Here is a 55,494-nt window from a genome sequence, read left to right as displayed (position 1 = left end):
ACCCCCGATTGCCAGAATCAAGTATTGCTATGATCAAATTCAACATTGCAAAGTCAGTTCTGCTTCGGTAAAACACTGGAAATGAGAAGACAAAAAAACCTGTTACTGGCTAGCCGTGCAGAGGAACCTGGAGGTGGGAGCTCATGTTTTAAAATGCTCCCCCATATTTTGGGGGGAAAGAAAAAGGAAATTGCCTGCAACTTGAAGACTAAAATGGCAAGGAGAAAGGTTCTCAAATACCTTTTGGCGTAGTTTTCTACTTACGGGGAGATTTTTTAAAAATGTGGGGATGCATTTAAGAATGGTAGCACCTGAGGAGGAGGAGCCAACAATGGACGAACAGACATGTCCCCAGGAGCTCCTGGGAGACAGTTTGTTTTCCTCCAAATACTGCAGGTCTGAAGAGGACCTGAAGATCTTTGTTAGGAGAGACAAGATCTTCATCGGGGCAGGTATCTGGGAAACTGAAAGCCCTACCCGGGGGAGGGGTTGCTTTCTTCTCAGAGGAATCTGTGACAGTATTGGGGGAGGTGCAGTGATCTGCAATCAAGCTGCTGGCTTCATGCTGTGATGACATATGGAGGGGAGGAAAAAAGCGTGAAGTTTAAGCTGGAAATGTAAGATAAGCAAGTGTTAATATTGTCCCCGGCTCCGATTGACTGATTTGGCTAAAAGCCCTGGATATATTGGAGGCGTTACAAGAGACTTTTTAAGGAGGTTGAAAGTGCTCTTTTTCTCAGTCGTGGAATAAATTGGTGGTGGATTATAATTACAACTAAAACTTAGGTGTGAACTAAAATCCAGAATTATTCTTGGACATAATTGGATATAAATATAATTCTCATTAGATTTGAAAGAGCTTTGTTTTCTCTGCACCAGAGACGGTGAGACTGTTTTCTTTCATTTTGTTTCTCTCTCTGTTAACCACACTGGACTGTTATCTGCAAGAGGTATGTAAGGAATGCGGATAGCAGAGTAGTAATGACATGGTGGAAGTGAGGAGAATAATATGTTGTGGGCATCTAGTAGACTAGAGAGAAATTGCAAAATGGACTCTGTTCCAGAAATGTGGATACAGAAAATCTTGATTAATACGGAGAGATTGCTTGTTATGGAGCAACAACAGCTGAGTTGGTACTCGCAGATTCAAGCCAGTCTGGAGACTCTTTTCCAACAGATAGATGTGTATAAGGAACAATTGGAAGATGTGAAGAAACAAGCAGAAGATAAACAAGGGAGTGAAAAAGCGGACAAGGAGGAAAATCAACAGGATGATTAACAGGACAAAGAAGAGGCGCTGATGGAGATCAAGAAAGATAAGATGGACAGAGTAACAGGAGTGCACAAATCACAAAATTTGTTGGAATAAGAAGAAGAAAATATATCCCAGTTAACTGGAAGAATGAACACACCCTATATAAGAAAGTGTGGATCTATCAGATTCTGTTATAAATTATTAAAGATATTACAGGAGAAAAAATGGAAAGCAAGAAAGAAAAAGAACCCTGAGGGGTAATCTGAGGGTTAAAGAAAATTGGAGGATTTATTCAGCTAATAACAATGGCCCAAATTTATTTGAAGGAAAAAAAAATACGTATGACATTGATAAATATGAATTAGAATGTATTTTTAAAAATATAGCTGGAAATGTAAACGTGTGGAAGAATTGTTTTATATGTGGTTATTATGTCAAAGAAAAAAAGTGTAATTAGACTGGAGTTGATATAGCTGAGGTTATAATTTTGGTAATAGATTATTTTGTTTTAATATTAATGAGCAATTGAAGTTAGTTTATGCTTGGTAGAAAGTGAATATTTAGAAAATATAGTATAGGGCATTAGGGAAAATTTATTGTATATTATATAAATAAATGGATAAATCAATAAGAGGTAGAAATAGATGAGTAAGTAGATTAGGAGATATAGTATGATTAATTAGTAATGGTATATGGTATTTAGCACTCCTAAATGTATGTTATATGTTTGTATGTCTGAGTGTGTTAATAAAATAAATAAATAAATAAATAGGATGGTAGCACCTCCCTGCAATCTGAAATGGTACCGTCCACCATATCGCCTCAGGATTGCCACCTCTTTTGGGTGCGTGTGTGGATCATGCTGCTGTCAGAATGCCAGACAACCCACAATGCTCCTTGGAAGAGAGTTGAGAGTGGAACTGGCCAAAGATCGGCTCCCAGGCTGAACCAGGATTTGGCCTTTCAGTGGGTTCCATCTTTGCTGGACCAAAAGCCCAATGCAAGGCTGGCCCATCCATGAGGCCAACTGAAGAGGTTGCCTCAGGCAGCAGGTTGGGAGGGCACACCAAATTCTATCTGCCTGCTCGTCTTGACTGTTTTTCCTCATCACCCCTCTGAATTGAACAAAAACGGAGGAGGATAGAGAGGAAGACGATATATGGAGAGAAAAGTGGTGGGCTAATGTGGAAGCTCTAGCCCAGTACTGTCTTCTCCTCAAGACTTCCTGGACTGGAAAAGGAAGAGGGCGACAGAGCAGAAGAAGGGATAGGAGGAGGAATGCAGGCACCAGTTTGTGAGGGTAATATGTGCTGACTCAGGTGCTGGGAGGTCTTAGGCCAGTCCTGGGCCCTGTGGGAACATGCCCTGGCCTTAGGGTTGCCAACTGATTGTTGATGAAAAACCTAGCCTGCCCTACCACTATGCCTTCTCCAGCAGGTCCACATGCAGAAGCCAGTGGATCAGGGTCCAGAGCCAAATGTGATCACCCACTAATTTCCATAGATCACACTGATGTTAAAGGCACACCTACAGAGGCTGCTTGAAAAGTTGGCAATCCTCCATTCCCCCCTAAATTCACATTCTGTGGATGAGGAACAGGGGAACACACAGATGCAACCTGCTCATATCTATGCCATGAATTCAGCAAGTTGCGGCATAGCTTGGATTTGTGCCTAGGTGCACTCACTGCAAGTCCAGCACCAGACCAGCCCAAGAGCTCCTGACGCCTCAGGTAGCAGGCCAAATGATGCCCCTCTTACCTGATGATGCACCAGCCTCTCCTCCTCCCACTTCTCCAGTGTTCTAGCTCAGCACTGCCCTCCCCATTTCCTTCTCCTCTCTGTTCTCTTCATCTTCCAATCTATGGAGTGGAGGAGGAAGAGCAGTGGAGGCAAGTAGGTGGCCAGAGATGGGCTCCCCCCCCCATCAATCTGCTGCCTGAGGTGACCGTTTCAGTTGGCCTCATGGATGGGCTGGCCCAGCCCAGCATCATAGACACAAAGTTTTTGCTCTGCAATAAGAGTTTTGAGGACTGCATTATTCTGAAACGGGTGATATTGTTGTCATTAACACATATACAACTATTCCTGCCTTAGGACAACTTCTGAAAACTATCCCGCCCACCAAAAAATAAAGACTCAATCCCATTCTGTAAGGTTTTGCAGTGATTTTACTTTAACCTAGGAAAAACCAGCTGTGGTGGTCAGCACCTATTGGTTCATGCCTGTAACATTATGGATACACTTCTCACCCCATCCCTGGTACAGTTTAGTAAGTGGCTTCGTAATGGTTTTTGAAGTTTGCTTGGTAAAGTAGATGAACCTTTATATATTTGTGGCTCTTTTAAAAAAATAAGCTTCTTGGATCAGATACCCAAGGCTCAAGGGGGACAAACTGTTGATCAGTATTTGGCTTGACAGTGCCTAGTGTGTGTTTTCTATCATTAGTTACAACATGTCAAACCAGCTTTGCATGAAGGGCCTGCACTAATGCCTCTTGAGATGCTATACCTAGATAAGAAAAGCCCTGCTGGATCAGACCAAATGAATGTCTCACCAAGCACCCTACTTTCAACAGTGGTTAGTTAGATGCCACCATGAACCCCACAAGTAGGGCATGAAGGCAACAGTCCTCTTCCACTGTTGCTACACAGCATTGAATATTTAGAGGTACACTGCCCTTGAACACTGAGGTTCTGTCATCATTGCAGTCCTCATAACAGACACTATAGGTCTGTCCCTACATGAATTTGTCTTCTTTCCCTTTAAAGGCATCTAACTAATGGCCCTTGCTAAAGCTTGTGGCGATAATTCCATACAATTATTTCTGTGTTGTGTCACAAGGTAGTTTCTTTGGTTTGTGCTGAACCTACTGCCAACAATGTCAAGTTTCTGTATAAGGAGAGAAGGAAGAAAAATGAGAGGGCCTGAGCAAAATTCATTTCTAGGTACTCATCAAAACCCACAGCCCTGCTCATGAAGACAAAGAACCAGAGGAAACTCATGCGCTTGCCCACATCACCTATGGCAAACCAGACTAGCCATAACAACTGGGGAGATTTGAGTTGAATGTGTTATAAGTTTATATGGAGACAATCACAGGACGTTCAACCATTGAAAAGTAGATTTCCACATCTGTGGTTGCATCCTGACTGTGCCCTGCAGAAACCAGTTTGTCACAACTAACTACAGGAAGAATTGGGGGGGTGGGGGTAATGGTCTCTTCTTGGTACAGTTCCCCCCTCCCCCCAGTAAAAACATACTGCAATAATTCAATCTGTTTTCACACCTGCCAACAAAGGATGCCTCTGGTGGGCTAAATGAGTAAACCAAGATCAATTTAGATACACAAAAAACAAATTATTTATTGCAATTGTGGTCAGGTATTCAGGAACATCTCCCAAAGGAGATGTTTTAAAGTCCTGTGCCTGTGATTCCACCCACTTCACGACCACATGAAGGGTGACAGACTTCTACAGGGCAGTCCCCTACTCCATTTCCCACAGCTGTCCCCAATCTTTCAAACCTAGTGGCACCACAAACTGCATCCCACAACTGGTTCTGGGACAACCATCAGATTGTGGAGGTGGGGTGGGGAGTGCACGGTACCTTGGAATTAGAACCTTGGAGGTTCACTTTTTCGCCTGATTTACACTTCCAGCAGAACGAGGCAGACCAGGCTGTACCACTGCAGCTTGCAAGTGGAAAATAAAGCTTGTTTCCCAGTTTTGTTTAAAAAACAGTTATCTGCAAGGAGAAATCTAGTACATCAAGGAGAAAGGATCTAGTTCAGCTCTCTCCCTGCTGTGCTAGTTCTCCACTTGCAGGGAGCTGGTTTACACAAGAGAACAGTGCTAACCCATCTGCGCAGCTACCTGATCTGTGCATTAATGGCAGATTGTGAGGGCTCTGAGGGGGGGTGGATTCGGGTTTGCTGAGCCTTTCACTGCAGCCAGCATCTCCCTCAAACCTGCTGCCAATACAAGCTGCATTGATTTGCTGCCCCCACACAAAAGTGAGAAGCAGGTCATTCCCCTCCTTACCATGCTCCTCTCGCGCTGCTGTGAAACCTGGACGTGCAGGACTTCTAGTTTCATTTACAGGGACAGTGCATTCATGCTGTCCCTCTAAACAAAACAGGAAGTCCTGCACCCCCAAGTTTCACAGCAGTGGGAGAGCAGCACAATAAGATTTTTTTGGTTTGGTTTTGTAGCACAGAGGCAGCAGACCCAAGATGGCAGCATTCCAGGTCACGCTGCCCCTGCAGCATTCAAAAATGTGGCAGTGGCAAAGTGCTTTCAATCACCTTGTTCTACAAGTGGACAAGGCCCTGCTGTGACACTCTCAGAGATGGATGCGCTAGCATGGAACCTAATCAGAACTGAGCTTTTCCTGGGGCAACGGGAGCACCCCCAGAACCAGAACTTCCTTTGGAGCAAGGCGTGGGGACGAATTCTGCCAGCCTCTAAAATGCTGCCCTCTCACCATTTGCCTTGGCAGTTGCCTCTCTCTCACCCAACACTCAACAAACTGAACTGACGCAAAACAAAAAGAAGAGACGTGACCCCAGATAGAGAAGAACAAGATTTGGAACTCCCTGAGATGGGAAAACGATCCCTGCTAGCTGTGGATCGTGCTTGAGTCTTGGGAGGTGGCAGTGGTGGCTCTTGTCTCTGTCCGGCGAGTTCTGCACAGCCTCCATACCTATGCAATGCAGGAATGGAGACAGGGAGCATTGTCCACATGAGCCCTTGGCTGGGGGAAGAGGAGATCAGGATCGGACAAACTCCAGGGCAGGAGTGGTCCCTTTGGCGCAAGCCTGGCTGCGACGGCACTCAGTCTCCACTTTTGTCTGTTTGAATAAGATGCTGTTGTGCAACAGCAGCAAAAGCAAACCTTGAGAGACCTTCTTCACAGACAAAACCCCACTCGGCCATTACATAAACCAGGATGAATCTTGATCGCAGCCAGCAGGTGATTCGGCCTCTGTAGCGCCGCAGACAGGCTTCCCTTTACTCCCCAAAATCCATATCCTGGTTACAGAGCAGACAAGCATATGATCTCAGCCTGCCCTTAATAAGATCAAGCCATCTTAAACAGGAAGTGGGTGGCGGGCAGGGAGACGGGTCTCAAGGTGTTATATCACCAAGCTGTGCAGGGAAATTATTTTCCTTCCCACCCAGTTGCAACCACTGCCTGAGGTTTGTAGCAGCACAACTGCATTCCTCTGATGGGCACTGGTGTGTCTCCCCCCCACTGCTGCTGCCACAGCTGCTGTCCAGGAAGGGAGGGGCTGGGGCGAGCCAGGCCAGACCAGGCCGCCACAGGACCGGGGTCACACCACATTGTCTGGGGGGCTGTGGTTAGTCTTGTAATGCTGCGAGTTCCTCTCGTTCAAGAGGCTCGTCGTTTCGTTGGTGACCAAGGAGTCCCCCTTTTCCGACAGGGAGGTGTCCAATTTAGGAGGGGCACCTTCAGGAGTTTGAGGACAGCTTTCGAGGCGTGAGGCCATCAGCCCGTTCTGATACTGGAGGCGTGTGATCTGTGGGCATGGACAAGAAAGGTGGTGAAGGCCCACAAATAAAGAAACAGAATCCAACATTTAATCAAGTTGATTTTGAAAGTTTCAGTTGGCTAAAAACTGTGACCAAGAAATCAGGCAGCAGAATTTAAAATATAAAGTGGACCCTTGGTATCCATGGGGGATCTGTTCTAGGATTCCCTGTGAATACCAAATTCCACACACAAGAAAATCTGGGAGGGGGCACACACTTACCGGGGAGGGGGCGTGCCCGGCCTCCTCAGAAGACCTCCCAGACACAACTGGATTGCACTTCTGGTTCACAGAGGCGGCTTCCAGTTGTGCCCAGAAGTGTGGTCTCCCTGAGCCTCAGAACACCTCTGGGCGCTACCAGAAGTCACTGGTGCAGACCAGAAGTGCCATCCAGTCACATTCACAAGGTCCCCTGAGGCCCTCAAGCCATGGATTTGACAACCATGGATATTCAAATCCATGAATGCTGAGCCTGTGGATAAGAAGGGCCTGCTATGTATTTATTTCAATACAGTATTTGCAGAGGGTTAGCACTGTCTTGCAGGAGGCATGCCTCCCTTCTCTTCCTTGTAGAGGGGAACTGTCTCTTCCCAGACGCTGTCTGCGACAACTCAGGTAAAATCAAAGTGTTAGGGTGCTTTTCTCTTCAGAACTATTGTTTTGACCCTCACGCAAATTTAAATTGATGGCACTGAAGACAAAAACTCATTATTAACTAACAGCCCATGCCTGAGCTGCCCAGTTCGCAAGGTTGCCGTGGCGCCAAAATGGCTACCTTGGCAACCAACACACTCTGCACAGCCCATGGCTGCTCCTCAGGGGAAGGGGATAGTTATCCCCTTCTCCTGGGTAAGGGAAGTAGCCCCACAATGGGGCCCTTTGATTCTGCGGTGGCTCTTCTGCATGCAACCTGATACAGCAGTGATTTTCAATCTTTTTTGTCTCGTGGCACACTGACAAGCTACTAAAATTGTCAAGGCACACCATCAGTCTTTTGACAATTGACAAGGCACACCATGCAGTTGGTGGGTGGGCTGTCATACAGGGTTCAGGATCCAGTGAAGCTGAGCTCTGCCATTCCTGCCTTCCTCCTGCCCCGCTTCTGCCCTCCACCTTCCCCCACATCCCCCCCCACCCTGGAACACCTCCTTCTCACCTCCCTCCCGCCTCACTCACCTCCCAGATGCAACTGGATTGCACCAGTTGCAATCCTCTCTGCCGCCTGGCAGTTTGGGCAAGCTACCAGGTGGTGGAACTCAGGCCTAGCACCACAGCTGGCCCAGCGCATAGGGCTGGCGCTGGTCCTATGATAAGGTTAGCTTATGGCACGTTTGCGACAGTTCGAGCCAGATCGGGCCCGAACAGTTCTTTAAATCAGGTGACAGCTCTAATAAAAAGACATCATTGCTATGCTCAGGGTGGAAAAGCATAATTAAAACAAAAGTAGGTAGTATGGAAAGCAATAGGCTAGTGTGTGGTGTCAGAAAGCCAGCATGGAGTAGCGGTTAGTGTGCTGAACCAGGAAGATCCACGTTCAAATCTTCCACCTCAGCCATAAAGTTGGCTGGAAACACACTTGCATGCATCTCTTTGTCACAAAATAGGGTTTGTGTGTGTCATGTGTTTCACTTCTGTGATGAGAAAAAGCTGAGCACTAATTGAAATCCAGTGACCCCTTGATTTAACAGACTTGGGAAACTGGTGTGTTCTATTTTGCTAAAAAGTAGCCATATATATTTTATGCATGCACAAAATTTCAACTGTATCTTCCATCACATTATTGCATTTGGATTTAATGAACTTCTGGCATGAGAAGAACTTCATTCTGCCACTAGTACAGTAACTCGAAAGTTCAATGTATTGATACCCTTCCTCCAATTGCGAAAAACCCTATGCAACCCCCCTGCCTAGGTTTTAAGATTTCCCCAGGCATCATCCACACATCTTTGATCATGTCTATTTCTGCTTCCATACCACTGGGACTTGCAACATGCTTTTTCAAGAAATTGCTGAGACTCCCAGAAAGCTGAATTCAGCTCTGAATTCTGTGTCTGCACTGAACACAATCGGTCCAGATCCCAAAGGGAACGTCCACCGCAGATCACAGACTGGGACTCACATGGCAGACTGCACCTCCATATTAATAATTTCCTGTACATAGAAAATGGTATGTCAGGCAGAGGATGAACTATTCTCCTGAACATGCTGCAGGGTATTTGGTGTATGGAGAAGAAGTCAATCGTGCGAGGTCTTCTACCTGGAAGTCAACCATCTTCGTGAGAACCAGGTCTAAATCTCACCTTGATGTACTGCAGGTCCGTGAGGGCGCGAACACTGAAGTCGGAGACGTACTGGGAGCCGGCACCAGAGTTGAGCTGGTTGTTGCTGCCACTGAAGTTGGAGGAGATTGAATCGGAGCGCTCATGGTAGCAGAGGGAAGCCGAGCGGTTCAGGTTGCTCATGTGAGATGGAGAGCGCATCTCTGAAACTAGACAAGGGGAAAGATGAATTCGAAGATAGGGGTGCAGCAAAAGAGGAAGCACGGAGAGGAGAGTGGTGGATTAGAACAGAGGAGGCACTCTATTCCACCACTCTCTACTCCTCCGTGCTTCCACTCTGACTGTTCAATTCCAGGGAAAGGGAGGAGGAGAAACAGTGGAGGCAACAGACCAAGAGAGGAGGTAGGTACTGTCTGGCAAACCTCCAGCTGAGGTGACCACCTCAATGCAGCCCTGTCCTCCCTGCCTCTGACTGGATTCTTCTCCCCTCCCACTCATGCCTAATTATCTCCCCAAAATAAAAACATAGTTTAATTGAAGGGGTTGTTGGAACCCTGTCTGGCTCCAAGAGCAACTGATGAGGGACAAAAAAAAGACACTTTGATTGTCACCCTAAATGTGTGTTGCCCAGCTGGAGCCTACGCACATTTGCTTGGGAGTAAGTCTTGCTAGGATTTACTCTCAAGTATATCCTTTCCTCAGCATTTCAGCCTTTACAATGATGAGAGGAAAGGGAGTGCATGCACTCCTGGAAAAGGTCCTGAGTTTCTGAATTTACAGGGCCACAATCCAAAGAAGCAGGTTTACATGAATGGAAAGGCCCACAGAGCATCTCCTGCACCTGTGGTGCCAAGGCAGTAAGGGAGAAATATCAGCAGAGCTCCCCTCCAATCCCATTCAGCATTCCTGGTAGAAGGCAACCCGTCACACAGTGCAGAATTAATGCAATCCACCTGCAGCACGAAGACCAGGCAACGGGTTAATGTGCAGCTCACTCCATGCACCAATGTTGTTGTTTACCTGACACCCTGGAATACAAGGAGCCTCGCTGTATAAGAGATGGGCAATGGGGGCGGAGCGGTGGGGCTACACACAGAGGGAAGGACAAGGATACAAGAGAAGGAGAAAAAAAGAAAGTCAAAAGAAACTTTTGCTCTGGTCAGGGGTCCAGCCTGGAGGTCACAGAAGCATGGGTGACCCTGGGCAAGGCAGCCTTCACCCGGAAAAACTAATTAAGTGATGCAAAGAACAGGCAGGAAGACAGACTCAGAGATAAAACCTTCTGCAAGTTATGAATTCTGTCTGGGGAGCAAATTGCAGGAATATTCCCATAAACTTGAACTGTGATACAAGAAACCTATTCTCAAGCATTGGAACACCTGAACCTTTTCACTTAGTTCTGCTACTGACTCATTGCCACAGCCCTGGGCATATAGACTCCTTGCCTGGTTCCTCAGTTTCACTCATCTAAAGGCTGGTCTGCCAATGCAAAAAGCACAAGGAGATGCTCCTTTCTGATAAGTCGTTCTTCCTGCGAAACTCTGGCTTCAAGGAGCAGTCTGGGCTTTTGGAGACACTGGTTGTCATAACCAAGAGTGGCCACTAGATGGTGCAAGTTGAGCACCAGATATTGTAAAGTGACCCATTCAGCTAACTCTACTTGGGAAAATTCACAGGTTGCAAGTTCAGGTCAAAATCGGCCAAATCTGGGCCTGCAGGTTGGATCTGGCCCCTGAAGCAATTCTGTCTGGTCCCTGTTGGCCCCACCAAATTTTAATTAAGGTGTAACGGGGGGGGGGGAGAGACAAAGGCATTTGCCTACAGTTTCACTCACAGGGAATAGGAAAAGGCTTTCAATCATAAGGAAACAGAGATATAGGTGTCCCCCCTTCCCATCCATGCATCCAGTATCCGCAAATCTGGTTTTCTGTGTGCCCCTTAACTTTGTTTAGGTGCTTACTGGTGGCGCCAAGCAAAAATGTTTCTTTTCTTACTGAACGCTATAAGCATGCAAGCTTATAGCATGATGTGCAGGCAGGCAGCCTGACTGCTTGAAAAGGCTAATCAAATGTTAAGGAAGCAGGAAGCCTGAGGACCTTGGGTGATACCACAGCAGTTGGCAACTTTCAGCTGGTGGATCATGCATCAGTAGACTGCCCCAGGAGATGGAGGCTCCAAGGTGCCATCAGGATAAGAGGCCATTAACAGGCCTCTCCTCCATCATAACTTTATCGCTGCCTCTTCTGCCAATTCATTATATACTGAGTGAAAGAAAACATCAATTGGGCCTGCCTTGAATCTCCTACTAGTCAGTTCCAGAGTTGCAGGAGAGGGAGGAAGCCACTTCTCTCTACCCACTTTTCCCACCCTGTGCATGAAGCATGGCCAAACTCTCTCTCATGCACCCATGCAGCTTTTGAAGACAATGCTGTTTTCCTTGGCCAATGAACTGCAAGCAGAAAGTTCATTTCCCACACCCTGATGAACGCCTGGCAGGCCCACCGGGGGAGCAGAGCTGGCCCATCTATGAAGTCTACTCAGGCCGCAAACTGGCAAGGAGCATCCCACCTTTCTCTGCCCACTGGCCTCCACTCCACCTTCCCCCTTCCCTCGCTTCCTGGATTGGGAGACAAGGACAGAGTACAAGAGGAAGTCACTAGCCCACCAGTCTCTAGCCCACCAGTCTCCTCTCTTCCACGTTTGCCCTTCTGCTCTGCACCCTGCTTCCTTTTCCAGTCCAGAGAGAGGGAGGAGGAGCTGGCATGTCACCAGATTAAGAAGGGGAAATTTGGCACACTGCCTCAGGCACCAGGAGGTCTTGGATCACCCTGGAAGGATAGCCAGCTGGGCTCGGCTTGCAAGCCTCCAGTTGGCCACCACTCCAGCATTAGAAGACTCCAGCAAGGTCCATTCCTTGGCTGGGAAATTGCTGTTCATTGGAGACAAAGAGCTGAAATCTCCCCTTGGAAGGCTATCTTGCACCACATTCCCCTCCTGCCTGTCCCCGTCTTCGGCCCCATGGCTCTTGGGAAAGGAAGACAGGTGACTTACTTGTGTTGACTAATGGATTCAAGGCCATCACCCCGTAGTAGGAGAAGGGCCCAGTCTCAAACTTCATGTTCTCTTTCCCAGCTTCCACCTCCACTTTACCCTATGAGAGAAAAAAGGCAGCATTTAGGTTCCTAGATCCTGGTCAGCTCCATAAGGCAGTCTGGATCAGCAGCTTGCACACCTAGAATCATGCTGTCCAGTATCAAGCTGCTTCCTGCCAAGTCAGACCTTTGGCCCCCCAATCTCAGTAGTGTCAACACTGCTTGGTAGCAGCTCTCCAGAGTTCTTAGCAGGGCTCTTTCTCTGGAGACACCAAGGACCAAACCTGGGATCTCTGCATGAAAAGGAGGGATACTAGCTGTAAGCTATGGGCCTATTCTCTCTGCGTGTCCCACCCCAAGGATTCCCAGTAGGTCAGCAGTTCTCAAGCTGCGTTCTCCAGAGGTTCACATCAGCAGGGCTGGCTTTAAGCCTATTTGACCAATTGCTCCCAGCTGAGCCCAATGCCTAAGGGGGCCCCATGCAAGAGTAATCTAGTCTTGTCAAATACACAGAATAACACAAGCATTTGGATTTTTTTTTTTTAAACAAAAAATAAAATGAATATTTTAAAATCATTTCACAGTCAGTAAAACAAGTGGTTCTGTAACCATTAACTTTTGAGGGTTATAAAGCATTTTTTTATTTACTTGTAGGCTGACATGTATGCAATCTTATATCAAGATGCGCTTAGCTCAATTTGGTCCACTAATCCACATGCATTTTTAAAGCACACAATTTGATTGCTTTGCATTCGACCACAGGGATATAAAGCCTATCATAAATTGTATTTATATTTCTAAGATTCTACAGACCTTGGCTGTGAACCTGAGGCCACGCAAAAAATGTTTCCAGTTGGGCCCTGCAGCGAGCGAGGTAGCCCTCACCCTGCGAGGTAGGACACTCCTGTTGCTATTACACAGCCTGAAATCAAGACCTCACTTAAAGTTGTTTTGTTTTAAGTAATTTCATTATACAGTTGATAAGAAAAAAAATCAATTCCTGCCCCCCCCCCATGTAGGCTTTGCAAATGAGACTGGGGAAGGGGCTACCTGCAGGATAAGGACAAAGTAGTCAGCGGGCTTGTTTCTGTGAAAGAGGAAGTGCTGGGGTGCCTTCTTGTTCTCCTCGTCAAACTTCAACTCATGGATGACGTCGCGGTGCTTGAGAAGGCGGAGAAGGATCTTCTCGGATATAAGGGCTGGGGTGAACTGTGTCACCTCTGTAAAAAAACAGGGGTTGAGATGCCAGAGTCAGACAGAACCAGGGAGCCCACAAGGGGATCAAAGTCAAGGAGGCCCTCTAAACAAGTAGAGGGACTGGAAGCATAAAAACACCTAAGCTTCCTCTTCCATGCTTATTTAAAACACTGGAAGCCACTCTCTCTGGTGGAGGGAGCAACTTCTATCCCCTTAGGGCACAACCCCAGAATCCACAACCCAATCCTATGCAGGTGTACTCAGAATTGTTTGTGTTCAATGGGGCCTACTCCTTAGAAAGTGTGCATACGACTGTAGCCCAAGGTTACCTCCATAGTAGGGCCTTTGTTCCTGGGGCATTGCTTTTCCACAATTAGCAACTATGCTAATCTTGACCCCTATGGTCAAGATCCCTCTGTGGACATATTCAGAAACATGTCCTGTTCAGCAAAGGTCCCCTGAAACTTCAATTTAAAACTTTCTTCCTGTTCACGGTTGGCATTTCTGATGAAGTATTATTATTATTATTAACAGTATTTATATACTGCTTTTCAACTAAAGTTCCCAAAAGTTTACAGAGAAAGTTCCTTACAGAGTTTACAGAGAAAATCAAATAACTAATGGCCCCCAAAAGGCTCACAATCTAAAAAGATGCAAAAGACCAGCAGACAGCCACTAGAAAAGACACTGCTGGGGTGAGGAGAGCCAGTTACTCTCCCCCACTAAACAAAAGAGGAGCACCCACTTGAAAAAGTGCCTCTCACCCAGTTAGCAGGGGTATTATTATTATAAATCACCTCTTAATTGCCTTGTGCTGAACAGAAACACTTGGAGTAGAGGAGGCTATTCCTTATGGAGGAGGAAGCTTTTAACTAAAGGGGTAGTAGCCCTGAGGTTTCAATAGTTTTGCCAGTCCACATTGGGTAGGTGGCACTACAACTGCATTTTAATTTGGGGAAAATTGCCACAAAGCAGGTCTAAAAGGAGGCAAGATGACAACACCGAAATGCTGAAACACTAAGAGTTCTCTTTTCTGCAACAAGCAAGTGAAGAAAAGATGGTCACTACAAACCATCGTTTAGTGGCGAACAGTTCAAACTAATGGAGGCATGTATGGGGGCGGGGGGGCACTGAATCCACTCTGGCCTTTGGGAGTTGCCATCTTAAAGACAAAAGAGATTTGAGAAGCAGCATCTATAGCAGTGATTGTCAACCTTTTTCAACTCTTGGCACACTGACAAGGCACCAAAATTTTCAAGTCACACCTTCAGTTTTTTGACAATTGACAAGGCACACTGCACTGCCAGCCAGGGCTCACTTCCCCCAATGGCCCTAATAAATCATCCTCCCCCAAACTCCCAGTGCACACCTGCAGACCCTTTGTGGCACACCAATGTGCTGTGGCACACTGGTTGAAAGCCACTGATCTATAGTAACAGGAAGACCACTTTGGGATGACCATAACCATAATCTATGGATTCCTGCATGAAATGAACCACGCTTGCGATACATGGTCCAAAAGCATAGTGTCCTCTCCTTTTCTAAAGATTCAATTTCAGGCACTCTCTCTCTCAAAGAACCTGGCCATCTCTGGGGGGCTGTTTGTTAGTTTTGCTGTGAGAAACAGACAGGGAGGAAGGAGGGGGAAAGCCAGGGGCAACCGCTCCATTCAGTCCTAAAGCCGCAGCAGACGGGATAATGGAGGGCTCTCTGGCGGACAAGGCAAATCCCCTGTAATTTCTGAATGAGACAATGGGAATGACCTTTCTGAATGGATGACATATTAGTCTTTTCAACCTGAATTGAGAGATTGCGGGCAGCATCTGTGATGGGCCCGGAGAAAAGACAGACAAGAGCGGAGGGCAGAGGGGTGGGTGGGTGTGTTTTCTGGAACAATGTATACTGGAAAATTTGAATCTGTTAGGATCTGATATTGCATGTTAGCCTTCTTTTTACTAAACAAAACTAGATGCTGTGTTGTTTTTCCGTGTTATATAAATGCTCAAAAGATTTCTCAACAGCCAAATTTTTTCCCCCATCCCCCCTCAAAAAATCACACATTGATTAAGGAGGGGGGGAAATGTCAACAAAACACACTTGATGCAACTTAGATTAAATGAATTCAGTGCAAAAGTGAGTTCTGTTGTTGTAAATATTCCAAGACATGACAATTCAATAACAGGGCCACAAAATCAATCAACATTTTGGGGAAGGGGGTCCTCAGAAGACCTCCAGGACATGACCAGAAGTTGCTCCTGGATGTGATTAGAAGGCATTTCTGGTTCACATGGGTGTCTTCTGCTCGCATCCAGAGGTGGTCTGAGATGCGGAGAGGCCTTGCGCAGCCTCCCCACACTTCTAAACACCTCTGGACATGCCAGCAGACACCGTCATGAACCAGAAGTGCCTTCTGCTCACTTCCAGGAGGCTTCTGAGGAGGCCAGGAGGCTGAGCACAACCTCCTTAGGGCTGCATGTGGTCCCAGGTAACTGAGGCACCACATGGGCCCTCCACAGATCTCACTATCTGTGAAATTCAATATCTACAGAGGGAGGTCCTGGAGCAGATCCCCCATGCATACCAAGGGCCCACTGTATTTGTTTGTAGGGTTCAAAGGCTGCACTGACCCAGCTGGAAGTTGTCCTACTGAACCAGAGGAATGGCAAAGGGTCACTCTAGGGCTGCTGGCACAGCAATGCAACATCAATTCCTGCACTTCTCCCTGCTGCCCTGATTCCTTGAACGTGCATATTTAGTGTCCCAAGGGATCTCTTACCTGTAGAGAGAAAGCGGTGCGCTGCCAAGAACAGCTGAGGTGAGATCTTCACCTTGGACTCCGTGTCATGGTCCTTGAAGGCAGAGAAATCCCTCTTGTTCTTCTGGTTGTTCACTCGCTTCTTGGTGCGGTTGTCAGCTGCAGAGGAGGAAGTGGAAGGGTTGAAAAGAAAGGAGGGGTTAGGTTTATTACAGGCATCTGCGTTCTTGGCTTTTTGTACTCAAGTTCTCTAGTCCTCAAGGTTACTGAGCAAAGTTGGGGGGGGATTAAAGTAGTAAGTATTAATGATTCCAAAACCAGATTGTGTCCTAGGTCAGGGGATAGGGTGTCTGTTTTCTGAACGTCTCCATCTCCCCACTTGGAGGATTACGATATGGTCCCAAACCAATTTCTTCTTCTTTGCATCTAACGTTATCAATGACTCCTAAGCTTCTACCTGCAATGACACTGGTTTTAGAAATGTTACGGAGCCATTGGGGAACAGCGATCATGCTGTGATCCGTTTCGACATGCACGTCGGCGGAAGCATACCGGGCAAATCTCTCACCAAAACCCTTTATTTCCAACGGCAGACTTCCCTCAAACGAGGAGGCTGGTTAGAAGGAGGTTGAAAGGGAAGGTAAAAAGAGTCCAATCTCTCCAGAGGTTGCTTAAAACAACAGTAACAGAGGCCCAGCAGAGGTGTATACCACAAAAAAAGAAGGGCTCCACTAAATCCAGGAGGGTGCCCGCATGGCTAACGAGCCAAGTTAGAGAGGCTGTGAAGGGCAAGGAAGCTTCCTTCTGTAAATGGAAGTCTTGCCCTAATGAGGAGAATAAAAAGGAACATAAACTGTGGCAAAAGAAATGTAAGAAGGTGATACGGGAGGCCAAGAGAGACTATGAGGAACTCATGGCCAGCAACATTAAGGGGAATAATAAAAGCTTCTTCAAATATGTTAGAAGCAGGAAACCCGCCAGAGAAGCGGTTGGCCCTCTTGGATGGTGAGGGAGGGAAAGGGGAGATAAAAGGAGACTTAGAGATAGTAGAGAAATTAAGTGAGTTCTTTGCATCTGTCTTCACGGCAGAAGACCTGGGGCAGATACTGCCCGAATGGCCCCTCCTGACCAAGGAATTAAGTAAGATAGAGGTTAAAAGAGAAGATGTTGCAGACCTCATTGATAAGTCACCGGGCACTGATGGCATCCACCCTAGAGTTATTAAGGAATTGAAGAATGAAGTTGCTGATGGCTAAAATATGCAACTTGTCCCTCAAAATGACCATGGTGCCAGAAGATTGGAGGATAGCAAATGTCACACCAATCTTTAAAAAGGGAAAGAGGGGGACCTGGGAAACTATAGGCCGGTCAGCCTAACATCTATACCGGGTAAGATGGTAGAATGCCTCATCGAAGATAGAATCTCAAAACACATAGACGAACAGGCCTTGCTGAGGGACAATCAGCATCGCTTCTGTAAGGGTAAGTCTTGCCTCACAAACCTTTTAGAATTCTTCGAAAAGATCAACAGGCATGTGGATGCGGGAGAACCCGTAGACATTATGTATCTGGACTTTCAGAAGGCGTTTGACAAGGTCCCTCACCAAAGGCTACTGTAAAAACTCCACAGTCAGGGAATTAGAGGACAGGTCCTCTCATTGATTGAGAACTGGTTGAAGACCAGAAAACAGAGAGTGGGTGTCAATGGGAAATTTTCACAATGGAGAGAGGTGAAAAGTGGTGTGCCCCAAGGATCTGTCATGGGACCAGTGCTTTTCAACCTCTTCATAAACGACCTGCAGACAGGGTTGAGCAGTGAGGTGGCTAAAGTTTGCAGATGACACCAAACTTTTCAGAGTGGTGACCGGAAGTGATTGTGAGGAGCTCCAGAAGGATCTCTCGAAACTGGCAGAATGGGCAGCAAAATGGCAGATGCATTTCAATGTAAGTAAGTGTAAGGTCATGCACATTGGGGCAAAAAATCAAAACTTCACATATAGGATGATGGGTTCTGAGCTGTATGTGACAGATCAGGAGAGAGATCTTGGGGTGGTGGTAGACAGGTCGATGAAAGTGTCGACCCAGTGTGCGGCGGCAGTAAAGAAGGTCAATTCTATGCTTGGGATCATTAGAAAAGCTATTGAGGAAAAAACGGCTAATATTATAATGCCGCTGTACAAATCGATGGTAAGGCCACACCTGCAGTACTGAGTCCAGTTCTGGTCACCGCATCTCAAAAAAGACATAGTGGAAATGGAAAAGGTGCAAAAGAGAGCGACTAAGATGATTACTGGGCTGGGGCACCTTCCTTATGAGGAAAGGCTACGGCGTTTGGGCCTCTTCAGCCTAGAAAAGAGATGCCTGAGGGGGGACCCGATTGAGACATATAAAATTATGTAGGGGATGGACAGAGTGGATAGAGAGATGCTCTTTACACACTCACATAACACCAGAACCAGGGGATATCCACTAAAATTGAGTGTTGGGAGAGTTAGAACAGACAAAAGAAAATATTTCTTTACTCAGCGTGTGGTTGGTCTGTGGAACTCCTTGCCACAGGATGTGGTGATGGCGTCTGGCCTGGATGCCTTTAAAAGGGAATTGGACAAGTTTCTGGAGGAAAAATCCATTACGGGTTACAAGCCATGATGTGTATGTGCAACCTCCTGATTTTAGAAATGGGCTACGTCAGAATGCCAGATGCAAGGGAGGGCACCACGATGCAGGTCTCTTGTTATCTGGTGTGCTCCCTGGGGCATTTGGTGGGCCGATGTGAGATACAGGAAGCTGGACTAGATGGGCCTATGGCCTGATCTAGTGGGGCTGTTCTTATGTTCTTAACTACAATTCCCAGGAAGCCTTGCAGGTCTCTTGTTATCTGGTGTGCTCCCTGGGGCATTTGGTGGGCCGATGTGAGATACAGGAAGCTGGACTAGATGGGCCTATGGCCTGATCTAGTGGGGCTGTTCTTATGTTCTTAACTACAATTCCCAGGAAGCCTTGCAGGTCTCTTGTTATCTGGTGTGCTCCCTGGGGCATTTGGTGGGCCGCTGTGAGATACAGGAAGCTGGACTAGATGGGCCTATGGCCTGATCCAGTGGGGCTGTTCTTATGTTGTTATGACACGACTCTCATGGGCTCCTAATGAGTTCCATGGGTCAAAGCAGCGGGTTGAAATATAGGAAAATGTTGAGGGGTACATAATATCCCCTTTACCTCAGACAGGAAGGTCACTAGGGCAAGGCTGGTAGACACCCCAACAAGGTTTGTGAAAGAGTCTCTGCTATAAAGTCACTGGAAACTTTTTAAATTGCACAGCAATTTTCAGTGCTTTTCTTCTCAAGAGCGTCCCAGAAGCATGTGGTTGGCCGCTCTGGGACACCAGATGCTGGACAGGAAGAATCTTTGTCCTGAACCAACAGGGACCTTCTCATGTTCCTAAAGATCCAAACAAACCAAGAGCTAAGCTTTGGAAGGAACCTAACTGTACATATCCGACTCATCCAGGATCTCCGACTTGATTATCTCCTCGATGACATCCTCCAGGGTGACCAGGCCCAGCACCTCATAGAAGGGGTCGCCCTCACCTTCGTTGTTCACCTTCTGGACGATGGCCAGGTGCGATTTACCTGAGGGAGGAAAGGAGAACACACTTCTTGGTTATTATGGCAATAACTGGCAAGGGCTGCAAGGAGATGATACTATTTCATGCACAGAAGAAGCACACTGTCATATCCAGTGCTCCACATGGTAGCTGCTGTAAGGCTCTGGGGTTACAAGATCCTATAGACATGGTGACAAGGAGATATGAAGTTGTCTTCTATTGAGCCAGACCCCTTGCCCAGCCAGCCACAGGTGGAGTACAACTTTCTAGGGTTGTGAGACAGAGAGGGTCTTTCCTGAAAACTGCCCATAAACCTAACTAGTGCAGAACACAGCCCTTACATCCACATCATACCCCAGTTAAGCTATCTAATCTTCACCGACTGCCTCTACATTTCTGAGTATAATTCCAAGTGCTGGTAATGACCTCTAAACCAGCAACTTTCAATCACTGTGCTCCAAACTTCAGTGATGCACCTCTAGACCTTTCTCCAGAGGTGAACACCAATTGAACACCATTGGTGTCCAGAGGTGAACACCAGAGCACACCAACTGAAAATCACTGCTCTAAATGGCAGACTCAGGTACCTGAAGGACTGTCGTCTCCTCCTGCAAGTCTGCCCATTCTATGAGGTCATCACAGTCGGCTCTGTTGCCAACACCATCGCTTTTTGATGTTCAGCTGGCCGTGACCACAAGTCCTTATCTATGGTGGCGCGTGACCTCTGAAACTCTCCCCCACTTGAACTTTGGATGGTCCCTGAGTTGCTGGTCTTCTGCAGGGTCCTGAAGACTTTTTAATCACTATGCTTTTAACTTGGGTGCCTGCCGTTTCTACTGGCTGCTTTGATTGCACCGATTGCTTTTGGTGCTTTATTCTGTTAAGCTGCTTTGAGTTTCCACAAGGGTGGAGAGGCAGGGCATATGCCTTTCAAACAAATAAAGCAAATTTATGGCGATCCAAGGACAGATAGTACTGAGCAGGGAGACAATCGACAGAAGGCTTCAAAGATTGGGACAAGGAGTTAGTATGAAAGACAGAAATGGGCAAGAAGCCAGGCAAGGAGTGGTGCCACAATGAGAGGCGGCAATGACAGAGGCAAATGGTTGGGGGGGGGATGGGATCTTAGATGGGGCAAAAGGGCAGAAGAGCAATTATGGAGGGTCCAATTTCTGCAAAAATCAGTCCATGGGCCACAGCTGTCTCCCTGGTAGACAAGCAGGAAAGGGATTGTGATTGGGGGGGAGGGGGAGGAAAAGCAGATTCCCACACAAATGCAGTCTTAAGTAGAGTCTTTTGCAAAATACGCCCCATTTCTCACACTCAGAGCCTTCGAGCTACACAATGGAGGATCAGTTAGCATAATTCTGAACGCTATTACTGCATTAGAGGGAAAAAAGCAGTTAGGCATCCTGGCCCACTGCAATTAGGGAGGGAGAAAGCCCCTTCCTCGCAGTGGGTGGGAGAAGACCTCCCAGGCTCAGCAACTTTTCTGAAAAAAGAAGAGTAATGAAGTCATGCAAGTCTCATCTTTTGGTGATAAGATGTTCGCATGCGTAGCCCGCTTGCCTGAGCAGCTATTTGCACAGGAAATGTGGACCCAGTAACTAAGATCCTGCACCAACTCTTAAGTCTCCAGCAGACTGAAAGGAATTCCACGTGGCCCTGTCAAGACTGCAGCATCCAGGTCACTTGTAGTTAGTCTGTGGAAGTCCTTGCCACAGGGTGATGCCTTTAAAAGGGGATTGGACAAATTTCTGGAGGAAAAATCCATCACGGGTTACAAGCCATGATGTGTATGTGCAACCTCCTGATTTTAGAAATGGGCTACATCAGAATGCCAGATGCAAGGGAGAGCACCAGCATGCAGGTCTCTTGCTGCCTTGTGTACTCCCTGGGACATTTGGTCGGCCACTGTAAGATACAGGAAGCTGGACTAGGTGGGCCTATGGCCTGATCCAGCAGGGCTGTTCTTATGTCAGTTGCAAGAACTCAAACTCTTATGGTAAAAGAGCACATGGAACACACAAGGACCTTCTGCAGGGTTTCAAATTCCAATTGTGACATGCCAAGCCCCTGCTCTTCCCACTTCCTGAACTGGACAAGCGAGGAAGAGGAACAGGGGTTGCAACTAATGGGCTACCTGTAGTTGCCTCAATCGACTTCAAGGATGGGCCAGCCCTGCATGCAAGAGAATGAGTGGCAGAATAGATTGAAATATTTCAGAGTGAAGACAGTTCCTGCAACATCCAAAACAGCTCCCTGCATATAGAAGACTAGCACATAAGGGACAAAAGTTCCAGGCCCACTCATTACTGCTTGCAGGGAGTTTTTCAACAAAAGGAAATAGTCAAGAATGTGATCCTCTACTAGCAGCTGGGAGTGGTGCAGTCTAATCCACCAGGGGTGTTCCACCTCAGACCCATGGTCTCAATTCTGCCGCGTGGGTGGAGGAGACTTGAGTTGATTGTTGCAGGGGCAGTTCAGGATGCATTCACTAACTCACCCAGGCATTCAAAGGCATAACCAGAGCCCCTACACTCTTGTCAAGGAGGGGGGGGATGCATCAAAATATTCAAGACACAGTGGTTGGGGAACCAATCCAGATCACCCCCCCTTACCTCTGTGGCTACAATTATGTTGTTTTTTTTAAGAGGCAGAAACATGATCAGGCATTTCACATGTCACTTAGTTTGATGCCATGACATCCAACCACACACACCTCACCACCAGGGAACAAACCACGGAGTCCAAAGAGAGAAGAATGGTAATCACGCTCTTCTCTCCACCCTGGAAATCTCTAAACACCATTTAAGGACATGAAGTGGCAGGTGGGTTCTTTCTTGTTGAAATGCACAACCCAATGACACTTCCCAAAGAACTATGTCCTTGGAATCAGATGCCTTCTCAGTGGGAGAGCTACAGTTGTCCCCCCATTACACTGCTGATGGTGGGCAGGTCACATGATAGATGCTGTGTGGAGGAGATTAACTACAGCGCCTGATGCTGGATAACAGCGATGTCCAGATAAGCTAGTTTGGGGAACACTAAAGCCAGGAGCGTTCATCTCTTTGGAACAGTAAAACCAAAACAACCCTGTTGCTCTCAGAAGGACCAGCTTGTCTTCCTCTCCACAGAATGCCATCCAGGCAGGAGCAACTCAGGCATCACCAGACAGAACCATGTTTTTTTTTAAGAGAGTGAGGGACAATCCCCCTAAGAGCATCTGACCTACTCGGAAGGGAGTCAAATTGAACCTGAACCCCAAAACCACTTTGGCGGAATAATTAGGCACACAGCTCTCAACTGCAGGATTTACAGTCTATTTCCCTGGGTTTTATACTGTCATTGGTATTTTTGTAGGTTAGAAATGGAAACAGTACTCAGTCTTTAAAGAATCTCTGGAACTCCATGCCACATGATGTGGTGATGGCACCTGGCCTAGATGCCTTTAAAAGGGGATTGGACAGATTTCTGGAGGAAAAGTCCATCACGGGTTACAAGCCATAATGGATATTTTATATACATAAAATGAGTCAAATCTCTTTTTATATACAGAAGCAGGGAGTCAAACCACTTTATACATAAAATATTCAAACAAGAATTAATGTCACTGTTCAGAAGGTCTGGCAGCTGAAGCATGCTTTTTTTTTTTTAACCTGAATTAAGTAACACATTTCAACAATCATACCCAAAAAGGTTTACCAAGCATGTGGAAGGAGATGAACTGCCTACCCTCAAAGGAAGGATGCTGGACTGAACGGGGACTCACAGAGGGATACTACAGGCAACCCCACCTGCAGATGGATCATCCCCCTTTTGTACTCAGAATTGGACACAATATTCCAAGAAAGGTCTAACTCAAGGGTGTCAAACTCGTTTCAAAGCAAAGGCCAAATAGCATTCATGATGCCTGCTGAGGACCAGAGGTGATGTCATTAGGCAGGAAGTGATGTCATTAAACAGGTAACAATCAAAAACAAGCACTTTTTTCTCACTTAGGAACTCATTAGCTGCAAATGACAGAAAATATGCAAATCTTGATCATATTTCAAGGCACAATTTTCATGTGGGCTGCCCTTTCAGCAGTAACACTTCAGCACTACTCAGCAGCTGAGGGCCAGACAAGAAGCTTCCATGGGCCGTATCCAGCCCCTGAGCCTTATGTTTGACACCCCTAGTCTAACTAGGGCAGAATAGAGGAGCTATTCCTTCTCAACATCTGAACTCTTGTCCTGTTTTTTTGCAGCTGCATTGCCTCACACTTAGCTTGTAGTCCACTAACTGTACACTCCAATGCATGTCTACTCAGAAGTAAGCAACACTGAATTCAACAAGACCAACTCCAGGGAAGTGTGCATAAAACAGCACCTTATGATGCCTGGATCTTTTTTACACAGGCTGCTGCCAAGCCAAATCTGCCTCCAATTCTTTGCACCCATTTGCATTGCATCTCCACTGAACTTCATCCTGCTAGGATGGGCCCAATCATCAAGGCTCTCAGATCATTTTGAATCCTGTTCCAGGCTGATAGCTAGCCCCCCCCCCAGCCTCGTGACATGCAGATTTAGAAGCATTCCATCCACCCCCTCATCCAAATCATTTTCAAAAATGTGAAATGGCACAGGTCCCAAGACAGTACCCAGTGGCAGCCCACTTAACACATCCCTCCTCTCTTTTCACGACTGACCAAATGCACTGATCACACTAGCTACAGAATGTGGGAGGAGTACCTGCCTCCAGTGTAGACAGGAGGCAGACTGGCAGGAGGCAAGGCCAGTCCAGAACAGTACATCATACAGAGAAACAGAAGGCAGACTGGATCCTTTGGACTTGCAGAGAGAAATGCTTAATTTAACACAGCATGCTAGTCATTTTCTCATGGCACACCAGGAATTCACTGAGGAGCTGCAGGGCAGGTACAACTATCATCGTTGTACTTGGAATAATAGCAGTGCTGGAACCCATGAGCCAGAGATTAAGAGCAAATCCTTCTTTGTCACAGAAGGGAGCCTACCTCTCACCTCGGGGTTGCCAACTGCCCCATGCACAGACACAGCTGGACTTTGCACTCTCACAACAGTAAATAAGCTTTACCTGTTGAAATGGGAGACGTCATGGCAACATTTGTGTTTGTCTACCATTTCTGTAGATTAGGTTCCACCTTTCCCCCACACCCCACCCAATGTTAAAAGGATTTATTTCACTGTTAACCAAAGGTCACAGTGAAGACTTTTTTTTCATCACTCAAAAACTACGCATTAGCTGTGTCAGAGACCAGCATGGGGAAGGGGAGAGACTTGCAGTTGGACAGAACAATTCATTGTTCAAAGGTGGAATGGGGTCCACTTGGGTTTGTTTGCAGAAAAGACTCTTATAACAGCCACTTGCCTAAGGTGAGTAAAGAAATGCCCCTGGGTGACCACCTTCAGAAGATTTTCTGAAACCAAATTGTACTTTTCAGGATGAAGGTGTGCAACAAATGGCTTTGTGAGCAGGCCAGCAGGCTAGGAAAACATTTGTGAGCTGCCAACTTCTACATATTTGTTTACAAAGAAAGACCTCCTCTCTGCCCCTTGGAATTCCACAGAAAAGTGGTTCAGGCAAGTAGAGTGGCTGATCTGTCGTACAAGGGAGAGAGGACGAGTTGCAGTTTGGGGGAGAGCAGATGCTTTGTATTCCAGAAGTCTCAGGTTTAACACTGGGTTATTTCCAAGGAAAGAAACTTGGGTAGCCGTGCTGAGAAAAACCTCTGCTGGAGACCTTGGAATAATGGACATCAATCAGAGCCCACAAGAGTGGGTCAATGGATCAGTGGTCTGTATCACTATAGTGGATGAGATCTCAGGAGATAAGGACATAAGAAACCCCTTGCAGGATCATGCCAAAGACCCACCTAGTCCAGTATCCTCTATCTAACAGCACCTCCCTGGTTGCGTCTGGCAAGCCCAGAAGCAGGAAATGAAGGCAAGTTTCTCTCTTGCCATCAATCCCCTGCAATTGAGATTCAGAGAAACAGTGCCACAGAGCCCAGAATCAGTGCATGGCCATCATGACTAGTAGCCACGGACAGACCTCTGACACCCCAAAGAATCTATCCAAGCCTCTCTGAAAGCCAACCAAGCTAGCAGCCACCACCATATTTTGGGACAAACAATTCTGCAGCCAGGGATGCCCTGTGTGATGGAGTTCATCTTTTTGTCTGTTATAAATCTCCTACCACTTAGTTTCAGTGAACTACTTACCGTATTTTTCGCTCCATAAGATGCACTTTTTCCCCCCAAAAAGTGGGGGGGAAAGTGTGTTCGTCTTATGGAGCGAATACTGCAAAAAAAAAAAAAAAATCCGCCCCAGCCCTGGCCTCGCTCCCTCTGCTCTGCTTCCCCGGGCAGTCAGAGGATACTCAGAAGTAAGTCTCAGAGTCACTGGGGCTCACTCCCAGGAAAGTGTGGGTGGGGTGGCAGTCTTGCTGCCCAATCCTGTGCATGCCTACTCTGAAGTAAGTCCCATTAGAGTCAGGGGGGCTTACTCCCAGGAAAGCCTCTCTCTCCCCCCCCCAAGCCTGGAGCATCACAGCCTCTCTTTCCCCCCCACCCCAAGCCTGGAGCATCACATCCTCTCTCCCCCCAAACCTGGAGCATCACAGCCTCTCTCTCCCCCCCCAAACCTGGAGCATCACAGCCTCTCTCCCCCCCCCCAAACCTGGAGCATCACAGCCTCTCTCCCCCCCCCCAAAGCCTGGAGCATCACAGCTTCTCTTTCCCCCCACCCCAAGCCTGGAGCATCACAACTTCTCTGCAACACAAACACTTTCCCCCCTCTCTCACACACACAGGCTGCCCCCTTCTCTTACACACACAGATGCTCTGCCCCCCCCCCACACACTCACACAGCAGGGGAGGGGCGCTTTCACTCACCTCATCCAGCATCTGAATGTAAGACCCCCCCATCACAAAGAAAAAACCGTCTCCTTGGTCAGAATGCCTGTGTTTGCTTATTGCACAAGCCCCAGGTAAGGCTCAGTTCTCACCATAAATCCAGAGGTTTGTTGTGTCTTGAGAATTCAAGTTGTGGTTGGACTTTCCACTTGTTCATTTGTATTGGAATCACAGAAGAACTGGCGAGGAGGTAGATGTGGTGTCAGCAGTGGCCCCTTTAAGGGTAAGGCCTGGGCATTCAGCAGTGTGTGCTGCACAGCTGCAGCCACTGGAAGGCAATAGGGCCCTCAGTACCTATAAGGAGTAACTATAAGGAGTACCTGAGGCAGAAAGGGTTTGTGGGTTTTGAAGGAGTGCAGGTTGGAGAGGAGGCTGGCTTTATTGAATTTGGAATCTGACTGTGGATTGTGACTGGACTTGGATACCCTGATGGATTTGACTGACCTTGGACTGTAATTTGGCTTATTGGTTCTGGACTCTGATTTGGCAACTCTGATTGATGGGACTGATTTACTTGGCATCTGTGGACTGGAACTGGACTCACTTTTGCTTGCTGCACTGGTGAGTTGCACAAGGGGACTGATCAGCCTTAAGCGGGCACAAGGCCCAGTGGATTGGGATTTGGCAGAACATCATTGTAGCAGAAAGATAATGTGATCCCCTATTTGTGTGCACCTGCTTTTGTGAGCTTCATAAATTCTGATGATGAGTTCTTGGGGTTTCCAGAAAACTAGAGTACTCAAACCTTTAAGTCTCTCCATTTGTTAATGACAGTGATAATGGTTCTTAATGCCACTGTTGACTGCTGTTCACTTTACATGGTTCAAATGTTATTCTGTTATAGTTTATTAAATATTTTATTACACTATTTGGTTCAGAATATTTTTTTTCCTGTTTTCCTCCTCTAAAAACTAGGTGCATCTTATGGTCAGGTGCGTCTTATGGAGCGAAAAATACGGTATTAGCTTCAGAACAAAGAGAGAAGAGAAACTCTCCATAAGAAGAGCCCCGCTGGATGGGGGGGGGTTTCCTGCATCTCACAGTGGCCCACCCAGGGGCGGATCCAGTATTTGTGTTGGGGGAGTGTCACCTGGGCCCAGCCCAGGTGGCCAAAAGCTCCCCAGGGGCAGGGATCTCCTCTAGAGTAGAGGCCTCCTCAGGGGTAAGACCCAAGTGCCATCAGGACTGGGGTCCCTGGCAGAACACCTACCTGGGAGTAGGGGCAAGGACCAGCTGGGAACAATAAGCAGGCATGTGGTCAGAAGGGGAGGGGCTGGACCAACCAGGGTTTGGCCTCATAAGAAGCCTGGAGAGGGAAGAGGAGGCTCCTCTCCAGAGGGGGGGAAGGCCTGAGGGAAACCTGAAGGGGAAAAACACCCCTGCCTAAGAGAGAGGCCTCCAGAGGGAGAGGACTGAGACCCTCCCTGGAGAGAGGAGGCTGGGGCGGAGATCTCCCTGACCCTGGACCAACCTGGACCCAGAGGGCAACCCCTGGAGAGATGGAGTTATCGGGACCGGGGCTCGCAGCCAACTATACCCCATGGGGGCCAGCTGCCCGGGGAAGAAGCACAGAGGTATCAGGGGTCCCCCTAAGGCCAGCTAGCCTGACCCCGACCAGCTGGGTTGCAGCCCTCAAGAACCCTGTCCCCTGGCCCAGAGACACTCGGTGAAAAGTTCGGGCTGAGAATGCCAAGGAACGGGCAGGGTTGGGTCCAGAGCCTACCAGATGACGACGGCACGTGTCAGCATAATGTACAGTGGGCTGTGATGTAACAGTCCACATGAATGTAAAACGGCTGACACTATTAAACAGCCTGTGTCGAGCAACTCTACCTGCCTTCCATCCCTTAATCCACCGCCGACCTCTGTTCATCGACTGGGTAAGCCCCTCGCGCTTGGTGGCAACCCCAGGGAAGGGGCCCCCTCCTGCTATTACAGGGGGCCATGAGCACTACTAACTCCAGAGCCCAGGTCAACCAGGTGGGTAGACCTGGGCTCCTGATTTAACTTACAGTGTCTGCGGCCAAGGTTTGCGGGGTGGGTAGATGTGAGCTCTTGCCTGGTAGAGCCCAATTCTACCAGCTGGGTAGACCTGGGCTTCTGATTTAACTTGGGGCCTCTGTAGCTAAGGTTTGCTGGGTGGGAAGACCTGCTCTCCAGTCTGAACTTGGAGCCCAGATCTACTGGCTGGGTAGACTTGGACTAACATTCCAGCCAATCTTGCTGGCGCCCAGTGGGTGTTCCCCTGGCACCCGATTTTGCTCTCCAGCCTGGCGGGCACCCTTCCCTGCAGCAGATGGGGGGCCACGCAACCATGCCTCCCCTTGGATCCATCCCTGGGCCCACCAGATACCTCCGAGAGCACACAAGATAACAAGTTCATATTGTACAACACTACCTGGTCTACATAGGCAATGACAAACTGCATAGTTTCCAGCTTCCAGCACAATTTTTTGACTTGAAAGATGCACTTCTGAGTCGCATGGCGGTTTCTGGTTCCTCCCAGGTTTGCCCCAGAATACATTGCGAATGAATGCATAAAAATAGCACCTGAAGCTGAAAAATGGCACAGTGTACCACACAAAGAAAGCAAAAGCAATTTTGACACTTTGGGGTTTTTACAAATGCTTTTAAACTGGGCCTGGTATCCGCGAGCATCCAGGTGAGTTAAATACGCAGACATCAGACCCACGGATAGGAATGTCACACAGTATTGTATCGTCATTATTAGATAACAGGAAAAAAAGATGAGAGCGTGTGAAAGCGGGGGGGGGGGAGCAACCACGTTAATAACCGAAATGACTTTTGGGGAAAGCGCTAATGTGTGCTGTAATTATGGCAATTACATGCTGTGCATGAAAAATGACATCAACTTACATTAAGGGCAACATCTTGCCCACACGCAGGTGTGCCTTCAAGGTTCTACTTAATGCACCCTAGCAAGGAAACCAAAGTTCCACAATGGGACAATCCAAATCCTGCATTGGGAAAAGCCAAATCCAGCAGCCTAAACAAAATTTGCACACTAGAAGCACATTTGCATCATTTTGTTCTGAGTAAATTTTATTCCTGCCTTGCAAGGTGTGTGGGGGGAAGGAAAAGAGCTCTGCCACGTACCACCTGCATCAATTACCAGAAATCTTGTTTGTCAGCCCTCTTTGGCTTCTGAGATTTCCAGAAATGAGGGATAGGCAGAATTTAAGCCTGTGTTTTTATCAGACCCCAAGATCCACTAACTGGAGTCAGTTACAATACAATGGCTCAGAGGGCACAGATATATGTTTGGAATGTAGGACCAGGTTGACTCTGAGCCAGGTCAGATCCAAGACCTCATGGTATCTGAGCGCCAAATACTGCCTTCCCCTTACCTGGTGGAGGAATCAGGCTAAATTCCTCCCACCCTGGACTTGAAAACAAAGAGCGAAATGTAGCAGTATGGAGGAGAGTGATGTCTCCTGCACTCTAGCTCACTACTCTTCTCCCCTTCAAAATTCCTGTTTAACCCCTTCCTTTTCCAAGTCAGCAATTGGGAGGAGAAGAAGGAACAATTGGAGGTAAAGGGAGGCAGGCACCCCCTGTCAAATCGTCACCTGAAGTGACCACTTCATGATCTAAGCACATACTCAGCCCAGGAATTTGTGTCCAATGCCAGAACTGAGCTGACACTTATTACACACAGAGAAACACTCCTGATTCCCCCCCCCGGCAAACTTTCTTAATTTCAGCAGCCTAATTAATACATTTTTTGTGGTTTCTAGTGTGATACAACTATGCAAATGGCTCAGAGATCTACCACAGATTCCAACCTCCCCTTTGCTGCCTCTGCCCTGAACCTTTCCAGCATGTCTTTGCAACTGTGAGCACCTTGCTTTTCAAAAAAATCTAAAATACTCTCATTAAATACAAAATGCTTGAATTTACCCAGTACAATGTTGGTGCACTTTTCCAGCCCTGCCCATCAAGCTAATACGTTTCAATGAGCAGGGAAATGTGCAAGACCTGCCCAAGATCATCTGCACCCAAAACAGTGGGTCAAATCTTGTCAAATCAGGTCAAAACTGTTTCCCTCTTGCCCAGCACTGCACCAAGTGGCCACCACAGTTCCACTCTTCACCCCCCCCCCAAATCTGGATTCAAAAAGGAAGAGGGGAATGGAGAGGGAGAGAAAGTAGAAGCGAAGAGCGTTGGGTTAGTGTCAGAGATGATAACCCAACACTCTCCTCTCCTCCATACTTCCTTGATGCTCTAGCCTACCACTCTCTTCTTCTCCTTGCTTCCTTGATGTTCTCTAGCCCACCTCCACTTTACCTCTCCACCCCCCTCTTCATTTTTCAACCCAGGGAGCGGGATGAGGAGCAACACCAGAAGAGATGGATGGACGGACAGGGTTGATGGAGAGATGAGATGGGTGGATGGAGGCAGAAGAGATGGGTAAATGGAGACCTTTTAATGCCTTATAAAGCATTAAAAATGTCACTTTCAGTTTTTTCCTGTAAAACTGGAAGTCATGTGTTTTGAGCTACACATTTCAGTCATATATAAAGTTCAGTTATATATAAAGGCATTTAAACTTGGACCCCAAAATTCATGGATTTCGGTATTCGGATTTCAGATTCTGGAACAGAACCACTACGGATACCAGGATTCAGCCTGTTAATCTATCCACATAGAAGACAATTCAAATAGAGAGTGATGTAGAAAGGAGTACCCCTGAGGGCTGGCATCTTGTTAGTTGGAAAACAAAATCCAAAGGCTGTCATGAAGAGGAAGACAAGGAAGGGGCATTTCCACAGAACTCTGTGGGCAAGTAAATGGAGTGTTTAACCTGGAATCTGATGGCAAGCACTGTTTATGATCACCCTTCGGAAGACTGCAGCCCTTTTCAAGAAAATAAAGAGGAGGCTGTGCAGTCCCTGCAGTCAGTAAAATCTCCAGCACAGAGCCTGAACTTTGCCCTGTAGCAACCCAGAATCCCTGCAAGCCAAGAGCAGGCCAGACCTCCAGGGATATCCATGGAGGAGAGAGGCAGAAGTAATTAAGAAAAAAAAAACACATTTCCAAGAGCCACTCCCTTCCAACTTCTGCCTGCTAAATCCAGGATTATGGGTTTATGAGAGTAGGAAATCCACAACTAAACAGTCGGTGGGTGGTAAACTCCTTGGGACATCTGGAAAGAGAGAGGGGCACTGCACAAATTACAGTTTGGGCAAAGCTGGCGGTGGTGGGGGGGTCAGAGCAGAGACCACAGTGCTTGTCTTTGAGATAGCCCCAATACAGAGGGTAGATAGGCTGGCCTGTGATTACCTCTTCCTTCTGAATGAAATACAAGGGGTCCCTGCCCCAAGGTGTAACTGGAGCAAAACATGCTGATTATTTTGGTTCCATGTACTAGGGCTTAGTTACATTTTCTCCTTTGCAAATTTGGGAAGATTTAATTGATTAATTAACCAATTAGAACAGTGGTTCTCACTCCTTTAGCGCTGGGACCCACTTTTTAGAATGACAATCTGTTGGGACCCACTGGAAGTGATGTCATGACCGTAAGGGACATCATCAAGCAGGAACATTTTTAACAATCCTAGGCTGCAGTCCTACCCACACTTACCCAGGACTAAGTCCCATTGACTCTCATTGTTAAAAGCATCTTCATAGTGGCCTGTTCAAAGTACAGATCTGTGGCATTTCCCCAAATGCAGTCACTTACCAGGGTAGCATCAAGTCTAATATATTAAAAAATAAAATATTGAAATGAATGGGGAGCCACCTGAAATTGGCTCACGGCCCACCTAGTGGGTCCCGACCCACGGTTTGAGAAACTACTGGATTAGAAAATTTAAAAGCCACACAAACCATTGACTACAGCTGCAATCCAGTGTGCGTTCAACCTGAGAGCAAGCCCCACTGAAGTCAATGAGACTTACTTCTGAGTAGACTTGCCTAGGATTCGGCTGTCAGATTTCTTCAAGCTAGTGACAGCCCTAATGATAAAGCGGGGGCAAAGGACGTTGTTTTTACAAAACCAGGATTTATAAAAACTACAAAAGGTATGGAGAGAAAGGGAAAAAAATGGTGCAATGTCTCCTGTAATAGCACCACTGTGTCTGTCAAACTGAAACATGCCTGAAATATTTGTTATGTCAAAAAAAACAGTTCTGAATTATATTTTGTGCAATCCCAAATGCACTTACTCAGAAGTCAGTCCCACCAAGTTCAACGAAAGTTACTAGGGAATGAGTATCTTGAATTGCAGACAAACCTCCACATGTTTATTCAGAAGTGAAGTCCCACTGAACTTAGTGGGGTGTGCTTCCCAGTAATGGTGCTTAGGGCCACAAGTTTAAATGGCTAACTTTGACTCGTCTTGGGACATGACCTTGGTGCAGGATTTGGTGTGTTTGAAGCACGGAATCATCACGGCACTTTGCCTACACCTTTGCAGAGTCGAGCCCTTTTGGCATCTCTTTAAGACTGCCAGGATATCCATGTGGGCAAGGAATGTTTACAGGAGGCAACTCTCCAGAAAGTGAAGGAGGTTTCGAATTCTGTGCCAAGAGGCACATTCTGCTCAGAGACAGGATGGCTACCACAGATGCAAGGAGCCAGTGTCCCCTGCCTGTCAGTTTCAGTTTGCAAGCTGTGCTCGCCTGCAGCCAGACAGCTGTACACACCACGCTTCCCCTCCCCAATAACTGGTTCCCAGACAGCCATAATTGAAAAGGATTAAGTCACACTAACCACAGTTCTAAAAATAGGCAATGATGACCTCAGTGGGTGAAAAGGCTCTTGCGGTCAGCAGCGACTCCAGCCGCCCTTGTCCACATAATGCGACCTACTCAGACAACAGGCAGAAGATAGCGCAAAAGGGTTTGCTGGCTTCCCACTATGCTGAGGAAAAGTTGGCAATGGGATGGAGCCTCAGAAGCTGGGACAGACCTGAAGAGCAACAAGGTCCACCTCTGTGTTGCTGCAATGGGCTCAGGTGCAAAAGGGCAAGCAAAGGCAGCCCTCATTCTTGCCTAGACCACAGAATGGGGGATGCACCCGAGTGACCCATCTCATTGTCTGGAGGTGACACTGCAGAAACCCCCTCCAAAACTCTCCTGGGGCAGCAGTGAGAGAAATCCATAGAATTTCCATTGAAATCCATAGAAATCAGTGGGAAAATGCAGGATTTTAGTGCATGATTGAACAATCTCATGTCTGCCCCAAAACAAGAAATAGCAGCAAAGACATGCTCTTGCTAATTTAGGAAAAGGATGTGAGAGTTTAAAAAAAATAAAATCCATGGAACTCAGATGATCTGCCACCCTCTGCTTCTCTTCCTCCCCAGTATTCTGGCTCAACGCTCTTCTCCATATTTCCTCTTCCTCTCTGTTTGTCTCTTCATTTTCCAAAACAGGGAGTGGGAGGTGGAAGAGGAACAGTGGAGGCAAGCAGGCAGAGAGAGAGAGAGAGAGAGAGAGAGATATGGGTGCTCTCCATCAATCAGCTCCCTGAGGCAACTGTTTCAGTTGGCCTCATGGATGGGCCAGACCCACTCCAAGCTCTTCGTCCCACACTCTGGCCAGAAGACCACAGCAGCTCCCTAAGCCAGCTCCCTCCTTTGGTCATACATTCTAACTCTCCACCTGCCATCCCTTAGGTCATTAGTTTAAGTTCTGCTTCCAGCTTATGGTACCTGATACGCCCCAGTCTTGCTCAACCCCAACAGTCAACGGCTGGCTCCCTGTTGAGGCTGTGGTTAACTGCTCTCTGCAGTATCAGATCAAGGAGTGCAAGGTAAGCAGATGCTTAGGACTGGGGTTGGCCCATCCATGATGCTAACCGAGGCCATTGCCTCAGGTAGCAGACTGGTGGGAGGTGCATCATCACTCACTTCTACTGCTCCTGCTCTCACTCTCTGGACAGGTAAAAGGAAGGCATCAGAGACAACCTAGCCCACCACTCCTCTAGAGACACCTCTCCTCCACTCCCTCTTTCCTATCCCAATCCAGGGAGTAGGAGAAAAGGCTGACACATCCCCAGGTAAGAGAGGGCATTTGGCAAGCTTCCTCAAGGGCTGGGAAGTCTTGGTCTCGCTCTGGCTCTACAATCCATCTAGCCAAGCACACTTGTTTAACCCCAAAAGCAATCAGCCAAACGCATCTGGGAATCCCAGAAACTGAGTACAAGAGGAAGGGCCTTCCCCAGTTGACTCTGGCTAGCATCGAAACCTCTGAGATATGCTGCCTCGGACCATGGAGGTTTCATTTCACCCTCAAGACTAAATAAGAACATGAGAATAACACCAGCTTCTGTGGGCCACAGAGTGGACAGCACACTTATTTTACGTGAAGAAGGTCCTCAGTTCAAGCCCTGGCATCTTCAGTTAAAGGATGTCAGGAGAGGCCTCTGCTGCTGCCAATCTGAGCTGGACAAACTTGGATAAATTGAACCAACTGCCTGACTTGGGAAGAGGCAGCTTCATAAGAGAAGGGGGGAAAAAACCCAGTTGCTTTTTATTATTTTTAAACAAAGCAAGGACAAAAGGTAAAGCAGGGCAAGAGATGGAATTGGGTGTGTCACAGAGCAGGTCAGAAATGACTGAGGAACTCCAGCAAGCGACTCTGAGATCCAATCGAGGTGGGTGTGGCAAGTCCAAACTAGCGGCTGTCAGTGACAGGGAGACCACGCGAGATTGACAGTGCAAATAAACCCTGTAAGAGGGACAATGGCCTTCTGTAGTGAAGAAGCCACTCCTGGGATTTTTGAGACCAAACTCCATGGGGTGACATTTGCTCGTGGATTTTAATCTGGTCGCGTTGGACTGGAGTCTCCCTTTGAAACCTTTTTTGTAGTTTGAATATAGACAATGTAAGGTCTGTTACCAGATATTCCAGGAGACTGAAACCCCCTCCAATCCATCTTCCCCCCAGAATCCTTAAACTGAACTTCTATGTTGGTGATTTTCAACTCATAGCACATTATGGTCTTCGCCTCTTGTGATGTAACTTCCAGCTTCCGGGAGACTCCTCTGGGTTCTGCAGCTCAATTTCTAGGGCAACCATCTGTAGTAATGAATTGTCTGCCCCTCTTCCTCCGCCGGTTATTCCAGAAGAGTTTTACAGCCATTGTACGAGGCTGTACAATCATCCAGCATTGTACATAAAATTGGAATGGTTGCATGAAGGAATGTGTGGATCACAGGTTGTGATTTCACTGCCCCTCCCCCCTTCTATTTTGAAATACATGGATTTCTGGATTTATCTCCATTGCTAACATGGAAAATTAAGAAAAATCATGGCTTGAGGGGGCACCATCCAGAAACACCCCCCCAGGTATGTTGTGTATGTGCAAATAAGGAGATCCTTTTAGTACAGTTACGCCTGCAGAACTCCTTGCTCCGAGTTCTTTTACCACCAAATTTCTTCACTGTTTTCAACACATCCTTATCAAGGTCAGTAAGAATTCACTCTGCCAGGGAAGCACAGCCCTGCTCACCAACAGGGAACAGGAGAGAGGTAGGGACAGGCTTTGGGGTCTTTCCAGGACTAGGATTCTCTGGGAGACAGGAAATTGCCTATGCAAGAGTATCCCAGCTTGACCAACCCAACCCAACAAGCCTGAGAAAAGCTGTTAGTGCCACTGCAAGACCGCTAACTGCTCTACCTTTTGAAGGGGCAGAGAAAACTCATAGGTTCCTAGTGGCTGGCTCAGCTCAGGAGTCAGGGCGGCTGCATCATAGGAAAATGAGGGGCAGCTGGCTTAAGCAATGGATTTGGGATGCTGTTAAGAGCAGTAGAAGGGAGTGGCACCAGAATGCAGGTCTCCTGGTGTCTTGTGTGCTCCCTGTGGCATCTGGAGGGCTACTGTGAGAAGTAGGACCAGGAAGTAGGATACAGGAAGCTGGACCAGATGGGCTCTTGGTCTGACTGAGCTCAGCACTTCTTCTGTTGTTAGCAGAAGGGAAGACAGGTAGATCTAACCCACAGAATACCCTCACAGTCTTAAGAACATCAGAGGAGCCCCACTGGATCCACCAAAGGCACCCACAGACCCATCTAGTCCAGCTTCCTATGTCTCAAAGTGGCCCACCAGATGGCTCAGGGAGCACACAAAACCACAAGAGACCTGCATCCTGGTGCCAATCCCTTGCATCTGGCATTCTGAGATAGCCTGCTTCTAAAACAAAGCATGGGCCATTCTGAATGCATAGCAGGTGTCATAAAGACTGACATGCAGCAACCAAGGAGACAATTACATTTACAATCCTTGTAAAACACAAGCGTTTCCAAGTCCATCCTGGGATTTTATAGATTCGATACATGCTGGTAGCCAGGGATAGCGAGATCATAACAAGATCAGGCCAAGGGCCCACCCAGTCCAGCTTCCTGCATCTCAAAGTGGTCCACTAAATGCTTTAGGAAGCACACAGGACAACAAGAGACCTATATCCCATTGCCACTCCCTTAAGAACAGCCCCACTGGATCAGGCCATAGACCCATCTAGTCCACTTTCCTGTATCTCACAGTGGCCCACCAGATGCCCCAGGGAGCACACAAGACAACAAGAGGCCTCCATCCCAGTGAACTCCTTTGCATCCAGCATTCAGAGATAGGTTCCATCTAAAACCTGGAGGTTGGATGCAGTCATTGTGACCTGTAACCTGTAATGGACTTCCCCTCCATAAGTTTTTACAATTTGCTTTTAACGGTAACAAGGCCAAGTGCCATCGCATCTTGTGGCGAGGAGTTCCACAGATCCAAGACTTATTCATGTCACCAACAGGAATGTGGGAGTCCTGGTATGTAGCCTCCTAGCCCACAGTTGCAGGGATCCTTCCTGCTGCCCACTGATGGGTGTCGTACACTCTTCAAATCCCATTTCAAATCCCACCTCTGCCATGAACTCACCAAGTGTCCCTAGGCAAACCCCTCCCTCCCATCCTCAGTCTTCCCTTTCTGTAAAATGGGGGTGATAGGTGGTATTATATCCGGAAAACACATATGAAGCACTTTGCCTGCTCAGAGAGAACCACATAACACCAGGACTTCACATTTAAGACACCTGCCACTTGAAACAGTGCAATTCTTTTTTTAAAATGGCCAGCTGCCAAGACTGACAGTTAAAGTGCAGCTCTGGTAAACAACAGAAAGGGAGAAGTAGATCAGGCTACATTAGGATGGAGAAATATGTTATGCGTTTGGCTTTCTAGTTTTAATTAATCAATATGTGTTGCAATCCCAGAAATCTCTTTTCTGCATCTTTACCCATGGAATCTGAGCAAACTACATGACAAACATTCGGCCCTTTGTCAATTTATTTACAGCTAGATTTATAGCCTACCTTTCAATCCAGCTGATTCCTAAGGCAGTTCAGAATAACTGTGCAAAACAACCCTTAGCCCTCTGGCCAGCAGCAGGGATCAGCAAATCTTTCCACTCACTTCTCCAATCCCTGGGCGATGTGGCAGCTACAGCAGAGTATTTTTTTTTCAGGCAGGGAAGGGGAGCCAGTTCCCTGCAGCTGCTCCATTCTCTGGGTGATGGCCATGATTTTCCATGGAGCCATGGCCATGATCTTCCCCTGCTCATGGTGTTCATCTGGGGAGGCAGACACTACAACCCCCTACACCAGGGGCCCTTAGTCCTCCGGCCAATTGCTCCATTCATGGCCATTCAGTATAATTGCCACCATGCAGCAGGATTAAATACACGGAGTCACCAGGAGCATGGAAAAGGCTCAGACCCACTCGCAGCAAAGTCCTCAACTGGGGACTTCACTGCTGGATCAAGTCAAAGGTTCATCTAGTCCAGTTTCCTGTATGGCCCACAGAGGCCCACCATGTGCCTCAGGGAGCACACAAGACAACAAGAGATTGGCATCCTCTTGCTACTCCCTTGCACCCGGCATTCTGAGGTAAGCTCCCTCTAAAACCTGGAGGTTGCATAATGTCATTATGACTGAGATGGACTTTTCCTGCCTCAATCTGTCCAATCCCCTCTGAAAGGAATCTAGGCCAGGTGCCATCACCACATCCTGTGGTAAGGAGTTCCACAGAACAACGGCACACTGGGTAAAGTAATATTTTCTTTTGTCTTCTAAAAATGTACCCACCAACCTACTGCTACATGAGCAAACAGGGGAAGAACTAAGCACTACACTGGCTACTGCCAGTGTAGCTACTACTGGCTACTGAGGGTTAACACCACTCAATCAACTCCAGCCAATGACCCAGCCTCCAACTGCAGTGAGACTGAGTGGGCTGCAATGCATCACTGAACACAGAGACATGTTGCCTGCCATCTCCTTCCCCCAGGTCCCTGCAGCCTTACAAGTCCTTACCACCTCATGCACACAACAACTGGACTCCAGCATATATTTGCTGATGGACGTTTTCCAGCCATTATCCTGCTGGACTCAGCACTCGCCTGGATGGTAGGCAGTAACTCTGCAACAACAACAACCAAGAAGTGCTGACTAGTTCATTTTTCTGTAGGCTGCCCTGCTGCTGATGGACTGCTGGGCAAACCGGGGCTAAGGTCGGGTCACACCCAAGACAAGCACTAATTGTGAAAAATAAAGTTTGCCTCTCCTGCCTTCCACCCCACCCAGTGTGGCTTGAAGCAGCCAGCTGTGCATTTGTTGGTGCAAATGAAGCCTCGGGCAACATCAAATGCACAGAACCCCAGCTTGCATTTTAGGATCCCAGCAAAATCAATATATACACTGCTCAAAACAATAAAGGGAACACTTAAACAACACAATGTTACTCCAGGTCAATCACACTTCTGTGAAATCAAACTATCCACCTAGGAAGCCACACCGATTGACAATCAAGTTCACATGCTGTTGCACAAATGGAGTAGACAACAGGTGGAAATCATAGGCAAGTAACAAGACACCCCCAATAAAGGAGTGGTTCTGCAGGTGGTGACCACAGACCACTTCGCAGTCCCTATGCTTTCTGGCTGATGTTTGGGTGACCTTTGAATGCTGTCGGTGCTGTCACTCTAGTGGCAGCATGAGGTGGAGTCTGCAACCCACACAAGTGGCTCAGGTAGTGCAGCTCATCCAGGATGGCACATCAATGCGAGCTGTGGCAAGAAGGTTTGCTGTGTCTGTCAGTGTAGTGTCCAGAGCATGGAGGTGCTACCAGGAGACAGGCCAGTACACCAGGAGACATGGAGGAGGCCGTAGGAGGGCAACAACCCAGCATCAGGACCGCAACCTCCGCCTTCGTGCCAGGAGGAACAGGAGGAGCACTGCCAGAGCCCTGCAAAATGACCTCCAGCAGGCCACAAATGTGCATGTGTCTGCTCAAATGGTCAGAAACAGACTCCATGAGGGTGTGAGGGCCTGACGTCCACCGGTGGGGGTTGTGCTGACAGCCCGACACCGTGCAGGACATTTGGCATTTGCCAGAGAACACCAAGATTGGCAACCTCGCCACTGGCACCCTGTGCTCTTCACAGATGAAAGCAGGTTCACATTGAGCACATGTGACAGATGTGACAGAGTCTGGAGACGCTAGGGAGAACATTCTGCTGCCTGCAACATCCTCCAGCATGACCGGTTTGGTAGTGGGTCAGTAATGGTGTGGGGTGGCATTTCTTTGGGGGGCCGCACAGCCCTTCATGTGCTCGCCAGAGGTAGCCTGACTGCCATTAGGTACCGAGATGAGATCCTCAGACCCCTTGTGAGACCATATGCTGGCGCGGTTGGCCCTGGGTTCCTCCCAATGCAGGACAACGCTAGACCTCATGTGGCTGGAGTGTGTCAGCAGTTCCTGCAAGATGAAGGCATTGATGCTATGGACTGGCCTGCCCGTTCCCCAGACCTGAATCTAATTGAGCACATCTAGGACATCATGTCTCGCTCCATCCACCAGCGCCACGTTGCACCACAGACTGTCCAGGAGTTGGCGGATGCTTTAGTCCAGGTCTGGGAGGCGATCCCTCAGGAGGCTATCCGCCACCTCATTAGGAGCATGCCCAGGCGTTGTAGGGAGGTCATACAGGCACGTGGAGGCCACACACACTACTGAGCCTCATTTTGACTTGCTTTATGGACATTACATCAAAGTTGGATCAGCCTGTAGTGTGTTTTTCCACTTCAATTTTGAGTATGACACCAAAACCAGACCTCCATGGGTTAATAAATGTGATTTCCATTGATGATTGTTGTGTGATTTTGTTGTCAGCACATTCAACTATGTCAGGAACAAAGTATTTAATAGGAATATTTCATTCATTCAGATCTTGGATGTGTTGTTTAAGTGTTCCCTTTATTGTTTTGAGCAGTGTATATATCAATCAATCAATCAAACCTTTATTAGGCATAAAAATTAACACATAATATCTCTAAACAATCCAATATATAAATATATGTTAAAAAGCAAATAAAGATAAAGGTTAAAACACAACAATTTACTTGCGCGGTAACTCCAGGTTGCTTAGGACCAACAGATTAGCCCTCTTCAAGTTACTCAGGTGTAAAAATTTCGCAACTGGAAGGGTCACGGGTTTAGAATCTCCCGCTAACAAAAATTGTAGGCAAACATTCTCAGAAAGACCTTTTTTAGTTCTTAATGGGAGAAGGTACTGATCTCTAGGCACTTGATTGCCAACACAGTGCAAAACAATGTGTAAAAGAGAGTCTACCTCTCTAACGCCACAGTTACAGACTCGTTCTTCCTTCGGGGCATTTCTAAACCTACCAAGTAGGTCTTTAGAAGGCAACACATTGCAGCGAGCTAATGTAAAAGCCCTCCTTGCGAAGGGGCACTCCAAGAAGGTCAGATACTTTGGTTGTTGACCAAATGTAATACTTAGGTGGAAATTCAGGGGCAAACATTTTTTTTGTGCTGCACCCAGAATCTCTTGCCTTTCTATATCTGTTAATCTTGTTATCAGGAGCCTAATAGAAACCTCAGGTGTAGCAGCTCCTTGTAGATCTGCCTCAAGGCCCATTTGTCTGATTTTCTTATGAAAAGAGCTAAGCAGGGAGATAATAGTGGGTCAGACAGTATCCCTTTTAACAAAGGGTTTTGATCAGCCCTGAAGCACACTTTGGCCCAGTATTTTAAGAAACGGGACCATGCTAGAAACTCCAGCCTGTATTGGCCTATCTCCAGGCAGAGTGCCGCATAGGGAACGCAATGCGGAACACCTAAGATTTTGTATAAAAAATTTGAATGGATCTTTTCAATCAAATCATTTAATGCTGGCATCCATATAGGAATGCCATACAAAATTTGAGGTGTAACTTTAGCATTAAACGCTTGGATAGCAGCTGGAACAAATGAGTTACCCCAAGAAAAGAAAAAGCGGGTTATAGCCTGGACAACTAATTTGGATGAGTTAATTACTGTGAGACGATGGGAAGACCAGGAGTGCCGGTAGTGGAACCGGAGACCAAGATACTGGAATTCCTTGACTTGTTGTATTGATTTACCACTAAAAAGCCAAGACTGCGGTTTCCAAGAGTGCCCAAACACCACAATCTTGGACTTATCATAGTTTAACTGCAGGGCGTTGTCGGTAAAATAATCTATACAGGCGTTAACCAGTCTCTGTAATCCTATTTTAGTGCGGGATATCAAGGCCATATCATCCGCATACAAAAGTAAAGGAGTTTCCACTGAACCTAATTTGGGAGAATGCGTATCGAAGTTAGCTAAAAAGGGAGCCAAATCGTTGATAAAGAGATTGAACAAAGTGGGTGCAAGAACGCACCCCTGTTTGACCCCCTTGTTGATTGGAATTGGGGCCCCCAGCAAAATCCTTAGAGGGATCCTGTTCCACATTATCATCTTTTCATCCCAGCAGGAAAGCAGGACTTAAGCTCCTTTGCAACCAGCACCTGCTTTGACAGGAGAAAGACGAATCCTACATCCTCCAAAACAGACTTGTGAAAGGGTTAGGAAAAGTCACCAGACTAGACGGCCCACAGAGGGCTTTTTCTCAGTCAGTGCACTCAGGAATGGCAGAAAAAGGCATGAAACTTGTAGATCCTGTCAGGCTCACCCCAGGGCCCATCAGATTTATTTATTTGCTCACATTTTTATACCACATTTCCTCCAAGGAGCGCAGGGTGGTGCACACAGTTCCTCTCCTTTTGTCCCCACAATAAACCTGTGAGGTAGGTGAGGCTGAGAGTGACTGGTCCACGGCCACCCAAGGAGCTTCAAGGCTGAGTGGGGATTTGAACCTGGATCATCTAGGTCTACGTTTGGCTCCCAAACGACGACACCATCCTGGCTCCCGCATTTGCACCACCTCAGACCCCCCCCCCCAAACCGCGGTTCTGCTTTGGCTCCATAGTGCATAAGCCAGTGGTTCTTGCACAAACAGCATCAGGACCCATCTATCTATCAGGATCTAATCTATCAGGACCCAACAGAAGAGGTACCATCAAGCAGGAACATTTTTAACAATCCTAGGCTGCAATCCTACCCACGCTTACCCAGGAGTAAGTTCCATTCACTGTCATTGTTAAAAGAATATACATAGTAGCATGTTAAAAGTACAGGTCCCCATATGCAGTCACATATCATGGTACCATCAAGTCCAATATATTAAAAATAAAATATTGAAATGAATGGGGACCCACCTGAAATTGGCTTGCGACCCACCTAGTGGGTTCCAACCCACAGTTTGAGAAACACTGGCGTAAGCAAATCTAAGTGAGAGACCAGTCCAGTTCCTCTGTAGTTGTGCATGTCTTTTCCTTTGAAAGTACACTTCTCTAGGCCAAAAGGAAATTACCCTATCCTCTCGCTCTTCCTACAGTACAAGCACCACATGCATGAATCGTGCAACACTAATAAGAAAAACAAACAAGCATCAGTACGAAGATAAGCCTTGTGCTGTTTTACATTTGCTTTTCCTACTGTGTCCTCTTTGTTAAACAGCCACTACCAAATATCTCGGGATTGAATAAATCTGCAGTTTGCCCACTAATTCCTTTGCAAAACTTGGGGGGGGGGGGAGAATTATACTACAGTATTTTGGAGGATGGGAGCAGAGAGGCAGGAACTTCAACACTGCAGGCAAATCCTCACTCCCCAATCTCCGAACTCTTGGGAAATCTTTTTGTAATTTTTGCAAGGTCCCAGAATCAAATGAAGATTTTGATCTGCTGGGGTGGTGGTGGTGGTGGTGGGGAGATGCATTCTACATTAGACAGATTCTAACGCTGTAGGCTTATACCATAGTCTTTCGAGACTGAAGGTTGCCAACCAGGAGACAGACAGATTCTACGTTACAGGAGTCCACAGTTGCATCTTTATCATTTTCATTGCCATCCACTCCAGAACTGTTTCATATCGCATCCTGCCCTTCCTCAAGGGAGGTGGAGCGGATCGCATGGGTGTTCCTCCCTATTTTACCCTCACAACAACCCTAAGAGGTAAGTTATGCTGGGTCAGATGGAAAATTTTTTTCCCCAAAGTTGAAAGCAGTTTGAAGGAGGGACTGGAGCTCAGAATGCATAAAGAGGTCTGGCAGGTTCTACTTCTGCTAGACAGGTCTGGCAGGAGTTTTTTGGCTATTGTTTCAAAAACATCCTTGAGCAGAAGCAACTACATAAACATAGTACTTAGGCTTAGAGAGTCTGACTGAGCAGGGTTTGAACCCAGACCTCCCCAGTTCAGTTCTAACCACTACTTGCAAAAGCTCTGCTTGCAGAATAGCCCCCTCCCCACATCACCTGCTCTTTTGTGCACTCCCATAATTTCCCCCCACCAAGTGCCCACACACCAATAGCAAGTAATGATTCTTCCCAGGAATATACATTATTTTGTTGCAATCTAGCAATCTGCCTTGCAAAGTAGGCCAGAGTGATTATCCACATATTTTGAGCTGAGGCTCAGAGGGAGCGGCTTGCCTGAAGCCAACAGTTCATAGCAGAGGTGGGATCTGAAACAGGGACTGTTGGATATGTAGCTTACAGAGCAGTCCATGCACGTTTATTCAGAAGTAAGTCCTACTGTGTTCAGTGGGGCTTACCCCAGGAAAGTGTGCATAGGATTGCAACCTAGGCAATCCTGGGCTCCACTATGACATGACCAAGCTCTGGAGCTCCAGAGCACCAAAGCTGCACAGGGCTTCAATTCTAGCTGCACAGACCCACAGCTTACAGTGAAGGCCATGCGCTCTCTCAGCCTGCCATCCAGCAATACTGGAAAGCCAAAAGATGCAAACAGGACATCAATGGTTAATTGCTAAAGCAAGGGGGTCCCAGAGCTGCCCAAAACCCTCATCCTGGAGATTTTCTTGTTAATATCAGGTAAAGGAAAAGGAACTGGTTAGGGCCATTGTGGCAAGGGAAATGGTTGCCATTGTGGCAATGGAAATGCACTCTGCACATGCTTAGCAATACTCTCTTTCCTTGCTATTTTTACATACTTCAAGGTTGTGCCCCACACTGTAAATTACAAGGATAAGCCCTGGTTTAACTCTGGCTTGTGTTAAGTGCCGGATTGCCACCGCTATCGGATACTTTTGTTTTCTCATCTTTGTTGCCTACACACCCTCTGGGCTAAGTGAAAAAGCTCTTGCACATCACATGCTCCCTCTCATTGACTGAATGATTGCTGGTGCCCTGACCCTTCTGCTGCAGACATGTCATCTACCATCCACCAAGCCCTTGCCAGCCCTCTACACAGGATCCAAGCAGATGCTGCACAACCTTGAGACCTGCTCACAGACTGATTGTTCTGTTCAAGAACAGTGACTTCCTTAGCATCTAATGCAGCAATTGTCATTGTTTTACTTCTTGCAGCACTCTGACCTGTATGGTCTTTGCTTCTTGCGATGTCATTTCTGGGAGACTCACCTGGGTTCTGGAGCCAGCGGCATAGGAAAAAAGATAGACAATTCATTACTCTAGACAGTTGCCCTAGAAACCCAAGAACCTGGAAGAATTTTTCAGCAATTTTCAACCACTCTGCTCCAAACTCCTGCCACATACACCACAAACTCCTGCCATGGCACACCAGCCAAAAATAACTGATCTATAGGCTCTTGGACCAATCTTGCACCTCTCCCAGAGCTGGGTCAAGACCTGTAAGTGTCTCCAGGTCATATGACAGCCAGCCTCTGAAGAGGAGCAAAGGTCAGAGGCCCAGTCACAATAACCTCGCCTTGCCTTGCCTTGTGACAGCATCTCCCCCCCAACAGATTCCATCAAAACCTCAGATCACCAGGAAGCCAGCTCAGAACCAAGGGTTCACAAAATATGGTCGAAGGATCCTTTCACGCATCAAGCACATTACCAAAGAAGATTCTGACACTTCTCCCAAGCCTGGAGTGTGACACGGCTCTTCCCCCCCCCCCAATTCTGCACTGAGTCTAAGAAACACAGAGCAAATCACAAATTGCTAACCACCTTTCTGAATGCACCCAAGCCCTGCAAGAGAGAAGAGCTCCCATCTCAGAGCTGGAAAGTAGGGCATATGCTGCTCCATTGGGTGGCCCTGAACACTGAGCATGGTGTGAGCACAGAGCAAGCCCCACTCTGCTCTCTGAAGGGGGGGGGAGTACTGGCAAGCAGAAGTTTGGACTGCCACCCAATCCAGCCAAAATTGGTGGAGCCTTTTTCTGAACAACAAGGACTGGCTGCAGGTTTGGAGGAGAAATTTGTTAGGAGATTTGGTGTGGGTCCCCAAGGCACAATTTTTTTTTACCTTTGCTTTCTTTACTCTCTTATTCTTGCCTATCTTTTTAACTAGTGGGCACATCCCAACCACCAGTTCCCCCCATAAGCCCCCCCAAACAGTATAACATATTAGTGTGGGGGGGCTTTGCTCCCCCCCACATTAGTGTGTGGTGGGGAGCAAAACAGCAGGTGTGGCAGGGTTCTTATCAGCTTGAACCCAGTACTAAGATAAGATGGTGGTGGTCCACCCACCCGCTGGACACCAATCACTCCAGGCAGTCCTCCTTGGAGGGGCCAAGACAAGTCACAGAAATGCCCATCCCCATTCTGGATCCTGAACTGTGGGGACTGTCTTGTAATAATGGCCTGGTGTGAAAATAACTGCCCTCCCCAACATAGCTCTTGCCAACATAGCTCTTGTGATTGCCAAATCACAAATGCATTCACAGGCCAACACACATTTTGCTTCCTTAAACATTACACCAATTCCTAGGTATATGGCTATATATGGCTTCCTCATGAGGAAGCTGCTTGGACCATTCACTAATGAGGTTATACTATATCTCCAAAACTAGACGTGATAGGGCAAAATGGATGCCATTTTTGGAACTGGCACCCCAAATTCATGTCAAACCACCATAAGGTTTGGGAAAAACTTTTCTGACCCTCAGTTTTGTAGGCCTCTGTAATAGAAGGCACAACCAGCTGAATGGCCTGATCAGGGTCTAGACTAGTCATTGTATACACCCTGGAACTACCATCCTCAGCCCTTCAAACGTATCTCACCTTCTCAGTTCCTTGCTGCCCATAAAATGTTACCTTCCTGAGCATGCAAAGTGCTTCACACTCCCTTCCAACAACTATGCCAGGTGAGTAGTGCTGTTATGCCTACTGTATATTGCAGAGGGGGAAGTCCTAGGCCAAGAGGCAGAGGTTTGCCAGAGGCAACAGGATGAGCATTCTTGTCAGAGGCAAGACTCAAACTGCCAAGTCAATGCAGGCTTCCTGACATTAAACACAGAAAGGTTTTATGCATTTTTCTCTCTTGATTTCCCCAAGTCCTTTTCCCCAAATTTATTCTCTTCCTCATCCTACTTCAGGATCCTCCATGGACTATGTTGCCCCCAGGCTCCTTTTCCTTCTGCTCCCCCATATACAAAGACCACAATTTGACATCACATCTTTCTTTGGGTGTTGCATATAATATTCCCCAACTATGCTTGAGCACATGGATTCTGTGACACTGGAGCCCCCCCCTCCACCCTTCATAGGTAACAGCACACATTCAGATTCCCCCTTCCTGCTGCCTGTTTCACTTTTGCTCCTCTAACCTTCCCACTCCTAAATGGTTCAAACATAAAATACAATCAAAGCAGCCCAGTGGTTGAGAGTGTGAATAAATAGCTGCATCAAATCAATCTGGACAGAGTGCTGAAAGTTTTCTGAACAAGGTTCCCCTTGCCAAAACACTGGTTTGTCCTTCATATTGAGATTTTTGATATCATAATTAGATCCAGAGAGCAGATAAAAGGAACTCAGTTTGGTTATGTTAACATTCAATTATTTTGTCCAGCTGTGATGTCCTGATCACTGAAATTGACTATGATAACTCAATTCCAACGACATAAGAGATCATTAATTTTTACAGCACAATTTCAGGATATAACACAATCAAAACTCAAGTAAATCAGTGGGGTATCAGTGGAGAGAGGAAGAGGCTTCTGAAAAATAAATTTGGGATTAAGTGGCCTTTGTTCCCAGTTAGATATTTTAGGATTAATTTGGCTGCAAAGACAGGCAAACATTTTGAAGTAAACTATGTACACTTATTAAGAGCATACAAGAAGATCCAGAAATCAGGAGAAGTTGCACAGAGAATGAGCAAACTACGTATTCGTGGGGATCCTTTCCAGAACTTCCCCATAGATACCAAACTCCATGAATAATTAAATGGGGAAGGGGGGCCAGCATGACACCACAACTACTTATTCACCTGGTCCCCTAGAGATTGTGTGCGGCCTCCAGACCTCCTCCACAATGGGATCCACAATGGGATCAGAACTCACTTCTGGTTTGTCCGGGAGGACCTCTGAGACCCTCCAGCCATGGGCTCAGCATCTGCAAATACTCAAATCCACAGATGCCGAGTCCATGGTGAAGGCTCCTGGTGAAGCCATGGTGTAGCTGTCCCCTCTGGTACCCAGGGCTGTGACTCACACCATCCCCGGAAGTGCCTGACCCAGAAGTGACTGCAGTGATGCGATGACAGCCCCACCAATGACTTCTGGGTTACAGAACTGAGTGGCCAACTCTGAGTGGCCAACTGCTTTTTTCACAAAAAGTGTCCTCCAATAATGGAGGGGCAACCTCCACCTCCCTCTCAGAAATTAACATTTCCTTCTATTAAAAATGAGAGGCACTTTAGCAGCTGGAGGAGGTACAGATACTCTCCTTCGCACTAGAGTGGTTAATTAAGTCTGGGATACAGCACACTCAATTGTGTTAACCAAATTTGGGAAGCAAGACAGGTTGTTTACTACTTTGTCCAAAAATGGAGTCTTTTCATGCTATTTTGCAATGAAAAACCTTTTGCTCTTAGAAGAGGTATAATAATTGGGGAATAACTGGATTTATTTTCGCCGCTTAACAATTATTGTGTATGTCAGATATGCAGACCATAATTCTTCATCTTTTATGTGCATACTAAAACTAATTAAAAAATAGATGTACTATACCAATAGTTCTCACACATTTAGCACCGGGACCCACTTTTTAGAATGAGAATCCGTCAGTACCCACCGGAAGTAATGTCATGACCAGAAGTGGCATCATCAAGCAGGAACATTTTTAGCAATCCTAGGTTGCAATCCTACCCACACTTACCCAGGAGTAGGTCCCATTTACTATCATTGTTAAAAGCATATACAGAGTAGCCTGTTAAAAGCACAGGTCTGTAACATTTCCCTAAATGTAGTCACAAACCGTGGTAGCATCAAGTCTAATATAGTAAAATAAAATATTGAAATGAATGGGGACCCACCTGAAATTGACTCACGACCCACAGTTTGAGAAACTCTGTACTATACGGAAAAAGAGGATCAGATTGGCACCTTCAAAGGCTTCATTTCAGAGGGTTCCCCTTTCATTTCAGTGAAGGGGAACTTCCAAAATATGTATAAACATACCTGTGGGTAATTACCCCCAGCAAAGAATTACCCCCAGTGGGTAATTCTGCATGCCAGGAGTGACCAAATGATTCAGCTGCAGAGACCCAGCACAGCCCTGCTGGAAAAAGCAAGGCTGGCCCAGTTAATCATCCAAGGAAACAGAGGAGAGCCTCTCTGGCGCAGATGGATGCTTCAGCCACACCAATGTATTTCATCAACGTGCATTTATTTCTAAATTAACTCTAGCTGTTCTCTCGTTATAATGCTGTTTCAAGGAGCACGAGGATGAATTGCCTCTGCATCCAAAAGAAGGCGCATCTCGCCAAAAAGGGACTATTTTCAGTTCAGCGTCTCAGCAGTAAAGAGGAAAAAAGTTTCTAATGTTTCACAACAGTCCCAAAACACACCATGGCACTTTCAAAGTCACAACCAGTTTGCTCAACACCCACGTAGCTGGTACAGAAAGGGCTGAAGGCAAGTGGGAGATGGAGGAGCAAAAAACACACACTTTCACTTTCTCCTAAGTTGGGGCCAGATTTTCAACAACACAGCCACAATGCCATGTTTGGACTGCAAACATAGGAAGAAGCTCCATGCAGGCAAGGGGGACTCTCACTCAATCACTCACACACTCAAACATCCCTCCCTTTTCCTCTTATTTATACATGCAACATGTTTCTATTTAATAGAGTTGCAAGCAGCATCCAAAGGCCTGATCCACCAGGATGCTGTCCTGTGCAAACCCTACTGAAATGAACGCGAGCTGAGGCTTGCCCAGGACAACACCCTGAAGGACTGAACCCTGAGCTACTCCTTAAGCCAGTGATTTTCAATCTTTTTCATCTCATGGCACACTGACAAGGCACTAAAATTGTCAAGGTGCACCATCCCTTTTTTGACAATTGACAAGGCAGACTGTACTGACAGTGGGGGGGGGGGCTCACATTCCCCAAAGGCCCTACTAATAAATGACCCTCCCCTACACTCCTGTGGCCCATTCATGGCACACCAATGTGTCACAGCACACTGGTTGAAATTCGCTGTGTTAACCCAAGACGCAAAAATGAGAACCCCCTCTGTCGAACCACAAAAAACCCCAGGGCCAACCCCACAGCAGTGGTTGAAAATCAGTGCTATGTGCTGGTCTTGGCATTATAACTTTTTGGAAAAGCAAATTGGCATGCTGGTGTCCAGCAGGGGTCCATCCTGCTGGATGGATGGGGGTCCATCCTGGGGAATGTTTGCAGAGTGACATGCTACTGACAGTAGCAATTTTAAGAGCCTTTGGCATGAAACAGGCTTAGTTCATTCTAACTCCAAGACCTCCTGGTACTTCCCCAGCAACTGCTGGAGAAATTGCTTTGGCAAAGAAACTGTATCAACAGCCCAGAGAACCAAAGTGTGTTAACAGGAGAAATTGTGGTCACTCGCTCTGATCCAAGCACCTACATGACATTGCCCTCCTTAAATACTCTCAAAGGGGCAAGCTTTAAAAGCCAGTCTCCTTTGCAAAGTAAAGTTACTCAAGGCAAGCACTACACTGCCCAAATTCTGCACTCAGTAATGCCTGCGAAATTAGCTGTACTGTATTTTCCTGGACCGTCACCCAGCTAATCTGGGCCAAGACCAGAAGTATCTCATTCCGGAAGGATTTCATTTCTTACTTTCATCCTATTGATCTTTGTTTTCTTGCAGGAAAGAAAAAGTTTTCTCTCACAAAAGAAACCATCAAAGAAAGTTCCTGCTAAAATCTGGTTTCAGAAAGTTCCTTTTTCTGGCCATTGTCAACCTGGTTTCAAAGGCCACTTCCCTTTAAATATGGCACTGCCCTGAATATACTTTCTGGGGAATGCATCCGACTGAACTCAGGGCCCAGTCCAATCCAATTTTCCAGCAATGCAGCCCCAGGGTAAGGGAACAAATGTTCCCATACCTTAAGGAGGCCTCCATGACTGCCTCCCCACCACAGGATGCAGTGCATGTCCCGTTGGCATGGCTGCGCTAGCACTGGAAATTGGATAGGATTGGGACCACAGGGACAAATCCTATCCAATTTTCCAGCCCTGGTGCAGTTGTGCCAATGGGGTGTGCGCAGCATCCTGTGGTGGGAGGGTAAGTTATGGAGACCTCCACAAGGTAAGGGAACATTTGTTGCATGGGTGTTGCACTGGATAACCAGCTCACAAAAACAAGCAAAACTTCTGCATGCTAAGGGCTAACTTGCACATTATGTTGTTTAACATAACATGCAAAGGAGACAAACATGCACATTTTCTTTGCAGAAAATCTGCTCAGTGGTGCACCCAAGTCTGCTGTGATGTTGTTTGAGGAAAGGCCTGAAAAGCACACTACTTTTCCAAAACAGCACAAACACAAGCATCCAAGCTTCTCCTTACCCTTCTTGAACTCCTCCAACATGGCGTCCAACTTGGTGTCATGGAAGACAAAATGGACAGGGTGGTTGTAGAACTTGGTGATGGTCTTGAGGGTGGTGCAGTCATCGGGGTCCACAAAGGCCAGATCCTTGACGTAAAGTATATCCACAATGTTGGACCGTTCCTCCTCAAAGACCGGGATGCGGGTGTAGCCGCTCTCCATGATCTCCGACATGGTGTTGAAATCCAAGATAGCATCACTGTTGATCATGAAGCAGTCGTGGAGGGGGGTCATCACGTCCTCCACCGTTTTGGTCCTGAGCTCCAAGGCCCCTTGGATCATGTTCAGCTCCTCCTTCACCAGGTCATTGTAGGGCTCTGTCACCTTCAGCATCTCCACCAGCTTCTCCCGGTTGTAGACGGTGCCGATCTCCTGGCCCAGCACGCAGTCCAGGAGCTTGCTGACCGGGTACGAGAGGGGAAAGGTCAACAGCATGAAGAACTTGGTGACGACGATGGTGTTGGCCCCCACCGCCAACCCATGCCGAGAGCACAGGGCCTGCGGGACGATCTCCCCGAAAATGACAATGCCGGTGGTGGAGGCGATGACGGCGCCAAGCCCGGAACCGATGAGGTCATCGAGCAAGATGGTGAGGGTGGTGTTGACCAACACGTTCCCCAGGAGGAGGGAGCAGAGCAGGTAGTTGCCCTTGCGGCGGATGGGCTCGATCCTGCGGGCGTAGCGCTTCTCCTTGTCCGTGCCGCAGTTCTGCACGATGCGCAGCTCCATGGGGTCCAGGGCCATGAGGCCCAGGTTGAGTCCGCTGAACATGCCGGACAGCACCAGCAGGCAAGCGATGAGGATGACCTGGACGGAGAGGGGCAGCAGGTGCTTCTTCTCCTCCAGCACCTGGATGAGGGCGTCGCTGCCCTCCAGGCGCACCCAGGGCAGCCCGGGGCCCTGGCGCGTGCACAGCACGTAGCGCTTGGACTGCTCCGCCTTGCGCAGGTGCTGCACCTTGACGAAGACCACGGCGGAGGTGTGGCGGGCCTCGCCGGCGCGCGGCTGCACCAGCAGGTCCTGGGTGCGCTCGGGGCAGGTGGCGTTGGGGCCGGCGCTGGCGTTGGGCGCCACCTCAGAGAAGGACACCAGGCGGTGCACGTCGGGCCGCAGGTCCAGGCCGTACAGGCGCAGCTGGATCTCGGCGCCCTCCAGCACCTGGATGACGCTGGCGTTGGGCTGGCCCTCCGGGGCGCGCAGGCTGCTGCGCTCCAGCCGCATGCCCAGGATCAGCGGCGCGCGCGCCTGCTGGCCGCCGGCCGGCCGCGGGAGCAGCGCGCCCAGCCAGAGCGGCCCCAGCGCCAACAGGCGCAGCAGTGCCGGGGGCGCCATCTTCGCCTCCCTGGGCGGCCGCCGCGCTCGCACACTGGCCGGGGCAGCGCTCCGGCGGGCAGGGGGCGGGGCGGGGCCGCGCGTGCCCCGCCCCGCCCCACGCCTTAAGGACGCTCCGGCGACGCTTTTAAGGTGGCCCCGCAGGAGGAAGCGCAGCCGGCGGGCGAGCAGGCTTCCCTTCGAGTCCCGTGCTCTGCCCATGCTCAGGGGCCTCCCCAGTGCACTCTGCCCATCATGCACTGAGGAAGTGCCCATGCACTCAAAGGCCTTTTCCCCCAAGCACACACTGCCCATGCTCAGGGGCCTTTTCCTCCAAGCACACTGTATATGCTCAGGGGCCTTTCCCCCCCAAGTGTGCTCCGCCCATGTTCAGGGGCTTTGTCTCCTAGTGCACTCTGTGCCCGTGCTCAGGGGCCTTTCCCTTCCATCACAGCAATTCTCACCCACCCACCCCCCCAGCCCTGCTCACTTAGAGCCCAATCCTATCCAATATTCCAGTGCTGGTGTAGCTGTGCCAAAGGGGCATGTGCTGCATCCTGTGCTGGGGAGGCAGTCACAGAGGCCTCCTCAAGGTATGGGAACGTTTGTTCCTTTACCTTGGGGCTGCAATGGTTGCACTGGTCCTGGAAAGTTGGATAGGATTGTTAAGGCTGCCATCCAATGCACACTTACCTTGGAGTAAGCCCCATCGAGTAAAGTAGAACTGACTTCTGAGTAGACAAGTAGAATACACAAAGAAAATATTTATTTACCCAGCGTGTCATTGATCTGTGGAACTCCCTGCCACAAGTTGTGATGATGACGTCTGGCCTGGCTGCCTTGAAAAGGGAATTGGACAGATTGATGGAGGAAAAGTCCATCACAGGTCACAAGCCATGATAACTACATGCAACCTCCTGGTTCTAGAAGTAGGCTATCTCCTAGAAGTAGCCTGCCCAATGTAACACAGCAGATTATGCACAGACCTACATAACATTGTAGATCAGTGGCATTCAACCTTTTTCATGCCACAGCCCCAACAAACAAACAAAAAGCAAGAGACCTGGGTACCCACCATTGGAGCCCTCTCTGCCCACTCCCATAATGCCCTCCCAGCACTGTTCACTGTAACTAAATACTCTTATCAGAGAGCAACAAAAAGTGACCCTGAAACCTGGCACTAGGGAAAGCTATTTTAGCCCAGCTGCTAAGAAACTGAGCAGGTCTCAGACACAATCTCCTGGTACCTGAAGCTTCCCCCAGATGCTTCGAGTCCCCAGGTACACCAGATGCTTCCCCCTTTACCTAGTGATGCTGTAGTCCAGGGGTGCCCAAACCCTGGCCCAGGGGGTCACTTGTAGCCTTTGGGGATTCAGAATCTGGCCCGCGGGAAACACCCTGTCTGCAAAGAGCCTCTGGAGACCGTGCTTGTCAGAAGCAACTGCTCTCAGCATGAGGGCAACTGTTTGACGTCTCAAATGAACTGTGGGAAGAGGGCTCCCTCCGTTGCTTGCTGTTTCATGTGTGTGATGCAGCAGTGGCAGTGGAGGAAAGGCCAGCCTTGCTTTGTGCAAGCCCTTTTATAGGCCTTGAGCTATTGTAAGACCTTCATTCATTTATATAAGTTTCATCTCTAATATATTCATTTATGCAAATTTGCAATGTAAATTAATTCTTTTTTTTTCTGGCCCCCCAACACAGTGTCAGATAGATGATGTGGCCCTCCTACCAAAAAGTTTGGACACCCCTGATGTAGTCCATTAGGTCTTCAACTTTCTCATTCCCATAAGAACATAAGAACAGCCCCACTGGATCAGGCCATAGGCCCATCTAGTCCAGCTTCCTGTATCTCACAGTGGCCCACCAAATGCCCCAGGGAGCACACCAGATAACAAGAGACCTCATCCTGGTGCCCTCCCTTGCATCTGGCATTCTGACATAACCCATTTCTAAAATCAGGAGGTTGCGCATACACATCATGGCTTGCACCCCATAATGGATTTTTCCTCCAGAAACTTTCCAATCCCCTTTTAAAGGCATCCAGGCTAGACGCCATCACCACATCCTGTGGCAAGGAGTTCCACAGACCGACCACACGCTGAGTAAAGAAATATTTTCTTTTGTCTGTTCTAACTCTCCCAACACGCAATTTGAGTGGATGTCCCCTGGTTCTGGTGTTATGTGAGAGTGTAAAGAGCATCTCCCTATCCACTCTGTCCATCCCCTGCATAATTTTGTATGTCTCAATCATGTCCCACCTCAGGC

The 55,494-nt window shown here is 47.7% G+C and overlaps 1 protein-coding gene across 1 annotated transcript; it reads right to left on the bottom strand.

The window, feature by feature from the left end:
* Positions 1–3,078: 3,078 nt before the first annotated feature.
* On the bottom strand, positions 3,079–53,148 carry CNNM4 (cyclin and CBS domain divalent metal cation transport mediator 4). The gene is made up of 8 exons (XM_066639436.1): positions 51,879–53,148; positions 19,617–19,760; positions 16,153–16,290; positions 13,230–13,399; positions 12,139–12,238; positions 10,108–10,173; positions 9,109–9,296; positions 3,079–6,796 (listed from the first exon to the last, which is right to left on the bottom strand). Exons 1-8 carry the CDS (start codon positions 53,137–53,139, stop codon positions 6,590–6,592), a joined length of 2,274 nt encoding a protein of 757 aa, XP_066495533.1. The 5' UTR covers positions 53,140–53,148; the 3' UTR covers positions 3,079–6,589.
* Positions 53,149–55,494: the final 2,346 nt, after the last annotated feature.

Source organism: Tiliqua scincoides, chromosome 11 (genome assembly GCF_035046505.1).
Source record: "Tiliqua scincoides isolate rTilSci1 chromosome 11, rTilSci1.hap2, whole genome shotgun sequence".
NCBI classification, from domain to species: Eukaryota; Metazoa; Chordata; class Lepidosauria; order Squamata; family Scincidae; genus Tiliqua; species Tiliqua scincoides.
This window is presented reverse-complemented; position numbering and strand designations above follow the sequence as displayed.

Excerpts from the sequence above, each read along its gene's own strand:
- CNNM4 (XM_066639436.1), bottom strand. The coding sequence starts at position 53,139 with ATGCGGCTGGAGCGCAGCAGCCTGCGCGCCCCGGAGGGCCAGCCCAAC. Across the intron at positions 16,291-19,616 it reads GGATGAGTCGGATATGTACA|CTGACAACCGCACCAAGAAG; the intron begins GTTAGGTTCCTT and ends CCTCCTCTGCAG. Across the intron at positions 6,797-9,108 it reads CGGACCTGCAGTACATCAAG|ATCACACGCCTCCAGTATCA; the intron begins GTGAGATTTAGA and ends CCATGCCCACAG.